The sequence below is a fragment of the Falco biarmicus genome, chromosome 14, assembly GCF_023638135.1.
Source record: "Falco biarmicus isolate bFalBia1 chromosome 14, bFalBia1.pri, whole genome shotgun sequence".
Classification (NCBI taxonomy): domain Eukaryota; kingdom Metazoa; phylum Chordata; class Aves; order Falconiformes; family Falconidae; genus Falco; species Falco biarmicus.
The window spans coordinates 12,929,445-13,001,533 of record NC_079301.1 but is presented as its reverse complement, the minus strand read 5'-3'; the positions used below and the strand labels follow the sequence as shown (position 1 = coordinate 13,001,533).

The 72,089-nt window shown below is 40.0% G+C and overlaps 1 protein-coding gene across 1 annotated transcript; it reads left to right on the top strand.

Moving 5' to 3' along the window:
* The first annotated feature begins 44,381 nt into the window (after positions 1 to 44,381).
* On the top strand, positions 44,382 to 54,639 carry SLITRK4 (SLIT and NTRK like family member 4). Its single transcript, XM_056360117.1, has one exon. It carries the CDS (start codon positions 44,432 to 44,434, stop codon positions 46,943 to 46,945), a length of 2,514 nt encoding a protein of 837 aa, XP_056216092.1. The 5' UTR covers positions 44,382 to 44,431; the 3' UTR covers positions 46,946 to 54,639.
* The last annotated feature ends 17,450 nt before the right edge of the window (positions 54,640 to 72,089 follow it).

Genomic DNA, 72,089 nt, shown 5'->3' with positions numbered 1-72,089 from the left:
ATAGAAGTTTGATTTTAAAAAATATGTCAAAGACTTTCTTTTTCATTTTTCTCTTACTCTCAAATTTGTGAGAGTTCTTCCTTGTGAACAGTGCCTGATGATCTGTGTTACCTCAGCTGTTGAGGCCATCAAAAAAACCTGTGGGTGTAGTGCCTTATACTTTTCCAGTGGGATCATCACCAGGAGCAATTTTTCACATGCATCAGTCTATGCTGCTGCATTAGTATAACAGGGATTTAGTTAGTGCCGGTTCAACAGGAGTTTTATAAACGAATAACCATTAGGTCATAGATTGAAATTGCTAAATTATTTCATATCATCTACTTTTTTTGGAGAGGGCTTATTTCATGGAATCATAGAATCATTAGGTTAGAAATGCCTTTGAGATCATCATGTCCAACCACTAACCCAGCACTTCCAAGTCCATCACTATACCATGTCCCTAAGCACCACATCTATGTGCATTTTAAATACCTCCAGGATGGGGATTCCACCACCTCCCTGGGCAGCCTGTTCCAATGCTTCACCAGCCTTTCAGTGAAACTTTTTTTCCTAATATCCAATCTAAACCTCCCCTGGTATAACTTGAGGCCATTTCCTCTTGTCCTGTCGCTTGTTAGCTGAGAGACGAGACCGACCCCCAGCTTGCTACACCCTCCTTTCAGGTAGTTGGAGCGAGTGATCAGGCCCCCCCTGAGCCTCCTCCTCTCCAGACCAGCCCCCCCAGTCCCCTCAGCCGCCCCCCGTCAGCCTCGTGCCCCAGCCCCTGCCCCAGCCCCTGCCCGGCTCTGGACACGCTCCAGCCCCTCCACGTCCCCCTGGCAGTGAGGGGCCCAAAGCTGAACACAGGATTCGAGGGGCGGCCTCACCAGGGCCCAGCACAGGGGGACGGGCACTGCCCTGGCCCTGCTGGCCACACTGCTCCTGACACCAGCCAGGCTGCTGCTGGCCCCCGTGGCCACCTGGGCACAGGGCTGGCTCCTGCCCAGCCGGCCCAGCCAGCCCCCCCAGCCCCTTTCCCGCCGGGCACCTTCCCAGCCCCCTGCCCCAGCCTGCAGCGCTGCCTGGGGCTGCTGTGCCCCACGGGCAGGGCCCGGCACGGAGCCTTGATCCATTCGATACCTCCTGCTTCCCCATCTGTACTTACTTCTTTGTATAGAGTAAGGTGCCATAGAAACAACTATGTGTGGTTTAGATTGCTGTTTCATAGCAGTGTTTCAGAACGGTCTTGATTATGCCACTTGGCAGAAGGAGCCTTCCATCAGAGAAGTTATCCAAGCCCCTCTTTTCAATGTATCAGCACTACTAAGTGAATAACATTTGCTTATTTATCTGACAGTGCTCATGCCTTAACAGGTTTTGGCTCTTCTTTTGGGAGTAGAGGAAAACTCTCTCTTATGAACACTATTTTAACTGTGGGTATTTCCCTATCATCATTTATGTTTTTTGATACATTTTGGCATTGTTTCCCGTTACTATACTTAATACTAGTATTCATAGTGAAAGCCTAATGCACAGAAAAATCTTGTAAAATGTTTAGTAGCCTGGCTGGCCAGTTTATTATTTATTATTTGTGGCTGCACCATTGCCACCAGCTACAAAATAACCGTTCATTAATGTTATTGGCAAAAATACAGCCTTGATAAAAATGTTCAAAACTTAGTCTCATCTTGAGAATACTTTACATCACAGAAAAGATAAATATAGACGTTGGGGAGCAACACCCAGGTATGCCACAGAAATGAAATCTAATATATATTCAATACGTTATACTACTCCTCTTTGAATTCTGTTTGCCGCTTCATGTACCTGAAGATCTACTTATGATGAGTAGTAACTTACCCCAAAAGAAGCCATATTAATTCCAGGAGAATTTGAGAGATAAGACATTACCCAGTCTAAGGAACAGCTGCAGAGGCTTTTGGAAGAATGACTTCATGCAGTACTGACATCTTCCAGATGTAGTAGAGAAATCATTCTATCACCAAAAACATTGATCAATCAAAGTCTCAGGTGAAGCAGTAAAATGGTATAAGGATGCTTCCAGAAGCTGGATAGAGGACATAGACTTCTATGTTGATTGTAAGGAAATGTTTTATTGTTAGAAAAATCAATTACATTTATTCTATGAGTCTAATGGTGGCTTAGAGGTGGGGTTTTTTTACACACACTACACACACCCATAACTAGAACAATGACACGCTTCTTCTCTGTGGTCATGAAGGATCAATATTCACTAGGTGTTGTATCATTAGCATATTTTTTAAAATGCTGCATGTAAGATGAATGTGCCAGCAGAATTGAATTAAGGTCACCTACCAATGAAAGTACAATTTACTTTTACATTCCTGTGTAAGATATATCACACAGTCTTATGTCTGATAAATCACATAAAATGTGTTGGGGTTTTATGGCCTGTTTTCTAGCCACAAAAGAACATAGTTGTCAAACAAACTAAAATGAAGTTCTTCCTGGCATTTTAATTTCTCAGCTTTGTAACCCAGCAATTAAGTATTTACCTGCCTGGTTTAGAATTGTGTTACATCAGTCATATGAAGATGAAACAGGTTAGATGTACTCATTTCTACAACCAATTACCAGACACTTCATTCACACATGCATTCTATTCAAAGCCACTACATGGTCCATTTGATATGAATGTGTCCGTGTTGCTGTTTTTATACTTTATTTTCCCTATAGATATGGAGAACTGTTGTTTTTTTATGAGTATTTCCTCATTCTGTCTTTAGCAGATTGTATATGCTTTATTTGGAAAAAAACCCAAATTAAAAAAAATCCACAAATTAAAAATACTAGTGCTTCCAGAATACCTTGAGGAATTGCTAGATCCAGCAGTAGAAGCTGTGGCACCCAGTGTCTGCTACCAATATGCACATTCCAAATTTAAAAGTGAGAAAAACTGCAACTCGAGAAAAAACTGCAACTTTTTTGTTTTTTCCCCAAAATTATTAAAGTTATAAATTTAGTCCTACTACTTGGGATAAAGAATTTTGACCCTCTCATCATCACAAGAACCTCTTAAAAACACCTTCCTTAGTCATGGATATGGAGCTACTCTAATATGATGGATGTGGTAGAGGATCTCCTCCCTGCAAGACCTGGACTTTGTGCAGTAGATGGGTGTTTAGCTTCTGTAATAATTTCTTCAGTATTATTAATATTTTGCATAACTGGAAGTCCTTCACCATTGCTATGTACGACACTTAAGGAGACATCCAGATTATGTAAGGGATATAATTGGTTCCAAATCAAAACAGTATCAAGAACAAGATGCATGTGTTCCAAACGGAACACCACAGCCAGGGCTGAAGAATGAGTTTGGAGTATTCATTACTGCAGAAATGTAAGTGTGAAGTTTTATACTTCGTTTTAGAAGTAGTCATGGACACTTGGTGAGATACTAGTAAAACTGCATTTCTAAATGGCAAAATGAAGTTTTACTTGGTCTTTCTGCTGCCATTTGACTTTTGACCATCTGAGGAGTTTTGACAAAGTTTGAAGAATGAAGCCATGATTATTTTAGGCTTATCACCCCAGAGCACAGTCCTGAATGCCTTGCACACCCAACTGCCAAGCTTCTGCTGAGATCACTGAGAGTTTATTTGTGCATAAAGAATGCATGAGTGGGGTCCAAATAAATGTTTCGACAGAGCCACTGTGAGACTTTACTCCTTTTGTAAAGCCTTTTGTCTTGGCTTCAACATAATTCCAGAATTCTCTTCTGCCTTGATGCTCATTATTTATGAAAAATGCATCAGGATTCATTTGCACTGTTGAGCACTTCCAAGAGATTTTATTAGACATTTTTATGTGCAAGGACTCTTTTGGAGAATATATGTGCTTTTATGATCAGTGCTCACTTTAGTTTCTCTTCCTGGCAGTTATGACAATTATTTACCATAGTCTTCCAGACTTTGGTTAGAAAACAGGCAATAAAAACACAGGGTGAAATCTTGGCTGCACTGAAGTAGAAAGGAACTCTGCTACTGACTTCAGCAAAGCCTGTGTCTCCACAGCACACTTCTCTTTGTTTCTTGCTAGAATGAGAACTGCCTCATGTGCAGTCAACTCATTTGAAGTCTAATTCCTTTCTGAGGTCCTTTTTATTAGAAGTTTAGGTTCATTTAAAAAATCAGGTTTTAAAAGCAACACAAAATGCACCCCAAAGTGCAGCAGAAAACTCTTGTTCATGCTTAACAGCTTTTGAAATACTTTCCATAATGTACTTTTCAATCTGTCAAATAGGAACTTGATACTTACTCCAAAGAGATTTTGACTTATGTTGCCTTGGTAAGGATATTTATCTGCAAATTCTCTGTAACCGATCACATTTACCCTTTGTCTCAAGGAGGTGTCAATGATGAAGTTCTTGACTTCGCTACACAGCTTTTTAAGCTGCATTGCACCTCAAAATCACTGACATGTTAACAGACCTGTCTCCAAAGAACTGATACATGCCCATGGATAATGATCAACAAAGATGACAGGTACAGCTCTGCACGTGATTCCTATGAAGCAGCAAGCAGAAAAGCACATTGACCATTTGCAGAAAGAGTCCTGGCCCTCAAGAAAAGAATAGGCATCATATATGAGACACTGTGACACCATGAGCAGGCATAGTTTAAGACTGAACACATTCAGAATTTTTTATTTAGTTCAAGAAATTTAAATATTTTAATTTAAGTTATTCCAAACCCCCATGCCACTGGTCTTGCTTTCAATCAGTTTTAAATTGATTTGGTATTTGGAATATTTTATCATCCTGTGAAAAAAAATATTTTTAGGAAGCACACTTTCTACTAAAAAATACTGAGATGGAAAATCTCCAATCAGTATTACTGACACCTGCCATTGCAGGCTGACTGACATGACTTAACAGATCTATATGGAAATGTTCAGCTTCTGGGGCTTTTCCAATTCAATGCCGTCATTCTACTACTCTGTTTATGAGGGTCCTAACAAGGTCTACTCTGATCAGTGAGATTTCAAGTAATCTTAAAGTTCATGTTTCACATTGCTCAATTGAAGTCATATTAAAAATGTTAATTATTTTGTATTTTAATAATCTTCTGCTGCCAGGGTTACATAGGAATAACTTCAGAGACCTACCATATCGGTTGTGCTTAGATCTTCTTGTCTTTTCTCAGCAATCACCAAGTTGCTGGCAGGCAATAGTTTCAGATAATTTCCATCTAATGGTTTGATATCATATAAAGAACAAAGGAAAATTGTAATGAATCATAAAGACATTTTCATTATCCAAGAATAAACTGGATGCAGTTATTGAATGAGACAGTTCAGTTTAGTATTATTGTATCCTGGAAAATTTCACTGAATTGTAGCTAACACTATCTTATGCCCACAACTAAGCATGAGTAGGGATGAGATTTATGAAGCAAAAGCAATAATAAAAATTCTGAACTTTCTGGACTTCAAAACTGCATCGAGATCAACATTGAATTCCATTTACTAAAATAATTGCAACCCTAGTCTATTTGACGGCATCTTATCTCTTATACAGAGGAGAAAAAAAAAAAACAACAATAGAACTAACAAGTATGGTTTGTCATGGATGACCAAATGTATGATTTCTATCCTAGCATTAAAAGTGAATACAGAGCTGTGACATGGGGATTGCCTCTAATCTAAAAGCAGTGATTTACAGCTGCAGGCATATTGTTAGAATTTGGCCCTTTATCATATCTCCCCTTTCCATTCTTTTGATTCCAGTCAAAAGGCTCATTGATTTTTCTTGCCTGTGGTAGGGACACTACCACAAATAATGAGGGGAAAAATGCTGTCTTAAAAAAATAAATAATCAGCTAGTGCAGTGCAGTGAGATGAATGCTTAAAATGTTAAGACCATCAGTTCTTCAAGGGAGTAATTCTGTAAATATTACTTGGTCACTGAAGTCAACAGGATCATTCAAATGAGTAAATTTTTTAGGATCATTCAAATGAGTAATTTTTTTTTTAGAAACCCAGCTTTGAGCTTGCCATCAAAATCATTTTCTAACCAGTTGCTCAGTATCACTCATAAAATTCACCCATGGAGTCAATTGCAGAAGTAGCAATGCTACTTAAAAGTTGAGTGTAGTTACCCAGGTATAGTATTTTACACGAACATATAAATCATCAGCCTCTGCTCAGATGAGTTCACGCTTATTAGACTGAGAGTGAAGCATCTTTGTGAGGAAAAAGATAATAGTTTAGGACAAACAATAGGGAGGAAATTTGGGCAGTATTTAAAACTACTTATGGAAAACTCACAAGAAGTTGCAGTCACATTGCTTCCATCTACACTGGTATAAATGACTTTACAAGGTGTTGTAAAGTTATACCACTCTTCATTCTATTTTCAACCTTGGGATATAAGTAAGACAAAAATAATTTCATTTTTCTTGTTCTTTTTTTCCTTCGGTAAAGATGAAATTAATGTCAAATACTTAAGTTCCCTTTAACTGCTTATAAAATCATAACTACAAAATAATAATTTATTATATGCTCAGTATTTATCCTTATAATATATTATTTTCCTACCCATATACATGCTCTTGCTGATCTGGGCAAACAAGTTAATGCAGGCTACAAACAGAAACCTTTTTTCATATGTGGGAAGGGCAGATGATGTTTTTTTGCTCTGTCTTATAAGTGGTGACTCAGCTCCAGCTCTCTCACAGAAGTGTTATGAAGTTTGTTCTGGTAGGAGCGCTCAGATAGTCATATCTTACCAGTTCAGGAAACATGGACAAAAAAAATGTTTGAATTGAAGCCATTGTATCCTGGAAAATTATCTCAGAGGCAGGATACTGCTATCAGATGGATAACAGGTCTTACCTAGAGTAACAATTTTTACCTGTCTTTGCTCTGTTGAACAAAATATCGGAAAAGCTAGGTCATAAAATCCATAAAGAACATAGTCCTTTTTATTTACTCTGTAAAGTGCTATTCACACATATGACACTAATATTAATGAAATGGCTCACCAGGAAATGGGCAACATAATTTTCAAATCAATGTCATTCTTAAAAAACACAGCAATACAAAAAAATAGGACTATATCATTGTTGCAAGGGATGAGTGAGAAAAATAAATGCTATACACATATCTGTTTAGAATTTTAGAGGGTCGTTTGACATGATAGATACTGTGCTTGCTATGAAGAAAACAGCTTTTTTAATTCATAGGCGTCTAGTAGGAAAACTGCATAAAGTGTCTGAAAGAATAAGATAAAAATTTTATCTCACTCCTTCTGAAGTCTTTTGGTGTATTGATTTGGATTACATCCTGTGTATATTGTGTGATAATCAGATTTGTGTTTATTTGTTCATATACTATGCAAAGCATCAGAATTCAAGATCAGTTATGCTTAGCTTAAAGAATATAGTCTAGTAAAGCAGCAGCTACACTAAGCCATTTACCGGAGAGAATTGTTACTAAGGAGAAGTCCATTATATTTTTATAGAGAGAAATCATAAGTCCATACTTCACACTTCTGGGAAGGCATTAACAATAAACTAGATAGGAAATTACTCAAAATGACACGAAGGAAAATAATTGTATGATGACTAGAGAACCTTGAACAGACTGAGAGGTACACTTGTAAAAATTACAATAAGAATACATCCTTTACAAACGTCTTGTAAAAGGAAAGGTTTATTATCTTTGTTGTATTTTGAGCACCTTGCTTTTCTGGTGATCATTTGAAAACGTTCAAGTGATTTTTAGCAACTCTGCTCCCAGGGAAAGTTTGTTTGGTTTTTTTTTTTCTTTTTTTCCAGCTTGGAGGAAATGATAGATGATTTTCACATTTTTGACAGGGACACTGGAAAGAATGGGATAATAAAAATCGGGAAATTGTTGTTTATTTATACCATATCTCATATTTACATCCCACTTTCTTTATGCTATCGGTAACCAACGAAAGCGAGAGACATATTTACATACGCAGCTATCATCGATTTTTTATAAAGCTCAGAAGCTGTTCAGTACCGCACAGCTATTGTGCCTTAGTCAGGGGCAGGAAATAAATGTTTTGACTGGATCTGCCAAATGCCTTTAGTTAATCAAAATATGCATATCTGAGATTTAATACGGACAGGATTGTAGCTTCTGTTTGTGCTAAAAAAATCAGAAAATTCTTGCACAGCTTCAAGAGAGCAGAACTCTGTCCTTATGTCTCAGTTGAGATGACACACACCATGGGACTGGTTCACAGCCAGTTTCCATCTTACGTTTTGGCCTGTGATGGCCCTTGCTAGCTTATGAAGCATTCATAGAAAATGGAATATCTGCGGCTGAAAAGAGCAGGAGATTTCTTGAGGAAAAAAAAAAAAAAAAACAACAAACCCAAACAAACAAACCAGTGATCTTTGTATTAATTTACTTATACAAATATATACCAATATGTTTCTCCTCTCTTTGTGTGCATGTTGTCCCTTACTGCCAACAGGACCCCATAAAGGAATATGTCCTTTGGGGTCTATAGAGCTTATCTGGTCACAAAACCAGCATGTACATAAAACCACTCAGTTTTTATCATTTTCAAGGAATATTCAGAAAATTTTTTTATTTACATGTCTAAATATAATTTGCCTGCTTAATCAGGTAATTTTGGGTAAGTTTCAGAGTGGAAATTCTACCTTTGAGGTTGAGTAAGAACCTAACTGCCTCTGTTTGAAAACATGAAAGGAAATTGCATATGGTAGCTAAAAGCTCATATATAGGTATCTGTAGTATCTACTTTGTAGAGAAGTTAACAAAACGGTTGGATCCAGGGGTCCTGTTCTTTCCCACAGACTAATACACTTGCCCTCATTTTAACCTTACAATATCCTGTAACACCGGTGTAATCACAAGAAGAACCTGTCTCAGTACCTGTGACTGTCAGCTGTCTCTTTTCTTCTACCTCCTTCAACTGACAATGGCTGTGAGACTTAGACTGCAGGGACAAGCCACCTAGCGCAGGTGGGGACAAAGGGAAGTTGGAAGGACAAATGTTACAGGCAGGCTTATAAATCTGCCAGGACAGGTAAACAACAAGATGATCTACCAGAGGGGAGATCATAAGTCAATAATGAAACTTTTTTGAGGGTAAGTAAATAGTGGATATTAGTTGACTGCTGAAGAGATTGTATGATGGAATTTGCGATTGTGGTTTTATAAATATGCATGGGTGCCACCACTCCTCTTAAACCAGGACACCTCTCTGAGCAACTTTTCCTTTTTTTTGCAGTAATTCTAGCCTGCAAAAATAAGGAATAAAAATCCAGAAAATAGGAATACGCCAATCTCAAGATACACAAGTTGTATTCTGACAGTTTACAAGTAAATTGGCCACAGAAAATAATTTTTTATATGTCAAAATAAAAATAAGACAAAGGAGACTAAAACCACAACACAGTTACAAACACTTCTGTAAAAAGGATGGTTTGAGGAAAGTTTGGGCAGCTTGCTTTGGCAAATGTCGTATGTCTACAAAATGGCTGATGAGTATGAGCATCTCTATGTGATTTAAGGGCAACTGAAAGCTATTGGTTACATTAGAAATATTAATACTTCACGCTATTAAGGTCATAATGTTTTCTCCATCTCCTCCTACTCTTCCAACTGATACCTTTAACGCATTTCTCCAGATATCAGGGATGTGCTGCTGGTTACTCTCTTTTTAAGTTTCCAGTGGGTACACGGCAAGACCTGCAGGGGGCAAGTCATTATGCCAAGATTTTCTTGAGAAGGCTTTTCTGCTGACTCAGCTAACACTGTGAGCAAGCCTGGTGTATGGATGAGACTACATTGACTTTAGTGGAGTCAGAGTTAAGTAGCTGATGGTCTGACCTTATCTGTCAACAAGAGACACGTAAGGTTCATAACCTCTTGGCTATTCTGGACCTTTAATAGTTTTTCCCATTGCTATATATTTGGAGCATTAGCAATTTTTGTTGCATATTATCATGTTATAAATTACAGTTAAGCAGGATAGATTTTCACCAGAGGAGCATTAAGAAAAAAAATTCCTGTAGTTTGACAATAATTTCCATATAAAGAGAAGTATGCATGAAACTTTCAGGAAGTCTATTCTCTGTGTGCAATTAAATTATTTATATGGCATATAATTAATATGTTCAGTGATTTTGGTAAAGAGGCTTAGCTTTTAATCCTTCTCTAAAGATAAGAGATCACAGGAGTGAAATGCAAATTTGAGGTCTTATTTTATGTTTGTACAATAATATTAAGCACTTTTCACTGTGGATAAGTATTAAAAAAAAAAACAAACCAAAAAAAAAAACCCCACAACAAGAAATCCAGAAATCCCCATAGGGTAATGATTACATTATCAATGCAAGCAAATTCCTTAGCACAATGCTGAAAGAATTAGGCATAACAGCAGCTCAGTGCTGTCTGAATCCACGGTGTAGCAGATCAGGAGGTGTTTAAATACCTGTTTCCAGTAGGTAATTTGGATGTCTAATAGATGTACTAACTAAATGCTCTAAATCCATTTATTTAAGGAAAAATATTCCCAGTTCCAGATGCTATAGAGGCTGCAAATACTGCTGAACTGCCAGTTTCATTATACAAGGTCAGAAAGGGTGAGACAGACAGACAGACTCCAGAGTCTCTCAGGGCCTGTGGCATCACGCTCTGCATGCAAAGAAGAGATGTCACAACTGTGGTCTGCAAGGTGTGTGAAGCTAGTGGCCATACACTCAGATAAGGAATAAAAAAAGGCCAGTGCCAGAGCAATTCCTGAGAGCTGTGGGAGATGAGGTCTGAGTGAGTCATGCGTTGTCACTGATATATTTACTCAAGTTTTAGAGTGGTGTGAAAATTTTGAAAAAATGCTATATATGCATTTTCCTGTGATGTACATACGTGGCACTCACTGTTGAAGCTCACAGCTTCATAGATCAAATCAGTTTGTAGAAATAGGCAGGCTTCTCAGTGAATTAATGGAATCTGACTTCGTACTGATTCACTTGCTACATGCTCCTACCTTCTCTTATCATAATAAAGCAGCTCTCTCCCCAGCTCCCTATAACCACATTCTTTTCAACTATTTCCCTTGACAAGCATATCCTCTAAACCACACCTCCCTGCCCACATCCCTTGTGTGGGGCACCTGCTGATCAGGAGGCAGGATGGTGCTGGGAGGCTCCCTGCCAGCTGCATGCTGCATGGGCAGGAGGAGAGCAGGCCAGAAAAACAACTACTGCTTTACCCTGACCAGAGGGTGAATGTGCATCCTGCTGTTCCTGTTAGCTGCAAATTTTCACGTAGGAGTTTAAGCTATGAGACGTCTGTATCTTTGTCACATCTAGATGAGGCTGCACAATGAATGTAGAATTTGTCTGGTAGGGATTAACAGCCTAATGTGCAGATATACAACTAGCCTGTGTAAATCTTACTTTCTTAGGGAACAGTTCTTAAAACATTCTCAAGTTTTGGCTGTCTTTAAAAACAAGCCTGACTGTCACCATGAAAAGTCTGGTTTAGACTTGAGCATGAAACAGGAGGAAGGTCAAAGGAGAACTATTTATTCTATGGGGTTTCCATAGCTATTCTCCAAACTCAAGAAGTTTTGTTTGGATCAGCCCACCTTGTCTGGACAGCCCAAGGTGATCGCTGGAACTTCAGTGAATTTGAAGGTTGCCCATCTGTGAAATATTTTCTATCTTTAATGAAGGTGGCAGTTAATAACCTTTTTATACAAACAATCCATAATTTTGAGTTAGTTAATAGTTCCTTTTCCCCATGATCGTTTTAGTATGAGGAAGGCTGAGCAAGACACATGGTAAATACAGATCCACAGCTACAATCCATGTTTGGCCCTTAACCTCTGTCATACACTCAAAATACTTTATGTGGCTTATTGTGTGTTACTGTGCCAAGTCTCAATATTACTAATTATGTGTTATGTTTCTGTGCAAAAAAAGCCAGGTGTATTAGCATTGAGCCAAGTCCTGAATGGCCCTGCTGAGCTTATATCCCACAGGTTAACACATCATTCATTTGCTTTGGCTATTGCAACCTTCATTCCATCAATCTATGAATTAGTCATTCAGTGGCTCTATGCCACAATGGGATGAAGCAAAAAGTTTAATAGCCGAAGGTAATATGTGTAACCAAGATTCAGCCACATGGCCAAAAGTTTGCATTAAACTGTAAATTATTACTATTTCTACTGTCAAAATGATATATGTGCAATACTAAATGTATCTACATAAACCAAAAAAAATCTCAATACAAAAGCATAAAATAGGTGAGTACAATGAATGCAGGAATTAGATGCCTAGAGTTCACACTAGTACTGTATTATCTGAGAGTAATCTATATCACATAGGAATTTTAATTTACAGTGTAGGTAAAAAATTACTGTACTTTGTCATTATAGAGAACATACCTCCCCAATGAGCTTGAATGAGAAACAAAACCAAGCAGCTGTCCACATTTTAGCAATATTTGTCTGAAGGGGATTAAAAATTATTTTAGTTTCATTTGACAATATTTTACTTACATCCCCTGTGTTTACTTTGAGGTTGAGACTCAAACTTCAGACTACAAAGGAAACCTAAGCACTGGACTGGAAACACTTATTAATTTCAGGTCAAAACACAGTGGATTTTGTTCAGTCTTTTTGCTCATACTCATTGAAATTATTCTTCAGGATCTAGCAGATGCCATAACTTCCTACAAAGCAAATAATCATTCCCTGAAAAGACATTTTTACAGAGTAGCTGCATTAAACTAATTTTGGTTTTAATTTTTTTTTTTTAATTTTAATTAAACTAATGTTTAGAGACTGTCCCAACTGTGTTATTTTCAGTCATTGCTTCTGTCTTCACAAAAAATCTACCATGGTCCTCTAAAAAATGATTGTGAAACCAAAGCTTTTTCAATAATTCTGAAAATCAAAGAGAAAGATTATAAATTCAGCCTTGTAAACACTGTTACTGATGGAATGCAGTATGTCCCTTTTAAGCACAGTAAGATATTTTGTCACAGCAAATGATATATTATTTTGCCTATTCACATTTTGCGAATAACTACATCTTTTACAAATGCACAGCAGTAAGTAGATGCATATTTCTGTTGAATTTCTGCCCTGTGCAGACCAAAACCCATGACTTTTCTGGTATCCTCTCTTTTCCTCTGTATTTCAGCAAGGCTGCCAGATTCATAGCTATTCCAAGTGCAAGGAAACATGTATCTGGCTGTCCAAGATGACAGTGACTTCTGTCTGGTACATTATGTCTCCCAGATAACTAGCAACAGGACAAGAAGAAATGGCTTCAGGTTGTGCCAGGGAAGGTTTAGATTTGATATTAGGAAAAATCTCTTCCCTGAAAGGGTGGTGAAGCATTGGAACAGGCTGCCCAGGGAGGTGGTGGAATCGCCATCCCTGGAGGTGTTTGAAAAACACATAGATGTGGTGCTTAGGAATGTGGTTTAGTGATGGACTTGGCAAACCTGGGTTAAAGGTGGGCTTGATCTTAAAGGTCTTTTCCAACCTAAGTGATTCTATGATTCTATGATTGTTTTCTTTTTGTTGTACCCTTAAAAGATGGGAATTTCAGAGAAATACATTTCCCATTAGTTGTTTAAAAACATTACTAATGGGAAAAATGGCAGTTTTTATCACTTCTCCTCCTTATCCAGCACATAGTATATTGGTTACAGTATCAAGAAACATTAGATTAATTTAAAATAACTATTCTTCATATATCTCAGCTGTTGTTATCATCTAATTGTCACCCAGCTACTTTGAAATCAATTATTAAGATTTTTTTCTTCCTGGATAGCAAAGATTTTTAGTTTTATTAATCAAGTTTTACAATATGTATATATATAAAAGCACATTGGGGAATTTTATGGACAATTTACACTGCATTACAGAATACAGACTTTTGGAAATATATTCTTTCTTAAAATATGCATTATGCAGCACTACATCATTGTGTACAAAGAACACTGATAAAATAGGAGAATTGTTGTGGCAATTTAATATAGTTTTTATTTTTAAGTTTTCTTTTTAGGACTCCTGTTAGTACATTTCCTTTTAACAGGTGTTAATGTACTAGGCTTTCAGCAAAGCAAATTAGAGAGGATTTTTTATTACTTTTATGGGATTGCTGAAGACTTTTTTCTCATTTAAGAAATGACATATTTTAGTCAATTAAAATTATCATCAGTTTGTTACAAAACAAATTGCTACTGTGATGTCAAGGCAAAGGCTCCTTCATTCTCACTCTGGATTTCTGAAATCTTTTGCAGTTCTAACAGGGAACATGTTCCTTCCACAACTTTTTGATTGCTTGTCCGTATTTCAGCAAGGCTGTCTTCACAATACCTGGTAGCACAATAAAGACCACAAGTAATCGTCAACATTTCTTGAAATGTGTAGTATTTCTTTCTTGAGGTTCTTTTTTTTTTTTTTTCTCTCTCACTATGCATCTTAAGAAGAGCAAAAGCTTACTGCAGGGAAATAGTATAGTGTTCACCAGGTTTTCTGCCTCTTGTTATCTGCACGCTTATTGATGTGCTTGTCTTCTGTTCAGGCTCAAGGACATTTTCTCAGCATGTTCAAATGTCTTTCTGGTGGCTGGCTACTTTGGCATTTTCCTATTCCATTTCTGGCAGGGTTTCAGTGTATGTTTTTGCAAGGATAAGTGAAATTTCAATGAAGTTAAATGAAAAGAAACACAAGTTAATGAATTGTTCAGCTTTGGATTTGTGGTCATCCAGTTAAGCATTAAGATGCAAATGTTCTCTGGACTGTTACAGAACAGCTGAATCTAAAATGATGCAAAGAGCTCTAGTGGTTTGTTTGGTACAGCACTGAATTATTTTTGTTTTCTATTTCTAATTTTGCAGCAGTTCTACATTTCCAATATGATAACCTATAACATAAATACAAGACACAAAGAAGTTATAGAAATGAGTTGGAAGAATCTGTTACATTAAATTCTCTTGCCAGGTTAGAATGATCTGTTAGACTTAATGCTATTGCCAAGTTGTAATGATTACCTGTGATCTCTCTTTGGTTGAATTAAATCTGAATTTTTACAGCCAATAGTACGTTCCGTAAGTCCACAACTTAATTCTCAAGTTTTTCTTGATTGTTTGGAGTCTGCCTGTAATTTATTTTCAGATTTTATAATAATCTTGTACAAACCCAAACAAATCATGCCAACCCATGGTGTTTTAGACCAGAAAGTTTTTACGTTTACTCTTTGTCTTGTCTTTAGCTATTAATTTCATTTGTTTGTTGTTGTGTATGTACTTATAGATATACACAACCACAAACATTTATTTCAGTTCTCCTATGATATATATATATGTAGTTTTTTCAGAGGTGCTAATATGGTTTTCATCCATAGGGTATATGATCTCTCTTTCTAAACACAGTCTCAGTGAGATAAACATAGTTTCACACGTACAGTTTCTATTTCCTGATCTGCACTCAGCCAAAAATGGCCATTAGACACATTTCAAATTGCTTCTCATTTTCAACCCTGATGTTCTACAGTACTGTTCATTTCATCAGGGCTGAAAAACAAAATTCATTACAGTTTTTTTTACTTTTCTGATTACCTTTTTTGACTAATTGGAAATTATCTGCTAACTCAAGATTTAGTTGGAAAAGACAACATAAAGAGCAGCAACTAGGAAAGATGCCCTCCTACACTTGCTGCTTGTGAATAGAGAAGGACTCAGGGGGGGATTTGATGGTAGGTGGCTGTCTTGGCCACAATGATCATGAAGTGGTTGAGTTTAATATCTTCCATGTAATAAGAAACAAGGACAGTACAGCTGCTACCACACACTTCAGGAGAGCAAACTTTAAGCTATTCAGGCAGCTATTTAGCAGAGTACCATGGGAATCTCCTTTTGAGGGCTTAGGAGTCCATGAGTGCTGGTCAGTCTTTAAGATCCACCATTCAGAAGCACAGGAGCAGGCATTTCCAGTGTTGGAAATCAATCAAGCAGGACAGAAGACCAGCTTGGCTACAGGGAACTCCTCATGTAGCTCAAGAGGAAAAAGAAACTGTATGATCTCTGGAAGCAAGGACAAGCTTTGCAGAAAGAGTACAGAGTACATTCATGCAGGGGGAGGACATGAAAGGCCAAAGCTCAATTACAGTTGAAACCAGCCAATCTTGGTTCAGATAACAAGAAAGGCTTTTTTAAGTATGTTGATGACAAGAGGTGGTTCTGAAGAAAACATTGGACTGCTACTGGTTGAAGATGGTTATCTGACTAATAGGGATGAGCAAAAAGCAGAGGCATTCAATGCGGGTTTTGCCTCAGTCTTTAATAATACTGATAGACCTTGGGCTGCCCGGTCCCCTGAGTCAGGGGACCACAAGTGTGGGAACAGAGACTTTCCGTTTGTGGACACTGAAATTGTAAGGAACCAGCTGTGTCAGCTGAATGTTCATAAGTCCTTGGGGCCTCATAGGATTTATTCCAGAGTACTGAAGGAGCTACTGGATGTTATGGCAGGACCTTTCTCAGTCAGCTACCAAAGGTCATGGGCATCTGGGGACATCCCTGCTGACTGGAAGCCAGCCAATGTTATTCCAATCTACAAGGGCATGAGGGGAGACCCAGGGAAATACAGACCTGTTACTGTAACCTCAGTTCCTGGAAAAGATATGGAGAAGATTATACTGGGGAGTATTGAAAAGCATTTAAAGAATAATGCAATTACCAGGCACAGTCAACATTAGTTCATGAAAGAAAAGTCCTGTTTAAGTGATTTGATTTCCTTCTATGATGTCACCTGCCTACTGGGTGAAGGGAAGGTGGTGGGTGTAGTTTTTCTGGGTTTTAGTAAGACATTGGACACTGTCCCTCACAGCATGTTTTTGGACAAGTTGTCCAGCTGTGAGATGAGCAGGTTCATGGTTTCTTGGGTGAAGAGCTGGCTGAAGGGCAGATCTCAAAGTGTTGAAGTGAATTGAGCTACATCTGGTAGCTCATTACATACCGGTAACCAATGGTGTTCCTCAGGGATCGATTCTGGGGCCAGTTCAATGATCTGGACACAGAAGCTGAATGTACTATTAGCAAGTTTGCTGATGATACCAAACTGGGAGGTGCTGTTGACTCTTGAGGGACAAGAGGCCTTGCAGAGGGATCTCGATAGACTGGAGCATTGGGCTATGATGAAATTTAACAAGTCCAAATGCCAGATTCTTCATCTGGGATGGAGTAACACCAGGCAGTTGAATTAGATGATTGTTGTAGGTCAATTCCAAATGAAGTAGTCCATTTTATTTTATTTTAATGAGGTTTTTCATTCACTTATGAAAATTCTAAGTTTCCATATTCTGATCAAAATTGCAGAATCTGGAAAAGGTAGGAAAGCCTTTGTTTATTTAGGGTTTTTTTCTCTTGCTAAAAATAGTCTGGTTTTGTGTGATTTAGTATTTCTGCTCTTTATAATCTCATTTTGTTGGTTTGTTGTTAACACTGTAGACTCCTTTCAAGGATTCTTCTTAAGAAGAGATTTGGAGCATCTAAATGATGCATCTGATTTTAGGCAAGCAGATCATTATCCCTTCCCTTTTGAAGCATGAGTGACAAAGAGGCAGAAGGCTGAATCAAGCGCTAAAATCATGTAATAGTTAACCCATCTACACTCAGACAAATGCTGTGGGTTTTCAAGCACTTTTGAAGGGGATATGGAAATCATTAGATTGGGAAAGTGGTAGTTACTGCTGGTGCTTTCATTCTGGATATATGCTTTAATAGCAATTCTGTGCAACATTTTTGATTGTTTAACTCCCTTGAGGAAAAGGCTGTTTATGTTTCTTTCCCCACCATGAAGATGGACAAATGGTAATGGGCTTTGCTGGGTTTAATCATAGCAGCTGAAGTTTCATTGCTGTATACGTTGACTAAAACTAGTAAACTAAAATGGCATAAATGAAGGAAAATGGAAATTACTTTCTACAGAAATTAAATTCAGAGCCAGACTGTATCTAAGGCCAAGGCATTGATAGAAATATGTATTGAAATTTCACAATACAAATAATAACAAAGGTAGTAATATCCTGTTCTTTTTAAGTACATGAAGAGGCTGGTTTCCATGAAAACACACTGTTGGGGTGTATGTGTGTGTGTGTGCTTGGATTTTTTTATCAAAAATGTGCATAGCTAGGTAACTTTCAGTTCTTGTGAGAGAAATAGGAAATTCTGACTTGGAAAGGGTTGGCGGACAGGAAAAAAATTACTTGCTCACTGGCTGGCAATGGCTGTGTTTGGTATTTGCAGTGATTTCAGCACATTGATTTGACATATAAATGTGTCAAAGTAGCAGCGTAAGATCTGTTCAGCCTATCCTGGAAAGCTCTGTCAGACCTACAGAACTAGTAGTTTCAGATTTTAATACAAAGTTTTATCCGTTTAATTGTAACTGTAACTTGGATCTACCATATACACTGCATTTGTGTGTACAACAAATAATACAACAGATGGGATTTCTACTAATTTAATTGTATTTAGGGACTGCACTGGAACATATGACTTCATTCCCCTCTTTCTCATTCATTCCCAATGTCAATATGGGTTGCTGCTGTCTCACGGTGCAAAGTGATTATTCTGCAGTGAAACTCCTGGATTTGATCTGTGATAGCTGTCTGCTCACACCAGCATTGTTTGTTACATAATTGCTCCAATTATTGGCATTGTCTTTGAAAAGAAATGTGTTTATATTTTGAAATGTGAACTATTTTATGGAGGCATTTTAGCATAAGCAAGATTTCTTGCTTTAAAAAAAATAATAGGGAAAATAGATAAAAAAATTGAAAATATGGGATCATGCAAGCATTTAAAATTAATTCAAATTAACCCAGATAGAGTGAGTCTGTATCAAAGGTTGCATAAGGGAATGTCATTAATTTTTACATTTGTAAGTTCTCCATTATTTTCCTTTTTTTGAAAAGGATACAGTAATTTATCCAAATATTAAAAGCCCTATCTAATGGGTTTAGCTCCCTATGAAGAGTGTTTACATGACTTTTTTAATATACAAATTAAACCAGGGTAGCAGTTCTAAGAAGCTCCAGGGATGAGGTGGTTAGGGTGTATATGATCTTTCAGCTCTAAAGCCATAATTTGCCCTGGTACTACAATCGTCACCTGAAAGCTACCTACTAACTTCGCATCAGAAGGGCAACATTTGTTCAAGGGAACTAACCTGTAACAAAGTTGCTTATGCTTTTTCATGTTAAACTACTTTTTTTTTTTCTTTTCTTTTTTTTCCTCCTGTTGCAACCTATGGTTGTTCTCAAAGGGTCGTTTTATGGTACTAAGGGAATGCTCTATGCTCTGTGTAGAACCTGGAAAAGCACAAATTCAGAGGCAAGAGGAAATAATTTTCTGGCAACTCAAATCAACAGTAATTATAAATATTTGATAACTTAAGTTAAGCTATGATAGCTGACCTGCAACACTTTTGTAGCAAGATTAATGCTGGAATAAGCTACATGTCTAAGATCATGTGGATACAAGATTCAAGGGGAAAATAACTTCATATGCATCATGGGGAAAGAGGAAATTTTCATCAGGGATTTGAAAAATGCATAAGTTTTTGACTTCTATCAGAAATCCATTTACACCTCCTCACGTTCCCGGTATACCTTGCCAGCTCAAGATATCATAAATTGTCCTAAGCAACCTCCACAATTTTTCAAGGTAAACACCCCTGAGTCCTGCTGCAGTAGGTGGTGACCAGAGCTACTACAGAAGATAAAGTTTGACCTCATAGGAAGATCCAGGCCCCAGGTAGCATTAAAAAGCTCTCATCTAAATAGAGTAAGGTCACTGTGATGGTCAAATCACTCAGGCTACAATTTTCAGCGAACGATTTGAAGTCCATCTTCATGCACTTTGAAAGTGTCATGAATTTCCTCCAGCTTGTGATGTTTTCTTTCAGAATGAATTAAATGGAATATAAACACAACCTGGGGCTACTTTGGCTGTTTTGATAGCAGTGTGTGTAGTCATGACTGATGGCAGCCTGGACCATGTTACCCTATGTAGTCCTTTTGAGCTTGCAACTGTAATTCTTCCCAAGGCAGGATCTGGGGTGACAATGTCAGACCACAGTCACTGCTGAGACCATTCATCTCTTAAGCCACAAACTCTTAAGTCAGGCCTAGTGGATAGTCTCATATAGCTATACATTCAAGAAAATCGTGAAATTAGCATGCTTCAAATGCCACATACTAAATAAGAAAAGCCAGATTTAGCCAGGACATCTATGCATCTCTCATATCACTTCCCATTACCCCTTATGAGTCAGTATTGCCTTCAAGGTAATTTAACTCACTGTCTTGTCTTCCCTGTTGATAAAAAAATAATCTCTTCCTCTGAGACACCTAATGGATGATCCCCTGAAATACATGCCTAAATAATTATCTGTCTAGGAGACTCTTTTATACGGTGAGTCATCATTTACTGTCACTATAAAGGGCTTGTTCTAATTTTGAGACCCTCATTAGAATTAAAATATCAAAGTGTATGCTTCTGACAGCTAGTCGACCAGAATTGCAGCAGCAGTTCTGTAAAGCAAGGAGAAAACAAAAACAAGTGTTCTGAAACCAGAAATCTAGAATATCCAAAATTTTTAGCATAGAGCAAAGTCAGAATTCAAGGCACAAAACATTTCAGTTCAACTCTCTTGGAGGAATTTTCTTTTACTAATTGTCTCTAAGCAGAAGAGGAAAATGTAGAGAAAAGTAAAAATGCAAAACACTGTACTCTAGTGCAAACTTCACAGTATCTCCAGGGAAGGAACAGAATGTAAGTTACTAGATATAAAAAGCAATAGTTTTTCTTTTTTATTATTGTTGTGGAACAAGGGGTAGGTTTGGGATTATAGGAGCTCTTATAGTACATTTTATGGGTTCCTATGCAGACTAGCATGGAAGAAAAAAGGTGGGAAATAATCTAAGAAGAATGTTGAGTGATTTCCAGCTTCCACAGACAGCTGAGGTCAGTTTCTCATACTCTTTCTTCTAACCATCGTTGTATTGGATTTCTTTTAGAATACACAAATGTAGCAGGCTAAAATTAGAAAAATATCCCTCACAACAAGCAAAAATGGAGCTTGGTGTGAGATTAGACTCCAGAAGTCAAAGTCAGATCCAGGGTAGGGGGAAGAAAACTACGAGTTCTTAAAGCATTGGAATTTCCATAGAAAAAAACCCTACTATTTGTGCCTAAACATGGTCATTAGGAAGCAATGCTTGGTTTGTAGGATTTGTTCAAACCATACATAAGAACAGATTTTTGAAATAAAATTTGGCTTTTGACTCCAAAATTTTGAACCGGAAAATCTTTCAGTGCACAAACCTCATTCCGTAGATGAGAATAGTTGTTGTTACTGGTTAGTAACTTTTCCTCAGAATTTCCTCAGAATATAGGAGAGCAATGAAAAGGAAAGGTAGGGTACAACTGAAGATGTTAAATGTGTGGGTTTCCTGCTTACACAGCAACTGTGAAAAGGGAATTACGCCAGCATAGTTCTGAAAGTCAGTGTATACTAAATATACGCAAGCTGCATAACCTAGTTTATATTTATGCTGACGTTCTCATTGACTGGATTAATTGGTTGCACAGAGCTTTACATGAGCACAGCTGCTCCTGCCATGAAGGTACCTGTGAGAGCAGGCAGGACCTTCCTGCCACTGTGGGAGGAAAAAACACTGGTTCTTCTTTGTCAGAGTGTGTCTTGGCAGCAGCACATGGTGGCGATTTTCTCCCCAGTTCCCACTGTTTAATCCCAGTGTGAGAAACTCTCCTGCTTTATGTCTATTACACGAAGTTAGTTGCTCTTTGGCAAGGGTTTACCCAATGTTCCATCACTTGCTGAACAGTGGACTGGGGAAAAAAATAAAAAATAAAATAACAACTCCTACCCCCAAAACTATCACAATTCTGTCCCTGTCTCATGTCCCTGTGCAGTGCTTTGATCTGAGGTTTGGCAGCCCTTGTTTCAGTGTCCCGCACCTGTAATTCTCCCTTCACCTTACTTCTCTGCTTACTCTCACACCCTCTTCCTCAGCTGTAACCATCTTCTTTCCATCTCCAGAAGAGGTTCATGTGCATCAATAGTCAGTTAAAATAGGTACAGGAACAATTGCTAACAAATAAGTAGCTTGGTTCTTGGAAAATAAAAATACTTGTGTCTTCATTGCCTTTTCACCTGCTCCTAATGTCTCCCTGCTCCGTCTTTGCATTTAAACATTCTGTGTGTGACCTCCATACACAGACACCAAAAATACATGAAACATTTAAGTAGGTACAAGAAATTTGGGGAACCTGCCATGCATACTTAGCACTGCAATGAATGACTGTCTCCTCTGTATCGTATTGCAGACACTGATATAGCTCTACTATGGCTTTGCTCAAATAAAAAAAAGCCCTTTTTTTAACTGTGTGATATTTAGGGCATACTCATGTATTGCACCATCTGTAGCTGCTCCTGGCTACATGCACAGCAGTAGCATTTCAGTAGTTTCCTATGTTGCCTGAACAACAACTCAAAGTTCTTGATGTTTTCCTTCTCATCGAGAAACTTGTTCTCTGCTTTGACCACAGTTACAGGAAAAGATGGGTCCATCACTACTGTGTTGGGGCTCCAGAAATGGCTTGCTGCTCTATGGAATATTATATATATATATATATACACACACACACACACACAGATATACACATATAAACATACTTTATTTTATTTTATATCTATACATATATATCATATGCATTTCGCCATATAATAAAGCAGACAGTATTAGCTACTTTTTAAAAAGATCCTTCTGCTCCTCATTGCAAAAATTAGATTTACATGGGTTTATCAATTACCATGATTTATCAGAGAATCTGTTATTGCTTCAAAGCAGAATACTGTAGAGATGGTTGGAAGTTTGTCTTGTGTAGTATTTGGTTCAATGGGCAGATGATGCCATCAGGGTCTTTGAGTCATTTTCTGACATTTCCTTTGCTGGGCTTTTTTTGGAGATTTCCATAATATCTTATCTTAAGAAACAAACAAACAAACAAAAAGAATCTCTCCTAAAATATTTTTATTACAACCCAGACTAATGTGATATCTAGCTATGTCTGATTGTTATTTATGCAAGCTCTGCTGAAAGGTTTGTGAAGTTTCAGCAACTTCTGAGTCAGCTTGTAATATTTGTGGGTTTATATGGAAATTGTGCCCAATTAATGAATGTGAATGCACAGCTTTGAGCAAAATGTGGGTTTGTTAATGTATCTGCATTGACATTGAAGAAATATGTCCACTTTAGCCCCCCCTTAAAAGGTGAGTTTGATACAGCTGAAATATAGAGCTATAAAAATGATGAGAAAGTACTTTTTATTTGAATAAATTAGGAATTAATGTAATAATTATTCTTCTGTATTCTATGGCTGGATTCGTTTTCTCCTGTTATATTTCATCTGCACTCAGTCCTGTCAAGCGCCGAAGTGGCAAACAGAGTGCCATCTCGTGGATAAAAACGACTTCAAAACAAAACATGGACTCGGCTTTTCTCCACTGGGTTGAATGGAATCGCTTACACTGTATAAATACGACCCAGTACGGAAAGCTGCATGCACACACACAAAAACAGGGTGGTTTTTGACACTCCTTCCCTTCTGACACACAGCAACAACCCCGTTGGGAGTGCACCAGAGAGAAGGCAGAACCCAAACATAAATTTCCCTGGTGCATATTATTTTGAATTATACTGGTGGTTATAAGTAGTAGATATTCACTTGGCTGATCTATTAATAGAGAACAATTTCTCGTAGTGGAAAATGTACCATTTTTATCATGGTGTGTTAATTATAATATTTTGGATGCCAGTAAAGATCAGTCACAACTTATATTTAGAGAAAATCTGAATGATTAAGAACATTCTCGTACCTTATGCTTTAATCCAGTTTTGGAACCGAGACAAAATCAGTCATGTCTGCCTATTAATAGCTGATAAAAAATTTAAGGCATGTTTCTGTGCAAGCTGCCATAAATTAGTTTTTAAAAAACAGATGCATTGCCATACCATAACATACAATACAATCTATCTGCAGAATCACAAACAAACACACAGATTTTTCTGTTCACTCTGAATGTTGGTCAGCTCCAGCAAATGGTTAAACTATACATTGAAATCTGACCCTCTCCTCAGATTTTGTCTGCAGTTGTACTGTTATCAGTTCTGTATTTGTTCCATGTCACATCACAGGCTTACAGAATAGTTTGGTTTGGAAGGGACTTTTAGTCCAACCCCCCCTCCAATGAGCAGGGACATCTTCAACTAGATCAGGTTGCTCAGAGCCAACGTGACCTTGAATGTTTCCAGGGATGGGGCATCTACCACCTCTCTGGGCAACCTGTTCCAGTGCTTCACCACTGTTACTGTAAAAAATTTCTTCCTTATATCTAATGTAAGTCTATCCTCTTTTGGTTTAAAACCATTAGCTCTTGTTGTATCACTACAGGCCCTGCAAAAAAGTCTGTCTCTGTCTTTCTTATAAGCCCCCTTTAGGTATTGAAAGGACACAATAAGGTTTCCCCCGCAGCTCACATGCGTTGGTGACCAACAGGTCCAGTATCACATCCCGTCTGGTAGGGCTGTCGATTACCTGGCTTAAGAAGTTATCCTCCATGCACTCCCGGAGTCTCCTGGATTGACTGCAGCTCCCCATGCTACTTTTCCAGCATGTGCTGGGGTGGTTGAATTCCCCCAGCAGGATGACAGCTTGCGAGCACGATGTCTTCTGTAGCTGGAGTAAGAAGGCTTTGTCAACGGGCAACCCTTGACCAGGCAGCCTGTAGTAGGCACCAACCACAAGGTTCCCTTTGTTGCCTCGGTCTCTCATTCGTACCCATAAGATTTCAACCTGCTTGTGGCTATTCTTCAGAGACAGCTCTTCACAGTCTATCCTTTTCTTGATGTAGAGGGCAACCCCTCCACCCCTCCTTCCTCTCCTGTGCCTTCTGAACAGTCTGTAGCCATCACTAGCCACACTCCAGCTGTGGGATATCCCAACAATTTTCAGCAATGGTAACTAGGTCATAGATTTCCAGCAGCAAGGTGGCTTCCAACTCCCCCTGTTTGTTGCCCGTGCTGTGTGCATTGGTGTAGAGGCACTTCAGCTCGCCTGTCAGCCGTATCACCTTCTTAGAGGAACACCCCTTAATTCCTTTGAGGTATTTCACTGGCGTTTCCCTGTTACCTCCTATGAGCTCAGGAGCCCCTGAATCATGTCTGTAAGTGTTCAAGCGTGCTGCAGTATACCCAGAGCAATGGGCTGAGGGCCCTTGTTGGCACCTCTAACCTTGGCACGTCACCCCACAGCTTCTCACAGGCAAGCCTGATATTATCCCACTCCCCCTTCAAGCCCAGTTTAAAGCTCTGTCAGTGAGCCCTGGTAGCTCATGAGCAAAGACCGTCTTCCCCCTTTGAGAAAGGTGAATCCTGTCCGGTGCCAGCAGGCCTGGTGCCATGTAGGCCATCCCATCATTTAAAAACCCAAAACTGTGGCAGCGACACCAGCCATAGAGCCACGTGTTAATAGACTGTGTCCATCTGTTTCTTCCGGTATCACTGCCCACAACTGGAAGGATAGAGGAAAAAATAACTTGTGCTCCAGATTCCCTTACCAACTGTCCCAAGGCCCTGAAGTCTCTTTTGATTGTCCTTGGACTATGCATTGTGGCTTCGTTGCCACCCACATGGAAGGGCAATTATGGGTAGAACCCCGAGGGCTGTACCAGGCTAGGAAGTTTCCTAGTGATGTTCTTAACTCAGGCCCCAGCAAGGCTGCAGATTTACCTAAGGGGAAGGTCTGTCTGGCATAGTGGGCTCTCTGTTCCTCTCAGAACGGAGTAAGATACAACTATAACCCATCTTTTCTTCCTCGTGGAGGTGGTCATGATAAATGGGGGAGACCTTTCAGAGCTTGGCAACACCTCCAACACTGTGAACCATCATCCACATCATCCACTGACTGGGCTTCCACATCCAGAGCCTCACACCTGTTGTACGGAGGCACCTGGGAAGGCGAGGTGGGCAAGGAGGGGGTTTGCCTTCTGTCCCAAGTATGGACTTGCCTCCATTTGCTCATTCCCAAAGGTACAAAACAAAGATCACTCAAAAATGCAAAACCAATCCAGACTGGGTATACGCAGAGTTGTATGCATTTCCCTTAAATTACAGCACATAATACAGAGCTTATATTGGCTCTGAGATTTTAATTTGGTTCCTGCTGGTTGTGGGAAGACAGGCAACACCTCATCAGGAATAAATCTAAAGTGGCACGGATGGTTAGTGCTTGAATAATCAGCATGATTAGTCTAACAGAAATGTCCTGAACTAACTTGAACCAGCAAAGGGACCTAAACATTTTGCAAGGTGGAAACAGCACTTTGCATCCTGTGGCTGCCATGTTTCTGACCTGATACTTGAAGCTCTGAGGCCGTACTATCAGACATGGCCAAAGGAGCGTCTTGATTTGCAATTTCACACACGCATCCTCTGGGAACTGTTTTAAGCAGCATATTTTCCTGTCATTCACTTCCGTCCCTCTGCGTCAGTTGTGCTAATACAACTGTTCAGCCTTGTGTAATAAAGCAGGCGGGGGGAGTGATCCAGGCTAAAAATCTCAATCACTCCTTGTGTGCTTGTATGTGTGTGGACATGCATGCACGTGCTCCAGCCTGGAGTAGGGAGGATTAGGAAATTGCTCCTTTTGAGACTGTCATGGTTTAACACCAGCTGGTGACAGTACCATGCAGCCTCTCACTCCCTCCCTCCCACTGCCCCCCAAGGGATAGGGAAGAGAATCAGGAAAAAGACAGAACTTAAGGGTTGAGATAAAAAACAATTTAATAATTGAAATATAATCATAAAAATAATAACAACAATTGTAATGAAAGGGAGGGAGAAGAAGAGATAAATAAAATCCAAAGGGGGGGGGGGGGGGGGGGAACCCACAAGTGATGCACAATACAATTGCCCACCACCTGCTGAGACATGCCCAGCCAGTCCCCAAGCAGTGGTCAGCCCACCCCAGCTAGCTCCCCCCAGTTTATATACCCAGCATCAGCACGATATTCTGTGCTATGAAGTATCCCTTTGGCTAGTTCGAGTCAGCTGTCCTGGCTGTGTCCCCTCCCAGTTTCTTGTGCTTCTCCAGCCTTCTCACTGGCAGGGCCTAAAAACCTGAAAAGCTCTTGACTTGGTCAACAACCAAACCCATCAGTGTGCTATCAACATTATTCTCACACCAAACCCAAAACACAGCACTGCACCGGCTACTAAGAAAAAAAAAAAATCAACTCTATCTCAACCGAAACTGGGACAGAGGTCTACTGGCCCAGCTCTGCCAGCTAACTGCATTCTGAGATGCCAAACAGAACCAGTGAATGCATCTGGGCTTCTTCTGGCTTAAACTGTTGTTGAGCAAAGGACAGACTGGCTTGTGAGAAATGAGGGCACTGCAGTTTAGTCTACTGAAATTCTCAGGCTCCTAATGAAAAAGTTACCAAATTAATCTCACTGAAAAACAAATTGCAGTGTAAACAAAGTAGAGTGACCTAACTTACTAAGTTGATCCAGGTGCATTTCTCCTAATTTAGAAAGATGTCAAATGGAAACTGAAGAAAGTATTGTGCAGCTTTACATTCTATGCTTTTTCCATGACTTTATGCAGCAAAATGTTTAGCTGATTTACTAAGGAATGACACATTGCACTCATCCAGAGTCAGGTCAGCTCTTGTCTTGACTAGTGGCAAGGGTAGCCTTGCCAGCTCATGGGGAGTGTTATCTGTACTCTTACAGGGAGGGTGGAATGATTTTTATGTTCTCCTATTCCACAGGAAAGACAAGGGCTTGGATCCAAGGAAACCTACAAAAACTAAAACCCCTGTGCCAGGTCTCAAAGCGCTGTTGAGTGTGAATGTCTAGCACACAAAAAGCACTGTGGGGCTGGGGGCTGTTTGGTTTAGGTATGTAGAACCAGCCAGTTCCTGCTTAAAAACTGGCTTCAGCAAAGCCTGTTTTCCCCCGCTGTTTGTGTCCAGCCCAAGGAGCTGCTCTGTTTGTAATTGGCTTGGTAGGTAGCCCTTCATCCTCCTTCCCATGCCCACTCACCTTCCAGCTCTGGAGTCCAGGCCATGCTGCCTTAGCTCCACAGTTTCCAGTTCTGTCCCTGGAGTGGGCTGTTGTTTATTTGCTGGAAGGTCCCTGCAATTTAAAGGCAATTAGCTGCAGGGCCATCAATCAGAGACAGAAATGTGTTGTTCTCTGTCCCAGAGCCCAAATCTTGACAGGACACTCTGCAAGTACTGAGCAAATTGAAGATAAGTAGATTCTTATCAGATGGATCCACAAAAACTTACCAAACACTGGGTATCTGAGGGCTGCACACTGGAAAAATAGGCTGTGGGTAATTGTATTCATGAATGAAACATTACAAAGAAAGTTGCAAATAGTAGCTTTGCTCCCTTCTTATTAAGAGGGGTAGTTTCTATGTCCATTTCCATCATGTGTGTTGCATTCTTTCAGATTATCATTAATTTGTTTTCACTGGGAGCCCAATCTGGGTCAACATATACTCTTAAATCAAACACACAGCTCTTCTAACAGTTCCATACAGCAGCACCAGGGAGGTGTTTTGCAGATTTCTGGTTCCTCCAGACCTATTAACAAGTAATTCTGTATTAGGGATGATATTAATAGTTCCTTGGTGAATTGCAGGGACTGGGTATACAAAACCTTAAGAAAGTTTGTGGGACCTCCAAGACATGTGCTGTGTCTCATCTCACTGATGCAGTCCTGTGAAAAGCAGTGAAGCACACGAGATCTGTCAACAATTTTTCATCAAATGCCTGATTTGTTAAATATTGCATATAGATTGCCTGCTGAATAATAAGAAGCCAGTTCTGGAACTTGCTTCACTGTAATTCAAAGCTCCTCCCAATCAGATATTAATGTCTGGACTTTCAAGTATATTACACCAAGTTATTATCTTAATTTCATTGTTGCATCCTTAAAAGTTCCTACCTAATTAACAATGATTGTGCTGTTTGAAAAGCTCTTGCAGTTGGTTGGGTTTTGTTGGTTTTTTTTTTTTTTTACTCCATGGAGCAGCTTGGAAGTGATGCTAGCTGTCTGAGCAGATCAGTCACTTGTTTTGATAATTCAGGTGATTGCTACATTGAAATGCAGCTACCTTATTCCAGATTCATAACTGTTATAACACAATGTACATTATATAAAAAAGCTCTTTAGAAAACCTTAAATGTTTTAAGCATTCCTTAGTTTGTCAGGTCTGGTGGAAGAAACAATGAAAATAGCCAAGGAATGTTCTTCCCTAGTGAAATTACAGAAGAAAACACTTTTCAGCAATGTATCAATTCCCTTTCCTTGATGAAACAAAGTATGGGTTTTATCCAGCTGCTACTGCATCAAAGAGAGCAAAAGCAGAGACTGCAACACTAGACAGCACATACTCCATCATGGGAATTAACTCCTGAGTTAAATAGACAGTAACCTTTTCCAAATCACCGCAGGTGCCTGTTCAAAAGAGGCACTTTGAAGAGCCAAAATTCTACTGAAGCATTTTGGGGCAGCGGTTAATGCCCTTAAACATTTGTCATCTCTGTATACAGGCAGCTTAGCCTGTTATTAAACTCTAAACAAGCTTCAAGGTAGCTCTGTGATGGTCTCTGACTCGGCCCGTCACTCATGGCCAGAGGAATGGCCCTGCAGGAAGCGTGGAGCACGAGCTGCTGTGAAAAAGCCTCGGTTCCCAAACAAGGGTGGCTGCAGAAAGCAAATTTAGTCACATAAAATGTGACATCAACGTGTTCGCTTGCCGAGTCCAATCTTTTCAGTGACCCAAATGCACAAGTTCACTTCCAAAGATTTTCCAGACTTCCAGCTCCCGTTTCTCTAGAAGGCAGGGAATAATGGCACTGGGCTAATGAGAAGCAAACCTGGAGGAGCTCAGGGGGCTTTTCAGCTGAAAAGGATATTTCCATTCACTTCAGCTGACTCCCAGCACAATTCCTCCATTTCTTAGAGGTGACAGGATAAAGTACTTGCAAATAACACTCTTCCCCTGGCCCTCAGCAGTCCGGCATGTTCTGTTCCATTTTCCCAGGCAATGAGAAGTTGTTTATAAATAGCACAGCTTTACATTAGTTGAATCTGTGGTCTGCAATAGCATCATAGATTCCAATTTTAACTAAGAGATTTTGTGATATTTGAAACTGGTTCTTGTACATATAGTTTCTTTCTTCTCTTAACAAACAAACAATGCCACAAACAAATAAACAAAAACACCAACAAAAACAAAGCACCAGGAAGACTTAATAATGATTTAAAATGGAGCTACGAGGGGGATGGGAAATGGGTTGCTAATATTAAGTACCTCTTGCCATCAGGAGGAGCTTAAGGCATAGTAAGATACAATCCTGGGCCATGAATCTGTGTTGATTGATCCCGCACACCAATGGGAAGCAAATCCAGCCCCCTGGAAGCAGAGACAGAGGGTTTTTTCTTAGATCTAAGAGTGCAGGTTGGGTTCTTCTGTGGTGTTCAAGTGCCAGGTTATGAGATTCCGTGGCAGATGCAAAACTGGAGCAGCGCTGCCTGCACCAGGAGCAAAATGTGCTTTCTCTCCCCATCACCTCCTACCCACCTGGATGCCTTGCACATGGGCTATGTACCATGTACGTGCTGGCTCCGCACTCTGGCAATGCACATCCGCTTGCTGTCTGCTCATTGCCTAATTCGGGTGACAGGGAGAGTCTCAGGGCCATCTCTGTGTGGCGATACGCAGATACCCACTGTGTTTGTACACAAGTGCAACACTCCGAGGCATCTTCCAGACTGCTGTAATACTATAAGGTATAAGGTCAGGCTAATTTCTGCAGTGTGAAAAACTTATCATTTTTAAGGAGCCATTAAGCGAACAGTAACTCACCAAAGAAATCACTGCTTGCCCTTTCTCAAAACCTGATTTTGCTAGCATTCATTGCAAGGAAAGTAATTATTTCAAAGGATGCAAAACTAGTCTTTGTATATATTAATATGGGCTTCCTTTGTGCTTCCAAATAGATCTCCAGCAGCTTCACTGGGACTCTGCAATTGTCTTTGATTAACCTAGATGTAATTATAGGAAGCTGCAAGAATGTAATGGAGATGAGAATTTTACTTAAAAAATGGTCTTATCAGGTGCAAGTCTGTATATCTGTATTTGCTGCTTCACTCTTCAGAAACAGGCTGGAGAGAATACAAGAGAGGTGCTGAAATAAAATCTAAGAAATGCAATCTCAAAGTGTTTCAGAGATGCAGTGAACCATAATGTTCTTCAAACCACAGGCCATACTGTCTCACTGCACATGTGTTTTGATGGTTCTGATTTACAAATTGTTTGGAAAAGAAGGGGATTAAATCCCTGTTATTTGTCATTTGAAACCTTCAGAGAAGTTCACAAAGAGAAATGATCTGATTTTCTAGTCAGATAGACCAGCGTAAATGCAGATGTGTGCAGCCCTGTAGCGGGAGCTTTGGCTTGAACAGAGCATCAATAGTGAGGAATTCGAGAACCGAAATCCTTTCTCAGATTATATCACCATATCCAGTGTTTATTTATACAAATAAGACAATTAAGAAAAGAAAATGCATACCTAATTTTCATTAATTTTAATGAAATTGCACACCTGAATAAAAGTTAATCAACTAGAGATGCTCAGAGATCACAGCCTTTTCCAATGATCACTGCATTAAGAGGGTCCTTACTCCTGGTCTTAAAAAACAGGCTCAAAACCTCTGTTCCTTCATTTTTCCTTCTGACAAGCAGTGATAGGGATTTAAAATCAGAGAACTGTGACAATTCATAAAGTGTATTATGAAGAACATTATCAGCTGAAATGAATGTTACTTATTGTCAGAGCAAACAGAAATGTATAAATTTTAAATTTAAGCTATGAACTTTGGCAAATTTTCAAACGTAAATGATATTTTGGGGGATTCCATGCAAAACTATCAATATGTTTTCTGAATTTTGTTTGCTTGCGTGTTTCAGTTTCTGTTTGTCCATTTGCTTTCATAACTCTTTTCAGATGCAGAAAGGTTTTTTATACATATAAAGCCAGCCAAAGTTTCAGTTTTCAATTCATACGTGGTAGCTCTGTTCTGCTTTGGTCTGGAGAAAGGATCCAAGAACCTCATCTTTAACATTATCAAAGAACTGCCCAGTGGTGGCACCACAAGGGAATAGTCTCAGGATAAACGTTTTGGGGAATGTTTCCTTACTCTGTTCTCTACTTCATATCTGACATTTCTACCTTAGGATTATCAGCTCTGCTTAGCATTAAGTATTGCCAAAAATTAGTTTTTAAAAAATAACATTTCCTTTAATTATAACTATTTTAATTAAAAAAAAAAAATCCTCAGGGAAATACAACAAATTGGTGAAATGTTGGGTACAGATTTTTTATACGATAGAGATATCACTTCATGAAAGAAATCCAAAGCTGACAGAGGCTGACAGAACAGAGGCCACACCACAAAATTCTGCTGTTAGCCTCTACGATGTGTTTGGGGAATATTGATTCTCAACTCTAATTACAATAATAATACCAGGTTTAGTAGGTTCAAGAATGTCCACATTTTAACACCTACTTAGTAAATGTCTAAAACTGAAAGTCTTCTGTGATTTAGAAAACAAACACACAAACGAAAACATAAATTGAGACATGGTCTCAAGGCCTGCACTAAGCTGAACAATAAGGCAAGTGAGTAACTACTTCCAAAAACTGGATAATAAATAGTCTGACTGAGCATTATGAGTTTGACTTCATTGTTTTGTAGACTGGCTCCTAAATTGCACTTTTTAATGCCCAACCACATTTGGGTGCAGGTACAGAAATGTTATTACATGCTGGTAAGCGGCTCTGAAAAAATTAGATGCTAAATTGAAACATGAAGGACAGATTCACTCCCACCAACTCCTAACCACCAACCATCAGCTGAAACTTGGATCGTTGTATGCAGGTATCCATACTAACCTGCCAGCTGTACATCAGTTTTAAAGGGCCGAAGAGATACAGATAAAGGCCTTTTTAGCTTTTATTGTGTGTCACTGTGCACCTGTCAAAACTAACAAGATACAACCTGAGGAGGGAAACAATACTTGAATAGCATTTCATGGTGTTAGTTAATTGGTTTTCAGACTTATAGTATGAGTTAATGTTGATTTGCACAAGGAAGTAAAGTTTCTTTTCAAAACAGTCATTACATGATGGAATTTTTTACTAAAATAGGAAAGCACCAGAAACCCTTATTTTAAACAAAATTGAGTGACTTTTTTGGCTTCAGTGAAAGATGCATTACACCTTGACTTTGTCAAAAAATTACTTCAATGGCCTCAACAAAAAACACAGGGTTACTAAAAGGAATGCTGTCAAGGAAATATAGTTACATCCACTGCAACCCCAATGAAGGTTTCCTTCAATAAATACAATAATAGAAATGATCTTGGAGATAAAGAAAACAACACAGAATAGTGTAAGAAAAAGTCATAAAGTCAATACAGAATGTTTTCAGAACAAACGGAAACGGGAAAAAATGAGAAGTCTTAGACCCTTTGGCATCTGTAAACATCAAGAAGACATCACGTATGGGCTAATCTAAAGGTAAAGCGGCCATATAAAATAAATCTACAGGTTTTCTTGGCCTTCTACCATGTGAGGGATAACAGAAAGTAATCCTCTTTCTTTTTTTGTTAAAAAAAATGGCTTTAAAGTAGGATGGGCTTTTTTTTTTTTTTCCTCACTTTGTAGGATCTATTTTAAATGACCTATTTAAATGCTCTGCAATTATGGTGCTTTTGTATATTTTCCATGCAGAGTGAACAGAAAGGGAATCCCTTGAAGTTATGGTATTTTAACCAGCCAAAGAACATTTTTTTTTTCTTTCGCTCTGAATCTTCTTCATACAAGGTGTCTTAAAATAGATAAGACAGGTTCATTACCATTGTCATAATTGTCAGCTTCTGTCAGTTCCATTAGTGGATAAAGGTCTCTATGAATATTACTCAGGCACTCCTAGCCAGCCTCCCAAACTCTGTACGAGCTTCCTGAAATTATCCCTCTGCCGCTCCTTCCAGTCGCCCAAGTCCGTTCTTCAGCTATTTAAGGTGATCCCTGCTAGGGTCCCCTGGTTACAATATGTCAGCTTTTTCTTTTTCATCCTTCTGCAATGCTCCTTACTTACTTTATTGATATGTGAATATCTGAATATTTTTATTGATATATGAATCACTTATTTAATAAAATAAATTTCCCCTTATATTCAGAGCATGCTGGATTCAGATTTGTCTGGCTGGTTATAACTTCACATTTTGGAGAGGACCTGAAATGTATGTCAGTAAAGTATTCAGGTCACAGACCTTGAGATCAAGCAGAGACCATCTTATTTATTTGGTTAGATTCCATGTGTCTACAGGTATATCCTCCTCTTGGCATAAGGGGATCCCAGTAAGGCTAGGATGCTCCATTAGACTACAATGTTTCCATCATTCAGGTGTGGGTTCAGACTTTTCACACAAACCTGTCTTTGATTCTTTCACTATTTAGTAAATATGCATAAATGTTTCTTCTGAAAATTAGATTTCACGGACATGTGGGAAGAAAAGATACCTTTCATTTTTAAATGTTCAAAGGCCCAAGCGTGAGAAAATCAGCCTGTCTTTCTTTCATGAAACCACCCCATAATTATAAAAATGAGCAGAACTTGGCCCTCCTTGCTAATGTACCTACATCTCTGACATTGTTTTCTAAGCACCCATCTCAGTTTTATCTGCAGATGCCAGGCATGTCATGTAGCTACAAGATGGGAGACACATAAGAGTCCCGTGACTACAAGAGTTGCTTAATATTGTCAGAAGTCTTTTTCTTTTGATATACTTTGTAAACTCTAGGAAGCTAAAAAAAAAAAAACCAAAACAAAACAACAAACCAACAACAAATCATGTGAAAGACTTCATCCCTCCACCTTAAAATCTAACTTTAATTTTTTTAAGATATTTCTGGGGTTTTTCCATCTTCCTTTTGACGGTTCAGCTCCTGTTGTGTGGTGCATCCATCCAGTAGCGAATGCAGCAGAGCTGCCTCTACGTATTGCTGTGCTTAAGCCTCCTGCTAAGATGATGAAGTTTCACTTTACCTGCTTTTGGAACAGTCTGGATTGGCTGCTCAGGCCTTGGAGGCAATTACGTGAGGCAGCCAGGTAATGAGAGGACATTCCTCCCTCCCACCAGTCAGGGCTGAAATTCTTAAAGAGGATGAGACACCCATCTCATCCACCTCTTTCCTGGTCATTTTGATATGTTGTCAAAATGGTTTTTTGTTAGAAGTAAGCACCTCTGTTTTGGTTACTGGCTCAGCATCCCTTCCCTGAAGCCAGTTTATACCAGATCAACACTGCTGTTTAATCTTTAGGTTAAAAAAATGTCACCACTCAGTTACTGAAGTAGCTGCAGTTTCTCTTCTTGAAAGACCATCTTCCCACATCCCTTTGCAATAGTCTAGAGGTAATAGGAAAGACAGTGTAGAACTGCTTTTTTAAATACAGTAATAAAAAAGTCTGTTAGCTCATGAGCCTATGGAGGCCTTAATTGAAATTAATAGAAAAATGTAAAAGTAGAGGAAATTAGGGCAGCTGCAAAAGAAACCCCAGAAGCAAAAGCAGATTGAAGTAGAGCAATAAGCAAACCCATGCAATATCTTAATTTTGCTTCAGGTATTTCCCCTTTAGTGTAAATCGTTTCCTAAATCAAGCAACAAGTCTAAAGCATGTGGTCTCTTCTGTAGACACCTATTCATTCTACAACAGCGGCCTTTCGGCTGATGAGGAAGGACCTGCAGCAGCTGGGGAGTGACTTCCCCGGTGTGCCGAGAGACAGGAGTAGCTGGCCAGCTGCTCTGCACTTATTGCCCGTCCCACATGGTCACAGCTTAAAGCTCTTCATCCAAGAGCCAGCAGCAGTTTAAACTTCAGCAAAAAATAGAGCATTTGGGTTTCATTCTAAAGATTGAATGACAATTATTTTATTCTCTTTTGTCACACTCTTATTGTAAGCGTTATTCTTTACCTTTCTAAGAAATAAAGTAAGAGACTTTTCTGCTTGCAGGTAGCTTAGTGAGGAGGTTATACTATCGACCTTTAAGCACGTGAGAAGCCCCATTTAAGTCTGTGGAATTCCAGAAGGTGGTAAGAAATAGTCTCACATGTGAGGAGAATGTGGAGGAGTGAGAACTTAAATTAGAATATTCTAAATTCGCATTCTGTTAATGCAAGTGACCTCAACCCATACAATCCTGACTGGAAGCCTAACAGTTATGGTATTCATAGCATAAAAGATTTCCCCTGCTCCACTATTGGAGACAAAGTTATTAGAAGCCAACAAAGAAACAAGCCTTGTAACACAATACATTTTTCCCTCTTCTTAGAGTACCTTTTCCCTTTCTATCCTCCATCATTTCCAGCTGCAGTCAAATTTCTCTAAATTTTCTCTGCAGTACATGGGCATAGTTCTTTCATTCAGTAATAGGCCGTTCGCTCAGGGAGGTTGAAGTGTTATTTCATGATTCGGTGTATTCAATAATGTCAGAGGTTTCTAGCACAGAATCCTTATTCTAAATATACTTCTCTTCCTGAGAAACCAGTTTAGTGAGTTGTTTCCACAAGAGACTTGGGTAGGACACCAGCAGTTGCCTCTAAGTTTTGCATTTAACCTTATATCATACAACCTTGCAGAAAAAATATCCCAGGTAAGTTCTTCATTCATTATTTTTTCATTAGTTTAAAGCTTTGTCTTCTGATTTCACACTTCTCAGGGGGCAGGAGGATAGGCCAAGCTTGGCTTTAGCCTGTGACAGTGAGCTGGAGGATGAACTACCCCTGGGTAAATGAGCACAGAGAAATAAAATAAGTAAAGCCCTGGACATCTTGCAATTTAGTGAAATTAAATACCTACCTACTGTGCCCTGACAGTAAAATCTGTCAAGAGTAGTGTTATGGAGCTGGACATCCCCACAGGCTGAGTTTGCAAAGAGAATTAGTCAGAAGACCTGCTACCAGCAGCATGCCCACTTTATTGAACATTTAAGACAACGGGTCATTACAAATGAGTAAGAAAAGATGGAATGAAAAGTGCCTGCTAATGCCTGTTGAAGGGATGCATGCATTTCAGTTTTTTTCTCAGGTGATGCTTTCCCTGAGCAAGTGATCGTTACTTGTTGCACATTGAAGAGTGGTCCTGGATAAAATGGAGTAAGTTAGGTGGAAATAATACAGAGCCAAGCAGAGACATATATCTGACAGCATTTCTTCCACTTTATTAAGCACAGTACTTTTTCACAGTGGTTATGTCTTCAGTGTGTTGCAGACATACACTGTTTCCTATCACACATTACCTTTAAAGGGATGCACATTTGGAGAGTCACTCTAGTACATACAACATTTTCAAGATTGCTCTTCCTCCCCCTCCTCTGACTGACAGTCTGGCAAAATACACAGAAGATGGGGACAAGGGGTGGGGTTATTACTTTTTTTTTTTCCTCCTCGGAAGGCTATGTCCTATCAGTCGAAGCCTTATTATAAGACAGTGCTGCACAGTCATTCCTATATCCTGGTGGTTGTTGTTTGCTGAGTATGGCAGTTGTTACTCATCTACCTGGGAGCAGAAACATGTTGTAGACTTGTTGAACAGAAATTGTTTAACCATGGAAACTCCAGAACAGACAGAGCCCACAGAAACCCTTGCTTTCCTGTACAAAGAATTGTTAACCCGTTTTCCATGTGTTCAAAGAAAACACTTTCTTATCCACCTGGCCCTGTGTGAAGGGACACATCATTAACTTTTGGGCTCTTTTTTCCCATTCTTTGGGAAAAGGAAAGAAGGAGAACATGTAGTGCTTAACATAATAAATATAAAACAGAGCCTGATCCAAAGGGATTCCCATTAATTTCTGGAGATCTTTTGTATGAATTTCTATTCCTGGCATGATCCTTTTCAAACAGAACAACACAAATACATTTGAGTGCACACTGCTTCTCTCCCAGGTGTTTTTTTGTCAGCTGGGTACACAAGGCTTGCTCACAGCTGGCCAGTACCAGTGTCGGCACATGAGCAAGGAAAGCATGCTCCCATACTGGTCATGGCAACTGCAATTTCTTGTCTTGGCCTTCTGATTTCAGGAGCCATGGGGGTGTGTGTCATCAGTATCTCTGGTTAGTTCAAAGGACCAGGGACTAACCCTTACTTCATCTTCAGGATGACAACAGACAAACTGGAAAGAAAGCAGAAAAGTACAACTCAGTGCCTGTGGAAAAGTGTTTAGGATGCCCATGCATCCATAGGTAGCAGAAAGGTAGGATGCTGGGAAGCATGTGAAAGACACCTCCTCCCCACCACTTCTCTGTACACATGCAACCTGAGTATCTTAAATTGTGCTTGGAAATGCCCAGGAATTAGTAGGATGTTTAGCTCCTGTTTCCTATCAGTTCATCTCTCACTCAGAAAATTACTGTGGATGAAAAAAGCAACTTATTGCACCGACCTCCCCTTGACTTCAGCTGAAGTCCTATTTGCACGTGTGCCAAACAGGTTGAGGAAAATGCTCGCCAAGGTTTCGTGCTGTGAGCAATAGATTCAGCATCTCAACTGGCCTCTGCATTTTGATGGTTTTGTTACAGGAAGGTTTTCCTCCTGGCAGACTTTGAACACACAGAAAACACAGTTTCAGTTTCAAGCTCCTGCATCAGCCCAGAAGTAAATTAGGAGAGATATGTGACCAGGCATGTTTCTGTGTTTAAGAGGAAAGTGTTGTTTAGAAGCTCTCACAAAAATGTGAAAGGAAACAAAATATAAGTAAGTCTTCTGCAATTTCTGAGCAGATTGCATGATGAATTTCAGAACCCAGGAGTAAAAATTACCTTCCTCTCCTAAGAACTTCTACTTGGATATGGTAATGTCATTATTGATAACCCAGTTGTACCATTACCGAATGCCACCCTGTATGTGTCCCCTCGGTTGGAAAGTAGTGTATCTCACACTTTTTCTTCAGGTACCTCTCTTTGAAGAAAATCATGTTACTAAGCTATCTGCTTGTTAGCTTTTCCTCTCCTTCAGCTAAATGGAAGAAGGAAATATGCATGTTCCTCTGGCAAACAATAGATAGAGAAATAAAAGAAAAATCAGAGGACATGAATGAGGTTCCATCACAGCAAGAAATTTAAGAGGTTAGAGATGACAATAATGGGCATGGTGTGTAGCCTGAAGTAATCTTGTAAACTTTAGGGAACCGGAGCAGATAATCCAACGTGCTTTTTCTGTCTCTGTTGTCTTCCAATTACTAGCTAACATCAGGCTACACAGAAAATTTCTACTGATGGTGACAGAACTTCTAGCCAGATCTGAAAGAAAGGGGTACAACCAAGTGATTCTAGGATGTAACCCCCTTAAAGTGATTTATTCCTTAAGCATGTCATCGTCTTGGATCACAGCCTTGATCTTAAGCTTGTGCATATGTTATACTTCAAAATTATCCTCAGTTTGGTCTTGTTTGTTGTCCTGACGTATAACCCTTTATCTTTGTGAGTTTGGCATGTTTTAGGTTAGGACAAGTAGCTTAGAAACCCCTTAAATAGGATTTGGAAGAGGAGTTCTTTTTCATGACTGAAATTTAGAAATAAATATGAAAGTACGACATACTAAACCCTAATAATGAAACCGTATTGCATAACTAAGTTTCCTTCTCAGATAAATTCTACAACACCATAAACATATGTCATTGTTAATAGCCATTTATAATAGAAACATAGAGGATTATCTAGTTATAGTGCAATTTCAGTTTTCCTAAATATTTATTCACTTCATGGTTTGCTTGGTTAAAATATGATCTCTTACTATGCTTCTTGTTTGATCTTTGATTCAGTCTCCAAGCAGTTGTTTGAATGGTGGTGGGAGTAGCAATCTGTCTGATGTGTCTTTGATGCTGTCTGTGGGCTCTTTCACCTAATAAATAAGCAAGGAATTAGTTTAACATCCAGCTTAATGTTGGTAGTTAAACAAAACTGGCACCTTGATTTTTACCCCTGCATTTCTGTGCCTGTTGTTAAAATAGGCTTATAAATCAGATACCTTCCTAAATGAATTTTATTCTAGAACTTTGCTTTCTATTCTGTAAGTTTAAGTAGACCTTGAAAAATTCAGCTTAAGCTCTATGCAAATCCTTCTAAACTGGGCCCTTTATATACATGCATTCCTTTTTATGTGAACAGTACTTTGTTAATGGTTCAATAATTAAGAGAGTTTACATTTTAAAGACTTCAGGTTTTAATTGGTTGAATATTAATCACAGATCACTTTCAGTTCTGTTGTGATATGCAAATTATTGATGTCTCAGCTGCATTTGTTTTCAGGTATCAGTCTATCCGCATAATGCAAAATAACATTCTGCAATTATTTCAATTAGATGCAGTCAGCCTTTGGAGCCAGCTATTTATTTTATTTCTCTAAATGAAGAAAGCAGTTGCTGTTTTCCATTCCCTGGTGTTTACTGCCCAGAACTAGCACTCACAACTGGTATGTGTGCAACACATAAACAGTTTCCTAAGTGAATTATGTTAGCATTCACGGTAAAGGGACAAGCAGTTGAACTCCTCTTGCAAGATTTCATTAGGCTAACTGATTCTTCTGCCTTGGTAAGTGCTGTCACCTTGTTTAGAGGTATTCATTACCATTTTAAAGTATATTATGAAAAGTAAAGCAAACAGGGTTTCTTAATTAGCAGAATCTGTTTTGCACAAGTGCATAACATTAGAGGATTAATTTTTTTTTTTTCATCAGACTGCAGCTGTTACCTAAGCAGAGGAGGAATTTCACCTAACCGCAAAGAATGAGATACACAAATAGCTGTGTTGTCTTAAGACCGGGTCGGCTATGTCTCCTCACAGCGATTTTGTTCCATAATTGCAATTCACATTAAATGCAGCAAATGCTACCATCCTGCCCACTCAGTTTCCACCTCTACTTTTGTTTCAAGCCGGGGCGGGGGGGAAGGGGAAGATGAGGGGGAGCGTCCTTTCTTCTCTTCCCCCGCTCTGCTTCCCCCGGCCGCGGTGCGGAGCGGCGCGGAGCCAGGCGCTGGGCGGGCGGGGGCGGGATAGCCCCGTCCTGGCGGTGCCCCGGGCGGCACTTGTAGCTGCTGCGCGCCGCCCATGGCAGCCCCGCGGCCCCGCCGCTCTCGCCGCCCCGGGGGGCGCCTCTCGCCCCGCCGCGCCCGCTGGAGCTCCGCGGGGGCGCAGCCCGACAGCTCCCCGGGAGAGGTAACGGCGGCGCGGCGCGCCTCCGGGAGCGGCTTCCGCGGGTGCGGTGCGCTGGGGTCGCTCCTCCGGAGCGGCGCCTCCTTCCTCCCCGCCAAAGCTGCGTCCGAGCGCTCGGTGCGTGCGTGCATGTGTGTGTGTGCGAGTGTGCGTGTGGCGAAGGGGAGGGGGCTCGCTGCGTGCGAGGGGTGGGCGAGAGCAGTGCGATGGGAGCGGGTGCCCGTGTGCAGAGGGATCCTCTCCCCGCATGTGTGCGGGGGACCGCGGTGTCGGGGCAGGGCTCAGCGAGGCGGCTGCTGCATGCGGCGCAGCCCGCCGGCGTACCGCAGCGCCGGGCTTCGCCTCGCTCCGCGCCCCGGCGCTCGGCGCGGCCAGGGGGGCTCGCAGGGGCGGGCGCCCGGCTGCCCCCGCCGCTCGGTGCCTGCGCGGAGCTGCCGGAGGGGAGACCTCGCGGGGAGAGCGGCGGAGCGCAGCCGAGCGGGGCCGCGGCGACCCCGGCCGCCGAGGTAGGGAAGGTGCCGGGCTCGCCGCGGAGCGCCGCCGGGAGCATCGCCGGGGGCGGCCGGCCGCCCCGCCGGGCGTGTGAGTGCGGGCGGGGAGAGGGGGCACGGCGGGGCTGCCTTGACATTGGCGTTTTAATTTCTTTTAATTATTGTGAAGCTTTGGTTTCATTGGTGTAATAATTGCTGCTGTTATTTTAAAGGCGGCGCGGGGGGGGGGGGGGGGGCGACACGAGGCGGCAGCGGCTTGCTGCCGGAGCCTCTGCCATCGCGCTCGCCTCTCCCCGCCAGCTGGGCGCCTCCCGCAGCCGCGGGCCAGCGGCACCGGGCGTCGCGCTGCCCGCTCGCAGCCCTGCCGGGGGAGCGGGCGAGCGGAGGGACGGGGGCCGGGCGGCCCGGGGAAGGCGGCGGAGGTGTGGGAGGGACGGGGAGGGCAGGCTCTGCGCAGTGGGGCTGGGGAAGGGGGTGTGGGAATGTGCTGCGGGCTGGACTTTTGCAAAGGTGCCCGGGGTGGGGGGCGGTGATGAGCATTGGCGGCGGGGACCGCGGCGGCACGGTGGTGCCTACGGCCAAGGAGGGCGGGAGGAACGCGGGGCTGCAGTGCCGCGCTGTGCCCGCGCCCGGCCGGCATGTGCGTGCGCCGTGTGTGCGCCCGTGTCCCTCCTGTCTTCCCCCGCCGGGAGGCAGAGGGCGACGGGGCGACCACGACAGAGGGGAGCCGGCACCAGCCGAGCCGGTTGCGGCAAAAAATTGCGGTAGTGCCAGCACTCTTGGCCGGGCTCGCGGACCGGCCGCCAGCCCCGCGCAGCGCCCGCAGTGTGCCCGCTCGGCACCGGCCGGGGGCCCGGGGCTGAGGAAGAAGAGGGGACTGGAGCGTGGGCGAGGCAGGGATACGGGGGGACGGCGCCTGGGAGGGGGAGGGAGATGGAGCGGTGAGGGCGCGGGGACATACTTGGTCTTGCCCCTCTGGGCGCGCTCGCCGGGGTCGGGAGCCTGCGGGCATCAGCAGCGGCAGCTCCGCTCCCTGTTCTCCCCGCGGTCCCTCTCCGAGGCCTCCTTGAACCCCTTCAGGCATCCCTTCCCCTCATCCTTCCTCGCTTCCTCTCAGCTTTCCCTCTCCCTCTTGTCCTTCTGCCCTCCCTCCCTCAGCCCTCTCTGCCCTCCCTTCCAGGTCCCCCGGCGCATCCTCCCCTCCTTGCGGCTCCCTCCAGCCCGATTCTCCTCCCTCCAGCTGGCTCCTGCTCTCTCCACTTCCACCCTGGCTCCCTCCTGCCAAGTCGGTGCCTTCCCACAGCAGGAAATGAAAGGGACAAGTTGGGAAATGGGGGGAATGGGGAAGGTGGGGGGAGCAGTGTATTGATTATTGACTGGTTTGCTTTAAAAAAAAAAGAAAAGAAAAGAAAAAAGAAAAAAAAAGAAAGACACCAACAAGCTACTCTTTAACTCAGAGGAAATGCTGTGGCTCCAGTTCTGCGTAAAAAATGGCAGCTCAGCTGGCTGACTATATATGAAGGGTTCTTGAAAGCCACCTATGTACCAGTGCAGGGATAAGAGCACATTAGATAATGTTGTTGTTGTTGTTTTGTTGTTTGTTTGTTGTGTTTTTTTTTAAAAAAACAAGTTCTTCTCAGGTTTCAGTAGTGTCAGGATGGTGAACTGTGACTTTGTTTTGCCCTGCAAGCCAGGGTATTGTTATTCCTGGGGCTGGGGCTGTATGAGTGCATGCTTCTTCCGTATTTGTGTGCTTCCATTGCTCAACCAGAGCTGATCTTGTGTTGTGGATAGTTCATTGCATTTCTGCAATCGGTTTTACCCCCTATATTTATGTAAACTAGGTATCATCATTGACAGAAACAATGTGTGTGCATGCCTATGTATCCCTTGAGTGAATCCCAACAGTATAGTGATAATCTGTATGTGTTGATGCTGTAGATACATACATTGAGTATTTACTTTGCTTTTTGTGTCTGCATTTTCATCCTTTCTGTGTTGTGCTATGCCAACCCAGATGTTTGGGCATGTATAACACCAGCATTTGTGTTTATTATCCCTGAAATGCACGGCAACATATGAGCAGTGCAGGACTGAGAAGAGTAAATGTGCATAAAATTGGAATCTCCTTTGGTTATTTCACTTTGTTAGTTATGCATGCTTGGCATGTACAAGAGGTAGAAATATATTTGACAGACCTCAGAGTTATTTGTGTTTGTCTACAGAAATTTACATTCTGTATTTCAAATCATTCTAGCTCCCATGTATTTGTTTGGTTGTTAAAATCTTTCATGTTATTTTAAATTCAGTGCTTGTAGTTTATCTATAATCCTTGGCAGGTACAGTACCTCAGTGGTACACATTTTTTAACCCAAATGACGTTTTGGAACAATGACAACTGAAAAAAATGTTTTCTTTTTTTCTTTCCTTCTTTCTTCTTTAGATTCTTTATCTTTGTTCAGGAGCCTAAGGTTGCTTGCTGATCACAAGAAGATGTTTCTGTGGTTCTTTCTGGTTCTGTCATCTCCAGTTTCTTCTACAACTGCAGATGCTGATATATCTGTGGAAATTTGCAATGTTTGCTCCTGTGTGTCAGTTGAGAATGTACTCTATGTCAACTGTGAGAAGGTTGCAGTCTACAGACCAAATCAGCTTAAACCACCATGGTCTAATTTTTACCACCTCAACTTTCAAAACAACCTGCTAATTATTTTATATCCAAATTCCTTTCTTAATTTTACACATGCCGTGTCCTTGCAACTGGGTAATAATAAGTTACAGAACATTGAGGGAGGGGCCTTTATGGGTCTTAGTGCATTAAAACAGTTGCACCTGAACAACAATGAATTAAAGATTCTCCGAGCTGACACGTTCCTTGGCATAGAGAACTTGGAGTATCTCCAAGCTGACTACAATTTAATCAAGTTTATTGAACGGGGAGCCTTCAATAAGCTTCACAAGCTGAAAGTCCTGATTCTTAATGACAATCTGATTTCATTCCTTCCCGATAATATTTTTCGATTTGCTTCTCTAACCCATCTGGATATACGAGGGAATCGAATACAGAAGCTTCCATACATTGGAGTTCTGGAACACATTGGACGAATTGTCGAATTGCAGCTGGAAGACAACCCCTGGAATTGTACTTGTGATTTGTTGCCTTTGAAAGCGTGGCTGGAGAACATGCCCTATAACATCTACATTGGAGAAGCTATCTGTGAAACACCCAGTGACTTGTATGGAAGGCTGCTGAAAGAAACCAACAAGCAAGAGCTGTGCTCCATGGGGACGGGGAGTGATTTTGATGTGCGCGTTCTGCCTCCTTTGCAGCTGGAGCCCGGCTACAGCACACCGAATGGCCACACCACTCAAACATCAGTGCACAGATTAGTCACAAAGCCGCCAAAGACTACAAATCCTTCAAAGATCTCGGGGATAGTAGCAGGCAAAGCACTATCTAATCGCAATCTCAGTCAAATCGTATCTTACCAGACCAGGGTGCCTCCTTTAACTCCGTGTCCAGTCCCCTGTGTTTGCAAAACGCATCCTTCAGACTTGGGATTAAGTGTAAATTGCCAAGAAAGAAATATAGAGTCAATGGCCGAACTTGTACCAAAACCCCTAAATGCCAAGAAACTGCATGTAAATGGCAATAATATTAAGGATGTGGACACTACAGATTTCCTTGAGTTTGAGGGGCTGGATCTGCTACATTTAGGCAGCAATCGGATTTCAGTGATCAAAGGAGAAGTTTTCCGCAACCTTACAAATTTACGGAGATTGTATCTCAATGGCAATCAGATAGAACGTCTGAGCCCAGAAATGTTTGCTGGGCTCCACAACCTGCAATATCTGTATTTGGAATACAATGTTATCAAAGAAATCCTAGCAGGCACCTTTGACTTAATGCCAAATTTGCAGTTGCTCTACCTGAACAACAATCTTCTACGAAGCTTGCCGGCATACATTTTTGCTGGTGCACCACTTGCTAGACTGAATCTGAGGAACAATCATTTCATGTATTTACCTGTAAGTGGCGTTCTTGATCAGCTAAAATCTCTTACACAGATTGATTTGGAAGGTAATCCGTGGGACTGCACTTGTGATTTAGTTGCTTTAAAACTGTGGCTTGAAAAGCTAAATGAAGGTATTGTGGTGAAGGAATTGAAATGTGAAACACCTGTACAGTTTGCTAACATTGAACTTAAGTCTCTGAAAAATGAGATCCTCTGTCCTAAGCTTTTAAACAAGCCATCTGCTCTGTTCACTAGTCCTATGCCCGCTGTTACTTTTACAACGCCACTGGGACCGGTTCGGAGTCCTCCTGGTGGCCCAGTTCCATTGTCCATCCTAATCTTAAGCATATTAGTTGTGCTTATTTTAACAGTGTTTGTTGCTTTTTGCCTTCTTGTTTTTGTGCTTCGGCGCAACAAAAAACCAACTGTAAAGCACGAAGGGATTGGAAATCAAGAATGCAGTTCTATGCAACTGCAGCTAAGAAAGCACGATCACAAGTCAAACAAAAAAGAGGGACTAGGTGCAGAGGCCTTCATTCCTCAAACCATTGAGCAGATGAGCAAAAGTCATACCTGTGGCTTAAAAGAGTCTGAAACGGGCTTCATGTTTGCTGACCCACCAGGGCAAAAAGTCATTCTGAGAAATATTAATGACAAGGAGAAGGATTTATTGCATGTGGATACCAGAAAAAGACTTAGCACAATCGATGAACTGGATGAGTTATTCCCTGGGAGGGATTCCAATGTATTTATTCAAAATTTTCTTGAAAGTAAAAAAGAATACAACAGCATAGGGGTCAGTGGCTTTGAAATACGTTATCCAGAGAAACTACAAGACAAAAAAAGCAAGAAATCTCTAATAGGTGGTAATCATAGTAAAATTGTAGTAGAACAAAGAAAAAGTGAATATTTTGAACTAAAAGCTAAACTTCAAGGTTCACCTGACTACCTACAAGTCCTTGAAGAACAAACAGCTTTGAATAAAATATAGGTCATACAATCTTATCACCTACAGAGGACATTTATTTAATGATGAAAGTGCCTTTTGTTGACTTTTAACTTCCAAATGCTCTATTATATTGGTAGGCATAGAGGCAGGTGTATCCAAGGGTGTCTGATTAACTGTAGCTGCATACGATTTGTCAAGTAGAGGAGAATTTCCTTAATAGAATTTCCTACATAAAGCTCATGCCCTGTGGAATTCTGTAGGGATACTGCAAACTCTATTGCCAAAGGGATGCTTTATACACGTTACACTGAATTTAACCTCAAGAGGCATATATGTTTTGTACCTTAAATGCAAAACCATCGTCTCCTTGTGATTTGTTAGAACAAACACAAGAAACCTGGTACTGGTATTTGTACCTCAGCTGGGTCCTTCATCCTGCACGTGGATTTAAGTTGGTGGAACTGGAGTAATCCTTTGATTTGTGGTGTTGTAATGGCACTGTTTAAAGATTATCTGGAAAGTAACAAGCATGCAAAGAGAGAACATTCGATAGTATGTGTAAATTGGTTACATTTATGGCCTGCATCTTGAAACCACTGGAATTATAATGTTAAATTGTGCAAATATTTGTTTAAAATATACCATGCATTACATACCTATGAAATAAATTTGACCACTTGAAGCATACATGTCTATACATAAAATTAAAAGAAAAAAGAGAGAAAATAGTTCAACCTGACTTCTGCAGTATTTGTGGCACCTGAAGAAAACATTTGAGGTTTATGCAGAATCTGTTGTAAGACTCATCTCCAATTAAATCTAGAGTTCCTTCTCGGTTATGTGAAACGCTTGCAACCTCAACAGGTTGTCCAATATTGTGAAAGTGCTTACTATGTGAGCGTAGCAGAAATTATTTTTGTAATATAATTCATATTTATGAAATACTTTGTATACTAAATAGGAAAAAATATGTACTCCTTAATATGTATTTAATATGCCTGACTTGTTTTCCCGATCACAATGCATTAATCATTCAGTATAAATAAAAGCAGAACAATATACCAAACAGAAACCGGGGATGTGATGTATAGAATCATCCAGAATTAAGTGATCAGATATAATAATAATAAAATTGTTCTGTACTATTCTTGTGAAATTAGCATATTATCTTATTTCAGATTTGTTACCAATTGTGCATTTTAAAATAGATTCATTAGTTTTTTAGTATTGTGTCTCAGGCAGTTATTTGCCATCAGTTGTCTTGCTTTTCAGGGTTCTACAGCTTAACCTAAATAGTTTTCACTACAAGTATTTACAGAATTCATGGTAAGGGTAATATTTTAATTGTATGTGCATAAGTTTTCTGTTCTTATTATCTGTCTGGCTGCTGTCAGTCAGAAGAAACTGAATCAGAACAGTAAACAAAATGGCAAATCATGTCTATTTAAAACGACAGTGTAAAATGAATATAGTGGTCTCAGTTCAGAGTATTGTGTAGCTCGTATCTAGAGAGTGAAAACCTGCCTTTGTGAAAGCTGAATCTGAATAGCTAGGAAAAAATAGTCAGGAGAATGGAAAATCCCCACTGTATCTCATTGATAGATAGTACCTTGAGATGAGAATGGAGATATATTGGTAACATATCATACAACAGGTCTATACTATGAGATTAACAAAAGTTCTTTGACTTGAAAAGGAATTTTTTCATTCATTTAAATGAGCTTTGGATAAGACCATCTATCCCCTTTGCTTCCAGAACCTTCCCCTCCGCCTTTTATAATCAATACATAAATCAATTAAGATTAGTAGGATATAAACATGAATGTTTTTCATGAATGTGAAACTAGCAAGTATTATAGCAAGACCCAATCACAATACTGTGGAGAAGGCTGTGTCAGCTATTTCCATTATAAACCTCTAATTTCAGGGCTTTATGACTCTGCTGTGAAATTTGTATTCTGGAATGGTACCTGGCAAACAGCCTGCAGTATATTTTTAACAAAGGTAAAAAAAAAAAAAAAAAAAGGCAAAAAAAAAAAAAAGCTGCTTCTTTATTTAAGAGAAAGCAAAACAAAACATTTTTCTACTTTCAGATATTTGTTTATGCTCTTGTAACTTAGAAAGAGGGTCACTTTATTATTTTCCGCCATACTACAAAGTATATACATGACTTAAGATAATAAAATTATAACAGATAAATTAATGGCTGAGTTTCTTTCAAAAAGCTGCTGTTATCAATGCACAATAATTTACTTCTTTCAGGATGTTATAGGGATTTTCAGGACACGGACACTATGTGCATAAGCATTTCTAGCATAAAAAGTTCTTGGTTGACTAATGATTCGATAAGTGGCTGAGGCTTGAATAAGAACATTTGAACTTACTCTGTCAAGAGTCTGTGGATTAAGGAGTGTTGCACATGCACTGATATAACAGACTGTAATGGTTCCATCAGTAGGCTAAGAATATTGGGTCACTGTGCCTGCTCTGCATGGTGCTGCATGGCTTTCGGGATGTGTCTGGGTTTACTGGGATTTGCCAAAGCGTGAGGCTCCTGACGCACTTCAGTGCATTGTCAGAGACTGTCATGTCCCATACCCTGCTGAAAGGCATGCATTTAAAATATTAAAAATAGCCAATAAGCCAATACTTTTAAGTGATGGTAAAAGTGATATGCTTATGACTCATGTTGTCCTGAGTTAAGATAAATGATCATGCCTTCTTCAGGTAAAAAAATAATGGTGGGGGTTTGTTTGTTTTGTGTTCTGGGGTGGGGTTTTTTTTTTGGTTTGTTTGGTATTTTTGGTGGTGTTTTGGGGTATGGGGTTTGGGGTTTTGGTTGGTTGGTTGGTTGGTTTTGGGTTTTTTTTTATGAGATCTTCTATTCAGTGATCAAAAGAGGAAGAACTGAACCGTTATCCTGTACCATTATACGGGGTCGTAAACTGGGTAAGATTTTCATTGAGGTCTCAACCCAGTAAAGTGTTTAAACTCAGCCTAAATCATGTGCAGAGGTACTTATTCATGAGCTAGTAATTAAACACCTGCCCAAGAGTGAGGTTTAGATAGGGTTTTGTCATTGACTTCAAAAAAAGCCAGCTCAGAAACATTGTATATAATACACAGAGCCCAGCGACTCTTTTGGGATTATGCAGTTGAGCGTAGGTTCACCAGCATCAATAAAGGTTGCATAGCCTGAGCCTAGAAATGGTTCCTAAGTGTTTTACATATATGATGCAGTATGTAGGCATAATACTGTGAGTGAAGAATGCAGAAGTTGGCAAAATCACTATATTTCTGTGAAACTGTTACTTTGAATGACAACTTTTATGTCAGTTGATTTCCTCCATGTTTTGAAGCAGTGTATGTGTCTGCACAGCAGTTTTAGCGTAATGTTCATTCAAATCTATAGTCAGTCTGTCTGGGAAGGTGACTCTTCGGATGTGGCTTAAGAGATTTGTCTGTTCATTATATTGGTTTGAGTGGCCATGCTTGTAAAATGGCTGTTAAGACCCATAGACATAATCAGTGAAGGTGTTAATCTGTTGTCTTCATTGTATTATAAAGAAATTTCCATTTTTAAATGAAATCAATAGTGTAATCTTTTCTTCGAAAAAGAAAAAAATTGTGCAATTTTATCAGAAAGCAACTACCATGGTGCAAGAACACAAGACCATTAGACAATTTACATTTTGCATTTAGTGTTCAAGATTGATAATAATATAGAAATCTAGTATAAAAGTCTTTAATTATGTTTTTTAAAAAGCCATAATAATTACATAAATTATAAAAGGCATGGCCTTGTGAATAGTGTTAACAAATGTTTCAGAATCAACAAAATACATCCAGAACTTGATGGTGGTATAATATCTATAATATCTTTTGCATGATTTGTACATTGATATTGTATGAAATGAGCACAGTGAGATTTTTTTTTTTTGGTTGCATCCAAAGAGTTAGGAAGGAAATATAACAAGAATGTATTTATAATCACTCTATTTTGAAATAAAGTAAAGAAAACAAAATTTATTGGTTTTACCCTGCTTCAATCATTGTTGTTTTAGGTTAGTTTATAATTAAGATAGTTACTTATAATATCAAGTCCAGTGTAAAACATAGAAAACTATTGTTTATGAGTTTTGTTTGCCTTCAACAGCATCAAAATATTAGCCAGCGTTGACTTAAACTTTTGTATAAAATATTAATAAATTTGGTACTATTTTATTTCTGAAACTAGACTTTGTTAAGTGCCTGTAATGTTCTCCTTCAGATAATTTGTATTTAACTATAAAATAGTTAAACGGTAATGTTTTCTAATCACCGTGACAATTTGTTATTAATTTTTATGAATTGTCTAACAAAACCCTCCTGGCCTCTGTATATAAAATTGTCCCTCCAAATTCACTGAAATCCTTTTGCATTAGTAGCACAAGCAGAATTTAGTTTTTAGTTGGATTCTGAGATCTCCAACACAGAAGTATTAGAGGAACAATCACATGAACAATCACATAATGCTAGCGGCGTTTGGTTTCATTCTGCTCCCTTCTTATTAATCATTTTGAATAAGAGAATTGTTCAGAGGAAAGAAAAGTTAGTTTATTCTTAGCAAAAAGAAAAATATCAGTCCATGTAGCATTTCCATTGGTTAGGTTAATTTTATAAATCAAATTGTAAAAGACATCTTTAGGTAGTTTCACTTCCAAATTTAGATTTTGTAGTAAAAATATTTTACAAATCCTTATTAAAATCTTCATGAGAGGGGAGAAAAGCAGGGAAAAAATACATCTAGATTAAATATTCCCTGTTGTGTAGGATTTAACATGCATTGTAATGGTGGAGAATGAGAATCAGAATGTGCTACAGACTAGAAAATCAGGACCAGATATGGATTTTTTTTGCTGCCAGTTGCAGTGTAATGTTAAAAGCATTAATTAAAAAAGGCCCCTGTATGTATTCTATAGATTTTCTTTCTAAATAAAAACTCGAGAATCAAGAATAAGTATACATATATTGGAAATAATATGCCTGCACTGATTTCCTGAATGTAGGGGAACTTGACAGTTTTATGTTAATGTGTTTTTTCTTTATTTAGTCTTTATTTCTAACTGCAATTCATTCATCTTTATGTATTCTGATTGTTGCTGTGTTGAAAAATAAAAAAAAAATAGGAATGTTACTGCTCAGGCACAAACTCATCTCAGAAATTTACCAATGTAAATCCTGTCTAACTCAATGGGCTTCAATGGAATCAAATGAGCCTCACCCTAGTGAATGCAAAAGCTGAAATTTACCAGTATAGGTGAGGACCTGATTTGTCTGCCATTGCAATTAAAAATATGATAAGTCATTTATTACTTGAAATAAAATATAATATTGCTTTATGCTCTATCGATTTGTGTGGTAAAGCTGTTATTAGTTTCAAATAACCGTAGAGCAGAGCATGGAGTAGGTGGGGGTCCTGTGTCCATTTGATGTCAGTGGAACTCTACAATGATTCAAGAGTTGTGGGCATCCTGTAGTATCCGTAGTACAAAGCTATTTAAATTTGCTCTTTTAATACATAGACTTGGGATATACACCACATAAAAATGCGATCTTAACAATACAATTTATTTTCTCTCTATAACGGAAAAAAACTTACCTGGCTCTTCTTTCTCATTAAGTAGGGACTTTATGGCAAGTATCTTTACTTCACTGTTAGTTTTATTCATCTTCATTAGTAATATTTGAGATAATTTATTTATTGTCTGAAAACAGTACATTTTGATCAGTGTGTTATTTTTAAAATACCAGTCAGTAACAGGTTGATGGTGTGTTATATTGATTTTTCATTCTCTTGCTGGGGATTTTTTGCAGTCACTTAACACTAAGTTATTTCTTAAAAGCAAAAATAACAATCAGATAAGAAAAAGAGACCTAGCTGGTACTAAATCTGATTTTTTTTGTACGTGTGACCAGGAAGACTTAAAGTCCTCTAAGTCAACTCTGATGGGTACACAAGTGTTACACCATTGTCCCTTTGGTCATCGTTTAACTAGAAAACAACAGGTGATCTCTATATGGTTAAGTAGTCATTTTGCATATGTACAATAACAAGGAAGTCTTCTTCAGTTTCCCTCATCCACAAGCATTTCACTGCTTGATTTTAATGTCATGTAATTTCCTAGGACTGTGTGCACTATGGCCTTCCAGGGCATTCTTCATGCTCTCACTTCATCTTCAGTGTGCTCAGTCCCTTACAGCTGAATGTTTGTCTAGGCATTGGCTAACAGCAGTTTCCAAAGAGGCAAAGAACTAGGATCTGTCAATTTGCAAAAACCAGCTAAAAAAGGCAAATTGTAGGAGACTGTCCTGGATGGTTTCTGAGTCATGTCAGATGAGGTATGACCCAAAACTGGGGTAGGAAATGGTTTAAGCTTCTGTTAGCAAGATTCATGCTGAGCTTTTGAAGCTGGACAGTCACCATTTTTCATGACTCTTAAGGTGTACAGTGAAACGTAAATGTGATTCAGTTAATTGAATCCTGACAGTCTGTGGGCTAAAACCTGCAGACATCTGTACCCACACACCCAATCTAGGTTTTGGTGTCACTCTTCACTGAAGAGTCTTGGGCAAATTAGGTTAAACCAGATGTGATATCTGTTTCTTAATGAGGCTTTTATCTGAGACGTGGATGCATTTGTGTGTAGGGTGGATGCTGTTTGGGTATGGAGGTTAGTCCGTACCTAATGTTTGTTGAGCAGTTTCTTTGGTAGAGTCACTTTTTATGAGATACATTAGTGCTTATATCTGAATATGAGATGCTGCACAGTAAGTACATCTCAATGAGCAGAGTCACAAAGGGCAGAGTGTTTTGACAGATTTTGAGCTCTTCACTGCAAGAAACTACAGGAAACAATGTACCATACAGCAGATTTCCTTGCTCCCTGGCAGCATTTAATAGACTCTGTGAGTCCTTCTCAGCAGGGTATTATTCTTGTCTACACATCGCAAATAAGGCTCCAGGTCACCAGTCTGGTATATGTGCACTTTGTGTTTGCTTATACCCCAAAAAAATTTTGTGGAGAAGGGTGGGAGAAGAAATTGTATTTTTTTCCTGAAAAGCAAAATGGGCTAAATTTGAATTTTTCAGGATTGAAAAAGAAAAATACAGATTATCTAAAGAATGGTCAGATTGTTTGGTAATATCTGTATTTAGAAAGTATTTTACTAAAAGAGAGAGAGAAAAAGCAGTTTTCTATTTTTAGCATGCAGCTTTTCAACTTGTTCCATTCTTGGGTTAGAATATGCCCTGGGAGACAAGGGACTCACATGTACAGCTCAGGGCACAATTTAGCTGCAAAGATACATCCTAAACATCTTGCTGCCTTTTGTGTGGTAGAAATTAAATGCAAGGTTTAAAACGTTCCCTCTCTGCTTGCTTCAATGGAAGTCAGGTCAGTTGGTGTTCTTCAGGACCAGTCTTTAACCTCCTGTTGAGGTGTGTCTGCAATTCCATGAAGTTAGCAACAAGATTACAAATGTCATTCAAGGGGTGATGTCTTTGGATGGGGTTAACACTTTGAAGTAATTGGGGTTCTTAAGAGTTTCTTTCTTAAATATTGACATGTACTTGCACTGTTTTATCCTCATCTTTTCTTTTGGGATCAGTTCAATAAATTGGTAGTTTTACAAATGTGATCAGGAGATTATGTCCAAATGTACAGCAAAAAAACCTTTGCTTTTAATTCTTATGGTTTTCTAAGATGTAAATAAAGAACAACAACATCATGAATAACCTATATTTAAGATTTCTTTTGTTCAATGAAAATGACTTTTGCCTTAACTGAGTGAAATTCAGAAAGTACTTTGAGAGAATTGGGATACTGCCAACAAATAAGGTATCTATTCTGTAATCCTGTCAAGAATATAAGCTATGGAAGCACTAAGACATTTTATCTTTTCAGTACCTTGCCCTAGAATTTGGAGTTTCACTTTAGCTGTTGGAGTGATGCCAGGAACATGATTTTATGATTTTGTTGCAAGTGTCACATACACAGTTGGTAACTAGCTGAAGTAATGGTCAACAAGAACTGTGCGACGCATTCTCTCTGTGTAGCTTTGTCAAGTAATTTATACCCACTTCAGCATATGACAGCAAAGATAGTAAGGATTATATATTGTAAAGTGTGTTGGAAAGGATTCCCTTACATTTGTAATGTGCTTTCCAAATGAAGGCAATATGCAAATGATGAGTATTATCAGCATAAAATCCATTTCAAAAGGGGAATACTATTGTACTGTACATAGTACTCTGTTGTTCAAACTGAGAAATATCACTGAAAGTGAATAAGGTGGTTTTTCCTTTCTGTAGACTTTTCTTCTTCAACCATAAATAGACCTGTTTTCTCTATACAGAGCAATACAGCTCTGAGTCATATGCAAGGAAATATATGAGCCTAAAAAAGACAAAAAAAAATCCGTTCCCTCCACAGAGAACATCTGCATTGTAATAATAAAATCACTCATATTTTTCAATAACATTGGGACCTCTGGCAGTTTCTGCTTATGCTGAAAAGTTGAGGGACTGGGATGCGGAATTGGAGCTGGTTCTTATTTCGTTTCTCCATACAAATATTCCCTTTGACATTGCTCATGCGTGAGGTCAGTTTGCCCAGTGTCTCTCAGTGCCATATGGGGTTAAAGCAACAATGTGTTACTTCTGCAGGCATTTGCCATGGGCCTCACAAACAGGATGGCCCCAGAGACAACAGAAGCATGGCAATGACCTTTGCTAAGGGCCTTCTGTACCCTCTGGAGCACACCTCTGTGGCGTGGCCTAGAACATCTATGGCTTGGGCCAAGAAACAAGGTTGTAGCAGGGCTCAGTAGCATCCTTGTTTTGGCATTGTAGGGAAGCAGAGTAACAGGAGAAGAACAGCATCTCATAATCAAGGATGTAAGAGTTTCTCTCTTTGACTGTCTGATATGTCAATGGGCTAATGCGTTTTGCAATGGGAAATCTTCACTTCTGCATCCTATCTAAACTAAAGTTTGGGACCAGGCTGGAAGCGCTTGCTTGACCAAATGTGTTGCCCTCCACAGTAAAACTAGACCAGAATCTCTGTGAAATCTGTGGGATGTATGTTTTTTCCCTGCCCTGTAAACAGTGTACAGTCAAAATTCCATTAACAGCTTTTAATGATTCTGTAATGTACTACCCATGATGCCTGTTCACATGCAAAATTGTCATCTCCATGCAGTATTGCTAAGTGTAACTGGCAGTAGATGGGGATGACCACTTTTTACTTCAAAGCCTATTGTGATGGCCGGACTCAGGTTGTTTTGTCTGATAATTACATATGCTTCTGACATAATAATTTATTTATTTTCTGAATCACAACACTGTTTCTCATTAACAAAGTGAGAAGGCTTTCACCTTTCTTTCCTTACCCTTCCATGCAGTAGAAATTCTTTTTCCAACCCATAAAGAACAATGAAAAGTCTTCTACAGAAAACCCCACTTTATGTAATGCACTGAAGATGGCACTGTAGTTACAACTTCAACCTGAATGATACAATACGCTTGTGTTTGTTGCTGGGAATTTATGATTTTTTAATTTATTTAGCTCAGCTAACACAAAGCCAAAGGTCAGTTTAATGCAGCACCACCCGACACTGCTACTGTAATTAAGGCTGGAGAAGTTTTTTGTCACTTAGACTTATTTGCAAGGAGATTGCAACTCAACCCAAACTGTGTGGAATAGTTTATAGCAGATCTTTGTAAAAATTGTTTGTTTGTTTGTTTGTTTTGCTTGTTTGTTTGTTTTTGTTAAAAAAAACACAAGGAAGGTAAAGAAAATGCTGTTATGGATGTCACTTCTCCATGTCTGTAACCTTTACAGGCCTTGTTAAGGCACATTACCACTGCAGCAGGGCTCTAAACACTGAATGGACCCCAGGGGACAGCTGTAGGCTATTAGTCGCACTATACAAACCTTCCAAAATTCAGTTTCCTATAGAGTTTTGAGGCTTTTATTCATGTGAAATGGGAGCTTCAAGTTAAGAAACAACTCAAGAAACAAACAGAAAGAATGGCAGTGACAGGTAAGAGTCACAATTGGGTAAATTTTAGTAAGAATGAAGAAAAACAAATGTAAATCGACAGTTATATAGTTCTGAAACAATGCTTTTATCCATTTCCTAACCCACTACTTTCAAGCCCTTCACTCATACCAGGTGGGAGTTGAGGTTTGGTTTGAAGTATGTGAGTAACTGGGCGCCTGTGCAGCCATTACTCGCACAGCTGCCTCCATCATATCTGAGCTATTTCGGAGGGGATTAAAAATGGAAGCCTTACATTCATTTTAGGATTTGTCTTGCTCTTCAGAAGTCAGTGGAACTATTTGTGTGAACTGCCACCATGGGGCTTTTTTCAGGTGTTGAGAAAAAAAATGCAGGATTTAAAATCCCACTGATATCCATGAGAACCAGCCACTGACCTGAAAGACCTAATACTCTCTGTCAGCAACTCAAACCTGGGGAAGGGGCTGACTTTTTCAAAACTCCCAGAATATGTACTTATATGCCAGGCTGCAGAAAGAGAAGCGCTTAAGCTGTTTGAGAGGGGCTCGGCTCTTCTCTCTTGTCAGGAGTGACAGGCAAAGCCAGCCAGGTATCGCATGGTTTTAGAAAAACCTCTGCAAAAGGCCCACGGGTGTCACCTCCTGTCAGAGGGCCTGACCCCAGAGCCACTGAACATCCCTATCCGTGGGCTGTGGGATCTGGCCGGCGTGTCTGTGCCCTCTCCCAGGAGGATTTTTTCAGCCGCAGCCGCCTCAGGCCCAGCGCGGTGCAGGAGGGCAGGCAGCCTGCGCATGGCTTGGCACTTAGTGAGCAGCGTGAGCCTCCTCCGGCTGCCTTCGCTCCGTGCCTGGCTGCGAAGGAGGACAGCCGCACGGGGAGAGGCGTTATGGAGAGCTCTGGAGCAGGGACACAGAGAAATAGACACAGAAATGCTTGTTTGGGAAACGATCTGACTGTGTTGCACATCAGCGGTAGAGGGTGGAAAGCAGCGCCGGGACCCTCCTCAGGCTCTGGCCTGCACTGAAGGGCCCAGCAGCTGTCGGGACTTGGTAGCCGGTACTTTTGTGGCTAGGGCTTGGGTCTCCCCCGCCCCAACAGGCATGTCAGACATCCTTTGTGTGCAGCTCTTCGAAGAGTTGGGAGTCAAATAAGTAAATATGTTGAAGGCCTTGATCCTGGAATAACCCGGGTGGTGGCTCTTTAACGGTCCGGGCAGGGTGCTGCCCCGCACAGGGCAACCTCCCAGCTGCTGCCTCAGCGTGCCTGGCCTGCCCTCCTCCGCCAGCAACAACTGCCTGCAAACGCGCTGCCCTTCCCTCTGCAGGCCAGGGGGCTGCTCTTGTGCTGCCCTGAACGGAACCAGGAGTGAAGGATTGCTGTTCGGTCCACTGCGACCTCCAGTTTGACCAAACTGCCTGTGGGTGGTGGAGACGCACAAAGGAGCCAAGGAACCGGTGGCAAGGTAAGGGGATGTTTGAGAAGGAGCTGAAACAACTTGGGTTTGGAGGTCTAGAGCTGGAATTTTTGCTCAGAGGTGACTTTGGGGCCATGGGATCACTTAGAGGCCTGTGAAGCACTGAGTAAGAAAATTAGTGAGGTGGGAGCAGGCTAAGCTGCTACAAAAATAAATACTCTAACTTACATACTCATGTAAACTTTTAGACATCTCTGTGATGCATTGGCGACTAATATTTAATTTATCACTTATTAAATATTTCATTTTCATAGTTCTTTAATGGGAAGGTGATGGATTATGTTGTCTACAAGAATCTGTATATAAAAATCTGGCAGATCTCTCTGTCTTTTGAAAAACAATTATATTTATATCCAATTTGCAGGAGGTAAAATGCATTATGAAGAGATTATTCATGTGCAAATGTGTTGTCTCATTTTTGGTTTAGAAAAAGGCAGGAGTAAACACCAGCAGGCAGTATTTGCATTGCAAAGGGAGAGTTGTTATGAACCTGTAGTGAAACTGCCACCTGGATCTTCACTACCCCTATCATTACACAAAAGTTGAGCTGTTTGCTTCTACCTCCTACAGCTGATGGAGCAGTGATTATGTGAGAAGTTGAGATACCAGCACTGGTCCTAGTGCTAGCAAGACTTAAAAGTGATGCAGTGTCCTTGTGCTACCCCCCACCCCCCTGCCCCACACTGATGGGCAGTGCACTTAAGTCTCTGCACCCTCGGGAATTAAGCTCTTAGCTTCTGTGCCTCCTTGGGACTTGTGCCACTCTAATATCTAGACAGTGATGCAGCCCAAGACACTAGCTACTAGAGCTGAAACACTGTCAAAAAGCACTGTTGTGCAATCTTTCCCTGTTATTTTTTTCATGAAAATGGCATGTGAAAACTCCATGCCCCAGTCTCTCTCCTGTTTTGTGGTCACACATGGCCACCATCTTCACATGTTATGTCCCACACCATGTGCACAAATCCTGGCATATCTTGAAAGCAGTCTCCCTCTCAGTTCTCAAGCTTTCAACTGTGCAACAGACCATGAGCACCCTCTTCTAGTAGTTTTTGCTCTTAAATCAGTAAAGAACTTTCTTAGGTCCTTAATAGCAAGCTTAAGGTTAAGCATTTGTTTAAGCAATTTGCTAAACTGTGTTTTGCTGAATCCCTGCCAAATGAAAACAGATGGGCTAATTTACCCTGATGTTCTTCTGTAAGCCTTCAGGAGATCTGTAAGAGCAGCAATCTTGATGAAAGGTGTACTCCAAAGTGAGGGGCAGAGCTGAGTGATTCCAGGCCACAAAATGGCTTGCAGTTCTTTGGGAAGCTGTAGATTTGGGGATCGTGCTTGCCCTTCTCATCCCTCCTCTTCCAGGGAAGGGCAGCATCCTCTGCAAGGAGTGTCACCCCACCTGGTCATCCCTAGTGTCGTCTTGAGTATTGCCAAGGAATAGCAGTCTTCCCCCATTTGTCAACAAGAAACAGCTGTAGCTGGGTTGTTGTGAGCAGTGAGCAGGGCTCTTCTTTCTGCCATACTATCCAGTCTCTGCTGTAGGATGTTTGAAACAAGTCTGGTGGCATTTCTGGTGAGCCAGAGGGGACACAAACTGTTGATGGATCCTTAAAGCTGTTCCCTTTTAGTAAAGAGCAGTCAGTATAATTTGTCATGCTGTGGGACTGAGAGATTTTGTAGACTGATGTTAATACATTAGGATTTGGTATAAAATGTTGACGACTGTTCATCACTCAAGAAGTAATGTGATAAGTTTAAGGCTTTGCAATATGTCATATACTTCATATACTTTAAACAAGAATTAAATAATGGCTTATACAACATATTAATGAAATAAATTATTAGCCTAGGAACACAGAATTGTGGTGCTGTGGTTTTAAAGTAAGTGTTGTTCACAAACCTGAAAATGCTGCTAATGCTGACAGTCATGTTCAAATGCCCTGGCTGTTGTATAAAGTCTCAGAAAAGTATGTGACTAAGTGTAATACAGTCCGAAGGAAAAACAGCAAGTGAGCGTGGAATTAAAACCTTTAATGAAATTCAAAAGTAGGCTAAATCAATACATCATTGGCAGTATTTATTGTGCAAATGGTTTATTTAAGGTTTTTGTGTGTGTGTGTGGTTTGGTTTCTGTAACGGATGATACTCTTGCTATCCACAGGGAGTCTAGCTTATTACCAAAATGTGCCTGTTTATAATAGTTTTAATGCCAAATGAAAAAGTATGTGGCAGAAAGGAAGGGTGGAATTTGGACTTTAAAATGCCTCTCTCATGAATTATTTATACTATTTATTCTGCAAGATCAAATGCTGTTTTTAAAAAGAGGTATGACAGGGAGTACGCAAGAGATTTCAGGGGTTTGATATGAGCAACAAGTATTTGCTAGGAAAAGAAAAACAATAAAACCATCTCCAACCTCAAACAGAAAGTTTGCGTAAGAAATATCAAAGATCAGTGTTGTGGGACTGCAAAATGAAGACCCAAAGCTATCATTTTATTTTTACAGCTAGGTGTTTTCAAGCTCTTCTCTGATCCAAGACTAAACAGCAATTTGCAAAATGGGGTGGCAGAACACAGATCACCTTGATTTTTAGTACACCGTAGCCTGGAATGAGCCACTGCATGTGTTAGCCTCTGTAAAAACAATGAATTTCAGCCTCCTTCACAGCACTTAACTTTCTCCAGGTAATTAACTCTGGTATGCGAATGGTGTAGTCCCTTGGTTTAATACAGTGAGCAGCAAAGGGTGTATATGGAATGCCAGCCTTGCCCTCCATGTTTTCTAACCACTTGAAAAGGACAGCAGTGGTCATCGTTCTAAATGTCAGTGGATGTATATTGGGGAAGGGAAGGGGTACAACAGAAAAAAAATGTTACCTTTTGTCAGTTTGCAGAGTTTAGGCAATGTTGAATTTGGTTTCTCAGGAAACCCTGATCTGAAAAGTCTAGCAGAATACAAAAGGTGTCCAGGAAAGAGCTTGTTGCACTGAATTTGTAGAGACATTTCAGTGGAAGGGAAGAAGAGCAACATTTGTTATCTTGCAGTGCTGGGGCCTCTGTCCTGTTTCTTTCTATGTGCTTTGCAGATGCCAGTGCTAGCAATAACTTTCAAGCAGACCTTGACTATTTGTTGGAAATGGTGTGAGGAAAATGCCGTTCTGCAACCAGGGAGCAGGAACAGAGAGAGCATTGGTTTTGAGGACACGTAGAGCAAATCACCAAATTATCACTAAATAAAAATCAAGGCAAACATGCCTGGTCCTTGCAGACATCAGTAGTGAGTCTGCTTGTATCTTATGACTTGCAGGACACCGCCTCTGGGCAGCTGTTTCACCCAGGAGCTCACTGCTCCCTGACAGAGAGCTGAGGCTCTTCCCAGCCTTGCCTTCACTGTGGAGGTGGAGAAGGTAGGCTTGGCCCTCACTAGCAGGGAGTGTGGAGATTCTCTGGCAGGATCCACTGCATCTGCTTGAGTCAGCAGAGCTCCACTGGCCTGGGTAGCTCTAGGATGATTTTACCAATAGAGCTAGGCTCCATGGTGTCACTCGTGTTCACGGAAGGGCAATGTGGTGGAAGAACAAGTATATTTTTTTTCCAGTGAATACCACAGAAAGATGATGTGAACTTAGAAAATGCCTTATACTCCCTAGAAAAAACCTGTTCCTCCTTTTCTTTCACACTCTGCATATAAGCAGAGGCCAACTGGGGTTGTACCAGCTGCCTAATTTATTCAGATACTCAGATTTGTAATTTAGTGACATCTCCCTGTCAACTATGGTAGAGTCTGGTTCAGATCCACGGTATTTCCTGCTGTAGCAGCTCTCACTGTCAAAGAAACTAGCAAACAAGCAGGATGTAAATTGAAGAGCTCTTTACATCTATGTAACCACGGATACCTAAGTGATGCATAAGACCAATGTTTACAAAGTTTAGTGCATTGTTTCCAGAAATGGGAAGCACAGATTGTGAGTTCTCCCTGGGACATATGCGCAGGAGATGAAAAGTAAAAATAATACTCTTCTACTTTTATGAAGTAAGTGTTCTGTAGTATGTTTCAGCTGTTGTGACTATAGTAGATGTTGATGGCTGTGGCTTTGATGGCCATGGTAGACTTTGATGGCTGAATGTCATATTTTGATGGGGGTGTGTGGGGGTGTGTGTGTGTGTGCAATTAATTGCTGACATAGAAGCTTGTCTCCACAGAAGCTATTGCATCAGGTAATGAGTTCATCACTTTAAAAAAAAATGTCTCTGTAATATAGGCACTGAATGCCTCAGGGTTCTTCATTGTAAGTATAAATAATGAACTCTTCCACAAAGATATGATTTTTAAAGCAGAAATAAATGCATACATAGCATGCCTTTTATGTTTTATTTGTATTGTATTTTATGTCCTTATGCCTGTTACACTTTAACACAATTCCCTACATAACGCCATTTGCTAAGGGTATCTTTCATTTAGCATTTGTTGAGATTTTTTTTTTCTTCTCAGACAAAATGACTGGTTCTAGGATTAACAGTTGCCATCTGTTTCTTTCTGTGCTACTTCAGAGTACAACATACTGTTGCCTCAGTTTCTGCTTCCCAGGTTAATGTCTTCACTCACTCATTCATTCATTTTAACCATTCAGTTTCAAGCTAGGTTTAGAAAGGATGCCCAACTAAGACTATGAAATGCCTCAGCAATAAATAAAGACGCACAAACAAAAACAGCCCAGGAAAAAGTCACATAAAGCAACAGACCCTTTCATTCCCCCAGTGCTTTCCCAGAGAGTCATCAATATCATCATGACCTGTTGTTTGGTGTTTTTTTTTCTAGAGCTGGAAAATTATGGTATGGGGACAGGGAAGGGATAAAAAAAATACATACCTCAGGAAAGAAATGTTCCACAAACTACACTAAACGTTAAAATGTTTTGCATTGCACTACACTTTAAATAATTTTTAAGTGTTTATTGCTAAACCACTGGGAAAAAAATCTCATTTTTCATTGCTGTAAAATCAAGTAATTTGTTTCAGGTTGATACGTATACAAAAGCCTATAGGGAAAATTTTTATGAAATGGAAGATTTTCCACATTTTTCCAGTTGGAAGAAAAAACAAACAACAGAAAGTGTCATGAAAAATTCTAACAACATTTCAGTAAGCATAGATGACAGCTTCCTCATCTTACCTAGCAAAATCCTCTAGGTAAGGTCAGCAGAGGCATATGTGGTAGATACTCTAATGCTGAGGAATGGAGGGCTATTCTTGCATTTTGGTATATTTCTTGTTTGCTTGTTCGTGTTCACAACTGTACATTATATGCTTTCCTCTGTATTTAATTTGATATGGAAAAGTGTATGAGCTAGCAGCCAGCCACAGAAGTCGACTGTTTCAAGACATTTGATCAAAGCTGGAACTGCGGTAGCTGGAGGCCAGTACTTGCAGTAGCTGCAGGAGACTGTTCTTGCTCCTGTTCCAATCCTGGGCACACTATTTTGCAATCTGCTTAATGTGCACAGAAGCAGTCCAAGAAGGAGGCAAAAGATGAGGGATTGTGGGACAGTTGCTCTTGGTTAAAGCATGAAATTATCTTAAAAATAAATATTCTAAACTAAAGTGCCAGGAGACAGAAATTCCCCTTCTCCTCCAGAACCCAGCCACAGACTTGATTCAGAGCTCTTAATGGAGCAGAAAGCTTTCCCTTAGCTTTATTGGCCTTTTAGAAAGTCCTTCTGTTTGGTTAAATTTAAACACCATATGATCAGCATCTCTCTTTGACCTGGAAATACACCAAGGTCTAAGGCAATTTGGGAAGTCCCTGCCAGCTCATTGTACTGAGTAGGAGGTGAGAACGCACATGTGCACACATGCCTGCAAGCCCGTGCACAGAGGTGAAGCCCTTTTTTCTAGAAAATCTACTCCCTACCATACAAATGTGACAAGTGTAAAGATTTGTGAAGAAAGCATTCACTTCACAGCTGGTTTTTGTTCATCTGTGCCATATAAACAGTGCAGCATTATGTAGTGCATGGGCTACCGCTTGCTTAAGACCGAAGCGAACTCCCCAAAATAAACAGAGCTATGACCTCGGTGGGAAATGTGAGCATGAAAAAAAGCCAGCATTTAATCCTTGCTACTGCAACAGGCTTATTCACTGGCTAAACAAGTAACTGTCCTGTTGATGTACCTTTCCCACATGACTGTTGTTTCTGTTATCTCTGCTACTGTGACCAGGATGTCAGCTTACCATTTTTATATTTTATTTTTACTGATGATTTCAGTTTTACGGTTACACCCACCAACTTGCAACCCATGAGGTAAGGCACTATTTAGGGGCTTTGTGCTGTACATAGCAGTGTGGGGAACCTGCGGTATAAATATGTTCCTCTGCAGTACTTTTGGCAGGCAAGTGATTCAGGTTGCAATAAGGAGCATCATTTCGAACATGCTGTTTTCTGCATTTATTTTTTTTTTTTTGACGTGCAGGGTGACTAATTTATAGCATGCTACTATGGATTTTATAATAATGATTGTTTATATTAGTTCTTCTTTATCCTGGATCTGAGTTATTTTGTCAGAAGCTTACTTTTTATGAATTTAAAGCAACAACACCAACAAATACCCCTCTAACTTTCAAGCCAACCTCAGTATGAAAAGAGGCTTAAGTCTTATAACCCAAAGGCAAATCAAACTGCATGCAAAGACATTCACTAGTAAAGTCTCCATATTTTATTTAATTAAATCTCAGGGTTTAATAACTTTTGAATGCTTGAGGTTAACAAACTAGGATTGTTTGAATATCATGTAAGCCCCAAAGCCAATACTTGCCTATACAATTCCTGCGTTTAACTGTATGAGGGACATTCACCCATCCAAATGTGGCTGGATTCCCCCGGAAGCATCTGTGTAAGTGTGAAGAAGGAAACCTGTGTGGTCAGACATAGGGGGGAGGGATGGGGTGAAGATGAAGTTTGGCTCAGAGCTCCCGCATGGTCCCCGTTGCTGTGGAAACGACAGCCTTTGCAGTGCCTATTGCACCTATATACATTCAGAAGAGCCATCTCTTCTGTATATCATTAGGAGGAGTCTAAAATGAAGCCGATCAATTAAAGGCCTGTGCTATGAGGGGAAAAAGTAGACAATAACTTAAACTGTGTGCTGAAAAAGAAGTAATGAATCACCCTTTTATGCAGTGACATATAGTTACATCCAAATGCCATGCTGTGCTTCTTAGAGAGAAGAAAAGGAAAGAATGATAAAAATGGAACTGTGCTTTTAAATTCAGTTGCTCACAACCTTTCACATGTCTTCCTTATCCTCATGAGCAAGCCAATCCGTATATAATACTGCCCCTCCATTCATCCACTGCCTTGTGAATAACGTCATATTATATGATTATTTCATAAATTAACAGGGCTCAAGCTCTGAGAAGTTGATGCTTCCACTTAAAACACATTTCCTTCTGCTGTTTGCAGTTTGTTTGTATAAGCAACTGTCTGATTGTTACCCAGGCAACCAACTCAGGCATGAATTTGATTAGATATAGTTTCACAGATGTGGGCAGTGTTTCAAGCATTGTTTGGTGTTTCTGTCAGAAAGAGAATTCATGTTGTTAACTTTTAAGAGGTTTTTTTTGAAGGGCAGAGAGGAAAGAGGCAAGGATCTTCATTTTTAGTTGGGGTTATCTCAGCTTGCTAGTTGCTATTTGTGTTTGGTAAATGGTTTCTCATTCTACATAAAGACAAAACATGGAAAAATTCCAGTATTGACAGCAGGGAGATATGTGAAAGTACAAGAATTTTTATTGTTTCCACTGAAGCAGATTAAATTATTATCATGGCTCTAGAAGATAACATCATTAAAATGTGAAGAACTATTTGGTCATATTGTAATAATAAGAGTACTGGGAATATATTTGGATGCTTAGCTATGCACGGTCTGTCTTGTGAAAAGGCAGCATGGTATTTTAACTGATGGCAACATTTTGCTCAGTGTGTTTATTTCTCCGGTGGAACCTGCAGATGTAAACATCTGTTGAATGTGTAGCTAGAGGACAGCGGTTTGACATCCTGCGTGAGCTCTCTCGGTGAGCAAAGCTCACTTTTTTCCCTGTTACAAAAGCAGGAGGAGGAAGTAAACTTTGGAGATAAAACAAAATGAATACGACTCTCCCTAAAATTGAGCATTTCGGATTTCAGAATGCAATTCAGTCTTGCAAAGGCATAAGCCTACACAGTAATGTTCAGCTCAGTTTCCAGGTACAAAATTCAAGGGAGTTGAGATTTTTTGTTCAGTTTCAAGCTAAACTCTAGAATAAACAGGATTAGCTATTTAACCATGATCACTTGCTTGGGATTGCAATGACCTGCAGCCTGGGACCTGGAAACAAGTCTTTTCCCACTGCTGACTCAGTAACCTTGAAAGCTTTATGTACTCTCCTGAAAATGTACATCAGAATTACTTGTGAGCAAATGAACTCTTCTTTTATGACTCCATTCTTAAAAATGAATGATTTGGCTGCCAGTGCACTATAATTCATACCTGGTCTGTGATTTTTGTAAGACTGTAACCTTCTTCTGGGAACATTTAGTCTAGCTTTTTAAGGAAATCTAACTTGTGATGACATTGTCCATCTCTCTGTGAGTCAGTTACTTGCTAGCAGCTTTTTATTTTAATTTTTTTTTTGGCAGACTCCAACCAAATTTGCAAATATCAAATAATTTGATAGCAAGGAGATATCTGGAAGATGTTACGTTCCTAACACATTCTGGTAAAATTGGAAGCTGGGTAAATGGGAAAGAGCCTTCAGTGAGATAAAACCAGGGAGTACTCCATTGCTCTCAGTTGAGTTTATAGCAGCTGTATAACCAGTAAAGCTTCAGGCAACTCCTCGCTTGCATACCACGAGGCAGAGCTATCTTCATGGCAGGATGGCTGGTTTGATGTAGAGTATAGCAGGGGAAGGGCCTGAGTATAAGAGGGAGCTGCTGTCAGAGACGAGGATGATGCCAGGGAGTCTTGGAATGTGCAAGGAGAGCCAGCGTGATGGAGCTGTGAGGAAACAGAAGTTATCGGGGCAGATGGGGCTGGGGGGGGTAACGGGACAGGAGTTATCTGGAAGCCAGACTTTATTGTTTCTGCTGTTCATGAGACAATTTATTTTATCACATCATTCAGCTATGATTTGATCCTTGTAGGGATCATGGGCAAATGCAAGGAGCTGTTATAGATCAAAACTTCATTAATGGAATGACTCCTGCTGAGTTGAATGGCTGTTGGATTCGGAACCTGTTTGGCAAAAAGAAGTACTAAGGGATCAGAAAGGAGAAAGAGTAATTGAGAGTAATTAAAAATCCATAATCAGAAGGCTAGATTTGTAATGTAGCTCAACCTTCTTGATTGCTGATCATCCAAAGCTGCAGCCAGTGAGCAAATGATACTTACAGATTGAGGTGAAATTTTTACTGAAAGGGGTAGGAGATATGCTGAATAATACAATTTAAAAATTAATTCTGTTTTAGATTGCTGAAAATAACATAGCTATTTATAACTATTTGTTCTAGTAAAATCAGCTTTTTTTCCTGAGCCGTCAATACAGGGTTTGATTTTCTGCAGATGTATTTCTTATTCACTGTTGTTAACTGAGAAAGTGTGAGAATGAATTCTGTCCTTCTAGATGATTGCCAATAAGTGTTAATCCTCTGTGCTTTTTTATCAGGTGGTATTGTTTCTGTACCTGAACTAAGTAAGCAGGACCATGTTTTACAAGACAATTGCTAGGAATGCACACTTTTTGGCTGTGCAAAAAAAAGTCTTTTTCTTCCATACATAACTAGGAAGTTTGTGTGGTCCTATTTCCACTTTTATCTTTTCTTTGGCAAGTTTATATTTGCACAAAGAGCTGTCTTCCAGTACAAGTGTGGTCAAAATCCTGTTTACATGATTGCTAAGAAGTAGGACAAATACTGAAACCTCTACGTGGCTTTACTCCAGAGATTTAATGAGCCTCTCAAGCTCACTTACGTTGTTGCTCTCCATTTGCCTAGCAGTGCGTATCACTTGTGGCTGTTTGACCATTTTTGACCCTGTTAGAACATGTTATTTGAAATTAAGAGGGAGAACAGGAATTGATGTAATTTAGTTTAATGAATTATGTCCAATGAAATGGGAGTGGATTTTGCTTTCTCATTTGAATTCAGAGTACTAACTCCTCTGCATACAAAGGTAGTTATTCCAGTTTAAATATCCATATATGCCAAGAAATACACACACATGTGCGCGTATACACAGAGTTGTATAAATGTAAGAACAGAAATAGATAAATATTTTGTATTTTGTTTATTTTTCTGCATTCTTTTAGACTGTCAGATGTAGCACCATAGGGGACTCTAAAAGCTCTTATATCTGTACAGCTAGGTGCATTTTATAGAGGGGTGCTATTAGTTTGACTTCAGAGAAATGGACTCAGATAAAGAATGATAAGTCACATGTTAATGATGGTTTATGTCCTCTAAGAAACGAACAAAGAAGCCCTGTCAGGGCTGTAGATCTGGTACGTGCTAATCGTACTGAGCAATGGATCACATTGTTTTAAATGTAAGGATACACAGACAAAAGCTTGTCAGTCCTTATAAATTTTCAGGCCACATACAGGGAAACGATGCTTTTCTTGTGCATTAAATTCCCTTCAGGAAAGAAATTACAACACATGCTTTTTAACAGTAGCAATAGTGAAACTGTTTTATATAGCACCTTTTTAACAAGACTAATATACATGTTTGACACATAAGGATATGCAGATGTCGAAACATTAAAAATACTAGAGAATAAAACAGCTCGAGGTTGGAAGCTGTGCCTGAGATGGGTTCAAATGCTCAAGCTACCATACAATTTCATGGGAATGAGAGCTCACTACCATCTTGCCTTTAAGTAGCAGCATAAATTATCCAGTATGTAGCCGTTCACATAAATTACTACACCCTCAGCAACAGCCCTTCCCACTCGCCCTGGCATCCTGAGCAGAGGCAATGCTACAACTGGATTCTGCCAACTTTACACAGGTTCAGCAGCTCTATGAAATCTGTGGTGTTAATGGAATGGGAAACTCCTCATTGTAAAAATGCTTCCATATAACTCAAACATGGTATACTGTTGTCATCAGTGAATCTGCTTTTACCTGTATGCTGTATCAGTTATGAAGAGTGTAAAAGCTAAAGAATTAATGTAAGAGTAACAGAATACAAATCATAGACATCAAGTTTTTCTGCTTTTGACAAATAAAAAGCAGCAATCAAAATCAAACAATAAGATAGTGGAAGGTATCAGATTTTATACAAAATCCCTGAGGAATTCAAGGGAATTCAAGATGTTAGACAAATATGATGTGTTCTGAAAAAACAACCAGAAAATACAAAATCTACTGTTGCTTTGAGTTTATGGCTGAATAGTTTATTCACCAGCTAAAAATCACAAAAACTGAGCTAAATCCAGAATGTATATGTGGACGTATGCCTGTTATTTATACTGTTGTATTCACAACCCTGGATTAAGATAAGGCTGTGCTGCCTTGCAGCACAGAGAAATCAGGTTATCCCAAATTGCTCAGGCTTTGCTTAAAGGAACTGGGAAGACAGACAGGAGGATGTGCTTGTCCTGTGCATGTACTTTGTACATTCTCTTTTTTAATTTGCTTGCCAAGGGAGTTTTCATACAGGTAAAACCAGTTTTTCATCTGGAATAAAATTCTTAAAAGAACTTGGGTTTCACTGGCAATCCAGAGCACTCAGCATCAGTCTGACCACTTTTCAAAAGAGCTGTGTGAATCTGCACCAAGACTCAAATTCCTAAAGTGCTTGAAGTACTTGCAAATACCGAGCACCTATCTTTAAAGATATTGGCCAACACAGTTTTGAAAATAGAGCTTTATTATGTAATTATTATAGTTAACATTAACCTAAAGTTTTGCAGCAATCAGAAGACACATGGGTATCACTTTTCTCTTAAATGAGCAGTTCTGCATAGTAAGATTTTGTAGCTCTGCAGTGCCCAGGTAATGTCACCTGCTGCTGCAGCCTGCCTTGCGTTCACAGCCACCGCCGGGCAGGGGCTGCCCAGCACAGGAGCTTGGTCCCTGGGAGCTGCCTGCCGCCTCTGTGATGATGGAGTTATTTTAACAGTTCAGGTTCTGAGGCGCAGCAGTGGAGATGAAGCTGTGCAAACTGCGGGATAAGTTGGCTTGTCCCTTAGACACTGATTAAAGCGTAGGCATGAGGTGGGGACTGGCTGCACCGATACCAGGCTTTTGTGCTGACCTGGGATTTCTGTGAGACTGAATTACCTGCATGCTGTGAGACTGCCTGCTTGGGGGTTTGTGTACATGTGAAACAGACTGATTTGTTACAGTAAAAATAAACCCCAGCTTCACAGTCTCCCCTACCAGATGACGTGGCATTTGGGCACTGTAGTATCTGGACTGATAACAATGCTGTACCACCCAGAAGAGCAGTAAAGGCTGCCGCAGGCTATAGAAAGGACAGTTTCTGACTCAGTGGAGAAAAAGAAAGGAAAAGAAAAGAGAGGGGAGAGAATGTAAGCATTTAAGATGCTCTTACTAGAGAAGAGGAAGTCTCTCAGAAAGTTGCAATGTAAAGTCATCCAGTCGTATTGTGCTTGGGGGCATTTTGATAAAGGTAGAACTATTTCAACTACAAATGTTTATGGTTTTAAACCTTGTATTAATGTATTTTTCCTCATATATGTATTAAAATCAATCCTAGCAGATTACAATTTGTATTGTATGGTAGACTGGAAAAGGTAAACATTTCTAAAAGGACTGAATGATACATTGTTTCGGGGCTGCTGATGTCAATAGTCAATTCCACTGCTGAAGTATTTTCAGTTTATCTGCTGCTTCACTGGAGATGCAATATATTATCTTCCCTGTAATGCATTGCATTTCTAATTTGATTGGGGAAAAAAAACCAAAAACAAACCAACAACCTGACAAAAACCTAAAACTGAATCTGATTTGCTAGAAATCTAGGCTGTTCAGGAAGGAATTTTTTATAGCTTTGAATTAAGAAATTTTAAGTACTCCAATTTAGGAGATCAGAACTACTTGGGTGACTTTCTTTGGTTCTACTCCAAATCCAGATCTTTATCATACTTTCCATTTTCAGTTTATTCAGAATAGCAAGTATTTTGATACATAAATTGCTCTGAGGTTTGTATTTGTCTAACCATTTCCTCTTATAATAAATTCTCTAGATACTCACTTGCAGAGGTATTAATATGGTTTTTGCTGAGAGAAGTAACTCTGGGAATCAGCCATAAATATGTGTCACAAAGTGAAATATAAAGTAACACATTTTGTGATTTAGCTATAAATTTATTCGGTAGTATGAGAGAAACAGGTTTGCACTGTGTTAGTGGAAAGTCAGGGGATTCCTTTAGCAGTGCTGGCACCATGTATGGCAGTGTAAGAGAAACATGTATATCTGTACACATTTCTTTGGTTGTTGGTGTCAGTGGAGTTTTATTCTCTTGAATAGCCATGAATCCGGCCTAATTCATGTGATTATTTTTTTTTCCATCTGCCACCTGGTTTTATTATTGGTATTTCAGATGCCAGTCTTTATTCCTTTACCTCTTCCTCTTGTAAAGCTC

What these genes read in the sequence shown, in the direction of transcription:
- SLITRK4 (XM_056360117.1), top strand. Translation starts at nt 44,432, where the DNA reads ATGTTTCTGTGGTTCTTTCTGGTTCTGTCATCTCCAGTTTCTTCTACA.